Source organism: Mustela nivalis (assembly GCF_964662115.1).
Source record: "Mustela nivalis genome assembly, chromosome: 15".
Classification (NCBI taxonomy): Eukaryota; Metazoa; Chordata; class Mammalia; order Carnivora; family Mustelidae; genus Mustela; species Mustela nivalis.
In genome coordinates this window covers 28163652-28235740 of record NC_139034.1, presented here as the reverse complement: position 1 = coordinate 28235740, position 72089 = coordinate 28163652, and the positions used below count along the sequence as shown (strand labels likewise).

At 38.3% G+C, this 72089-nt stretch overlaps 1 long non-coding RNA gene across 1 annotated transcript; it reads right to left on the bottom strand.

Annotated features, from left to right (window-relative positions):
• Positions 1–26127: 26127 nt before the first annotated feature.
• LOC309848701 lies at positions 26128–27153 on the bottom strand. Its single transcript, XR_014303223.1, has 3 exons — positions 27099–27153; positions 26878–26986; positions 26128–26450 (listed from the first exon to the last, which is right to left on the bottom strand). It is a non-coding gene; the product is annotated as an uncharacterized lncRNA (long non-coding RNA).
• Positions 27154–72089: the final 44936 nt, after the last annotated feature.

The following is a 72089-nucleotide window of genomic DNA, read 5'->3' as shown; positions in this document are numbered from 1 at the left end:
ATAGAGCTGAAGCCTCAAATCTAGCCACCAAGAGAAGCCAGAATCTTCTTATCCTCCCATAGCATTTTCAATCAACAATTATTGTCAGAAGACACATCTTGAACCACAGATCTTAAAATTTTTAGTCCTCCTTGACCCAGCTTCCATTTCTAGAAATTTATCCTAAGTAAAGAATCTTAATTGATTTTCCTAGAAAGGAATTACTGGCAACAAAGCTTAAAATTCTAAAAAATTGGAAATAACCTTAATGCTCAGAGGCTTAACCCACTGAGCCACCCAGGTGCCCCAACCCCTCACTCTAAAAGAAATTTGAGGTTTGTAATTTTTGTTTTCCGAGGATACCTTAGAGGTTTGGGACAGAACAATATACTGTCGAGGGAAAAAAGGAAATGAGAAGGCGATTGGTCCAAACATCTCCTTCCATACATAAGTAAATGAGCCCTCGGGAGCTGGCTTTTCTCAAGGCTATGCAGCCATTTCAGTCACAAATCATGTCACTAATTAAGTCTCCTGATACACGGTTATGTGCCCCATTTTCCCCCAGCTAGCTCCAGATCAAACTGAGTCTTGTGCATAAGAATTTGTGTAAGAAGCACACAGATACCACACACACACACACACACCAGAGAGAGAAATACAACACACCCACTATTAGGCAATTCAAATCAATCATTCTGTTGGTATTGTCTACAGAAGTTAAGTAGTACAAAAGTCTTTGCAGCACAGGATCTGGAGTAAGACTATCGAAATACTACGTAATATAAAACTCTCTGTGCCTCAGTTTCCTCATTTGTACACTTGGGATCATATGATTGTTTCAGGTATTTAGTTAGCTACTAAATGTTAAATACTTAGAGTAAATCCTGGCACATAGTAAGCAATTGATAGAAATTCACTCTGACTCTCTCCACTGGCCTGAGCTCCAGCATTACAGCTTGCAGCTGTTCTCATACCACACTGCCCCAACTCCTGCAGACACTTTCTCTGTGGCCCTGTTCCATTAGGTCAAAGTGACATCAGATAACGTTATAGAAGACAGGCGTCATATTGAAAGAAACGTCCCTACTGTAAACAGCTTTCCTTCCGTGTAAGATTAGTGCTGTAATTTTTCAAAATGTCTGCAGATTTCACTGAGAATAATCATATTTTTTTCCTGAAGTAAATGCAATGGCTGTTATAGAATGAGATTAAGCATCTGTTTGTTGGGGTCCCGAGGCAAGGTGCATAGATTGCCAGCTGTCCTCAAACATGCAGGGGTCTACCCTGCCTCAGTTGGCTCTCCCAGACATGGCCCTGGTGGAGACTTGTTACCTCAGGTATTTTCCTTTAATCAATGAAATTCAGCTTTCTTCTGTCTTTTCCAAGGGACTCTGGGCTCATTTCAGGTTGTCTCTGGAAAATCAGAAGATTGGGTCATTGTTTAAGCTGGGCTGAGTGATCAATGGGCCGGAGCCCTTGGAGACTGAACCTTACTGTTTCTTTGGGTTTACATCTGATCCCATGGTTTTCATTGGTTGTTGGCTTGATCTCAGTGGTAAGCATTTGCATTTGTGACCTCTACATAGGCTAAAAATTATAACAGCCCAGAGCAGAAGGGAAGAATACGATCTGTTTATGGTTTCTCTCTATAAGTGCCTTAGGAATGGAGTGTTGTAAATTCTGGAAGGTGCTGGAAGTTGAACTAGTAAGGGCTGAGGGGAGACAAATAAGGCGTTGATATCATCTGTACTGGCTCTGCCCAATCCACTCACATCCCATTTATGTTCAGTCTGTTTTGCCACTGTTTCTTTTCTCTGAACACATGTATTTGCCACCGCTGGTACTTTCTCTGCTCTTGAAAACATAGCCTGTATTAATACAATACTGAAACATGTGAACATTTAAATAAAACTAATTTGACCAGTTAAACCAGATACATTGATTTATTCAATAACACAAATAAACGTTTAGCTTTGGCCCCATATCTTCATGTTTGGCTTCACACACATTCAAGACACCAATGTCTGTTATTTTTGAGAGCAGCGTCTGGTCCTCATATATCTATCACTTTCAGTAGATCTTGACTTTGGTATGAAACTTGTCCATGTTTTCAGATCTACAAAGGACAGATTTTAACCATTATTCTGAAAATGCTTTCCTTTCCATAAAAAAATGAAGGGGGGTGGAAAAAAGGTGGAGAGAAGGAAAGACTGCTTTACATTAAACTGCTTATTTTAGCCATGAAGATAAGCCTTAGCCATTCTCAGATGCTGAAATATTCTGCTTTGGAACATCTTCACTGCTTGGTTCTTGGCCTGAAGCCTCATCACGTTGAAGAATTGATTTGAATTTTCTGTTTTTCAAATTGTTTGTTTGCAAAATCTAATCCGGATGTGGAACTAATATTATTATTAATGACCTTTTATGTTTAAGGCTTGTGTCAGACATTTAACAGGTAGTATCTCATTTAATCCTTACAACGATCCAGTGAGGTGAGTGTGAGAAAACAGACTTGGGAATAAGGATCAGACTTATAGTTAGATTTCAGGTCAGCTAACTTCAGTATTTACAGATTTTCTTCGGCAGCAAAGAAAAGTGGTGGGAGAAAGGAAAAGAGGAATTCATTGTAAAACTAGGTAATTCCAAGTTCAACTTCAAGAAATCATTTATGAAACTACCCTTGAACCATAAATCTTGTTGCACATTAAACTTGAGAGAGATCTGAGTACAAAAATCTGCTGATTAGCCTAAAAATAAACCTGTGGAGTAGAAAGTAACTGAGTCCTTGTATTACAGGTTGTCCCAGTTACTGGCTTTGACTTTCAACTATTTGATTGTTCCCTAGCAAATAATTTCTGGGCCCTGTGCTCCCATTGGTTTTGAGTAAACTTTGGGATTTTCTTTTCCCTAATTTACACAACCTGTGTATGCTTTCTCTGGTAACCTGTACGAGCGCTCCAAGTATGCCCACCCTAAGGCTGATGATATCCTATTTCTGTATTTATTTTTCCCTTGATGTTTAAGCAGTATGTTGAATCAACATTTCCTCAGGAGCTTTTTTAGTGCGTTCAACTAAAAAGTTCTTAGTGAGAGTCATTTTCAGTTCAACTTCTGTCTCTGTTCCTTTCTCTTCCCTGGTTTAGTGCACTGAAAAATCCATTCGCATCAGCATTTATGCAGCATATAATATTTTTTACTCTCATCCAACAGGCACATTTGGATTTACTATTTTACTTGAACAGTTGGTGTTTACTGGCAGCAACAAGAACAAAATTTATAGCAGCAAATGGAAGCTGAACTTGCATGCTGGCTTTGCACTGGAGAACTTTGTGTTTGCCATTTCCTAATTGTGAAAACAATATGTCCAAGATTTTGCAGTCATCAGCATTCTAATGTAACGATTTCCATCTGCTCAAAGGAAGAAATTCAGGTCCTCTATCTCCTTAAATTTAATTCTGCTCAAATGCAGAGGTAACTGGCTTAGGAGAATGTTGGAAGGCCAGAGAAATTCAGACTAAATACATTCTGAAAAGTGTCTGTAACACCCACTTATCCTGAGGATAATTTTCCTGAAGAGCAAACAGGGGTAGGGAGAGAATTTGCTGCGATCTTCTTAATGGGAAACGGCTCTAACCGGAGCAAGATGGCAGGATTACTTTGAGGTGAGAGAGGATAAAGGAAGCAGGATGATTTGTGGGGCGTTCCAATTGGAGGTAATAAGGAGTCAGAGATCCATAGAGACAAAGCAATTGGAGAATAATGCCGAGGCAATCGAGGCCAACAACGTGGTAATAAGAAGCGGTTTAACATCCCATCTTGTCCCATCTGGCATAAAGGATTTGGCACTGGTTGTTGAAATATGAAACCCACGATGGCCCTCACACTCTTCCAGTGACCTCCCTCACTCATTAGTGCAGAGTCAAAGCTGAAAGAAATGTAGCATAATATTTCAAATGCTTAGTTTCATTTTTCCATATTCATTGAGTCAACAAATATTTATTAGGCACTACGTTGCCTATTGTGTGTCAGGAATGGCATTAAGTGCTGGGGATATGGATCGTAAGCATCTCTTGGCTGTCTATTGTAAATAATTAAATGTGAAACATAAAATGCATAGGATGGTCCTAATTTGAGATGTTTCAGCTCAAGCAACCCACAAGGAAGACTCTTCGATTAGTCTTTATCCTTCATATTCCTCTTTTGCTTCTTGAAATGAGTATGGAAAAGAGAAAGAATTCTAGAAGTTAGCACAGAGCTGAACTTTACTCTGTGGAATAGTGATTCCTTGGCAGCAAAAAGATTCTATCCATGATCTCAAAATTCCTAAATAGTAACAACTCTATAAATAGATCAGCCTCCAAAGTGGAGGAGGTCATAGCCCTACACATGGTAGGCATTCAGTGAGTAGGTATCAATTGGACAGAGAGGGAGCTAATTTCTTAGAGGCTGTGAAATAATGGGTCTAAAATGTTCTTTAGGGGCTGAAACATGGGATGGAAACTCTAAGGATGTTACCTCCCACTTGCCTCCCTCCTCAGGTCCATATCAATCTGTTGAAAACAACCCCAACTCTGGACAGCCTGTGGTCTTCATATTGGGTGGTAGGGTCTTGCTGGTCCTGCTCCCTGCCCTTCACAGACTATGGGTCCTACCACATAACTGCCTCTTCATCCCTTGCTTCCCTCATCCCCATGCTCTGTTGGAAATTCAAGAAATTTGAAATCCTAAAATCCAGAAAGGAAAGGGTCAATTATTGTACCTACTCTAGCTACGTAGTTACAGTTTTTCCCTTCCTGCAGAGACTTTAGAGAAAGACATAAGAATTATACTTACTTGTGAGCCATTCTCCATTAGGAATCATCATACACTAAATCCTTGTCATGCTGGTGTCTCTACCTTGGTCTCACCACGCCCAAAGTCTAGGACTAAAAGCATTGTTTCATCTACACTAACTCATGTCTTGGGCAAATTTGGTTTGTTTTTTTTTTCCTAAACTGTCTATAATCCTCTCCTGGCAGCGATTTCTTTCTCTGCGATCTCATTTCCCTCTCCTGTGACCCTTCTTTATCAGAGCAACCCCAGTCTATCCAATGTATTTTAAGAACATTAAACCTGAAAGGGAAAGCAACTCTGTTGACATGTACATGTTACAGGATACTAGAATAAGCCTTTCCTGTTATCTCAATGTCAGCTGAGGCCTAGAACTGAGAACAAATGTTGTTAAAAGCCTATCTATTCTAAAGAGAAGTAACTTGGGCGGGGGGGTGACCGAAAAATGGTCCAGAAACACTTAGTCTTTTTCCCAATCTCAGATATATAAGGGACAGCCTGTGAATTGAAGAGGAAAGCAAGGATTTCATCAGTGACCATTTTTAGGCTGTTGAAATGTTTTTTCTCTCCCCCTTTCCCCAGTGTTTTTCCCTCATCCTAAGTAAGTGAGAGGAGGCTTCAGTGACCCACTTGAAAAGCTGACCTGTGTAAGAGTGTATTAATTTCCTATTACTGCTATAGCAAATTATCACAAATTTAATGACTTCAAACAACAAATTAATTATCTCAAAGTTTCATGGATCAGAAGGTTAGTTGGTGCAGCTGGTTTCTCTGTTCGAGCCTTGCAAGGTTGAAATCAAGGTGTTGGCTGGGTTGCATTCCCTTCCTTCAGGAGGCTCTAGGGGAGAATCTGTTTTCAGGCTCATTCAGGTTGTTGGCAGAATTCAATTCCCTTCAGCTGTTGGACTGAGGTCCCTCTTTCCTTGCTGGTTTTCAGCTGGAGACTGCCTTGGCTCCTAGTGGCCTCCCTCTGGTTCTTGCACAAGGTCCCCCACATCTCAGAGCCAACCAGAGCATGTGGAATCCTTCTTACACTGCCATTATCTTTATGATTCAGCCAGGAGATTTTATCTGTTTTTAAAGGCTCATGTCATTATATTGGGCTCACCCTTATAATCCAGGATAATCTCCTCATCTCAAAATCTATAACTTTAATCACATCTGCAAATCCCTTTGCCACATAATATAAACTATTCACAGGACCTGAGGATTAGAGTGTGGACATCTTTGAGGAGGCTGTTATTCAGCCTAACACACAGAGGATGGTACCTGAAAAAGTCAGCAGGTGAGAAGCTTGACAGAGCAGCCTGTGACAGAGAAATGGCCAATAGCTGCAGCAGGCTGCCGTTAACTAATGATACAGCCTACTGAGGAATAGGGCTCCACCCAAGAGGATCACCAGGAGCCACAGGTAAGCCCAACAGAATGAAACTAGAACTATAAGAAGCCAGGGGCTCAGAGGAAGTGATCACAGCCAGCTGGAGGAGAATCCTGTATTGGGATACCACAGTGGGAATTTCCCAGTGCCCAGTAGAGGTGTTTCTGAGAAATTCTGAAGGCACTTCATGAAAGAAAGCATCAACCTTCAGAGAACTCCACACCCAGAAAACTCAGATTACAACCTTGCCTTTCCTCCCTACTGCTGTTCCAATGCTGGATGCAAAAGCAGCAAGAGAATTAAAGAAGAGTAGTAGGAAAGCAAGGTGGGGAGAGATGAGCCTACCCATGCTCTGTTTTCTCCCTGCAGGTCTACATCTGAGGCAGGTCTGAGCTGGGGGAGGGAGGAGACTTTGAATTGAGTGTGCTTTCCAGTTTTCGTATTAGACTGAACTGAACTTTCAAGAGCTCACATACAGAATATTTGTTAATACCTGAGAATGGCATAAAAGTTACGGAGCTGCCTAGGATCCCCGAATGGGAAAACAAGTTCATCAGTCAGTTGTAATAAAGAATAATGTTGCTTTCGGTTTTCCCTTTTTTCTTAAATGAACAGACCTCATAAATTACCCAGCCCTTCCCTAGCAACCTCTAAATTCTGATATCCAACAGCTATCTGAGGGGAAGCACCATGCGTCTCCATTAGCAGGAACTTAGACACTTGTTGAGTTAAAATGTTGGATTACAACTTAAGGATTACAATTGCAAAGCCAGAATATTGAATTTTTAAAAGATATATTATTTATGTGAAATTATGCCCTGTTGCTGCCATATTAAACAGTAAATTCACAGAGAACTGACATGTAAGGAATATTTGGAGTGGTCAAGAAGGGCTACCATTTTTTGAACTATGATCCTTGAATTATCCTCTTCAAGATCTTACAGAAAAGCATTGCCCTAGTTGTTCCAGAACTGTATTTTTTGCTAACTATATATGTATGGACAGATCATTTCACCTCTGTGAGCCTCAGTTTCTTCATGTGTAAAATGGTTAGCAGAAATGTCTGTCCTGTATCTCACAGTGTTGTCAGGAAAATCAAAGGTCACAAGGGCAATGAAAAGAATATTTCTCAATTGTAACTGTATATATAATAAATTATTATTGGCAATTGAGCATTTCTATATGTTCCAAAGGTAGGTTAAAAATTTTTAAAGAAATCTAAGATTACTCACTGGACTATTACTAGCCCATTGCTTAATAGCCAGTGCTTAATAGACTAATTCTGAAAGGACCCATAAGAAACTGATAACTGTGGGGGCACCTGGGTGGCTCAGTGGGTTAAAGCCTCTGCCTTCAGCTCAGGTCATGATCCCAGAGTCCTGGGATCAAGCCCCGCATCGGGTTTCCTGCTCAGCAGGGAGCCTGCTGCCCTTCCTCTCTCTCTGCCTGCCACTCTTCCTACCTGCCTACGATCTCTGTCTGTCAAATAAGTAAATGAAATCTTTAAAAAAAAAAAAAAAAGAAAAGAAAAGAAACTGATAACTGCGTTCAAGTAGAGACTTGAGAGCAATGGGGAGGAGACTCATTTTTCACTCTATTTTTATATCTTTTGAATTAATATCATGTGTATACATTATGCATTCAAATAAAATTTAACAATAATTTGAGAAATTGAAGAAAGAGGATGTTTATCCTCAATGATAATAAGTTGAATATAATATCATCTTTCTGTACAAGGACTTTTTAGGATCTTTAATGCTTCAGGATTAAAGGAGATGATTTAGTTGATGCAACAAGAGCAGACCTTGGCACACAGTAGGTGTTCACAAAGTGGCAGTGCCCTTTCTCTTGAGGTCATCATTATGACTATCAAATCCCAGTGAATTAGACATATATAAGGATATAGCTAATGGGTTGTGAGTATTAGAAAGTTTATTGGATTTTACTGGGATGTTGGATACAGACAGTAACTAGGAATGCCAGCAAGTTGATGAGTCATCTGGTAAACCAACGGAAAAGGTGAGTGGAGCCAGAAACAGGCCAGAGATGACAAGGAAACAAACAGGTCTGGAGAAAGGCAACTACACTCATTATATCATGTAACCTGCTTTTCAGTTGCTGATGTTCCCAAAATTTTGAGTGCATTTTACAATTGCAGTTATTCTGATTTTCATGGTATTAAATGCTCATTAAATAACGAATAGCTTGAAATCTCATTAGGCTGTGGAACTTTTTTTTCTAATTTATGATTTCTCCTTATTTTATGGTAAGGAACAGCGAGTCTATAAATCAGAATGCTTTATGGGAAGCTGTAACACCTAGCCCTAATGCCAAGACTGAGAATCTGATAGCATAGCTATTAAAAATTAAGACCCCTGAAAGACTGTAATTCCTGCTAACAGGAATGCCCAAAGCAGCCAGACACTATGTCTCCCTTTTTGTTTTAATGTAGTTTTATCAATTCTGCTATTCTGTTATAGAGCAAGCATCCAGAAAAACACTTAGAAAGCAAGCAAAATGAAAACAAAACAAAACTGGGAAGAACTTTCCCATGCAGGAATCATCACTAATGTTAGACATTATTGGTATTGCTGAGATTCCCCTGGGACTGTTTAGAATCTTGCTGCTCCAAGTGTGGTTCCCAAAAATCAGCACCAGCATCACATGGGAGATCACTCCCAGAGCAGAATCTCAGGCCCTTCCCCAAGATCTACCAAATCAGAGCCTCTAGTTTTACAAGATCCCTAGGTGACTTTTATGAACATCAAAATTTGAGAAGCACTCGTTTAAGTGTATCAAGGTGCTTTAGGTAAAAATATACCAATTGAAAGGCAGCATTCATTTTATCCTAGTAGGAGAAATGGTCGGCTTTGGATTGTTCCTGGAGGATAAATAATTAGTAAAAAAAAAAAAAAATTTAAGCTAAAAATGTAATATGGAGGCAATTTTCCAGGCTTTGGGATTGTGAAGCCATTTGGGGGCCATGGCAATTGAAAGAAGGAAATAGATTGGAAAATAATAAGCTAAAAGATGAGGGTTTTAAGTTTTGGCAACCGATTGATTGTAGAGTTTAGAGAAGACTGAAGTCTCCCCATTCTGGTGACCAGGTGAGTGAGGAGACTATTAGTTGGATAAGGAAATCTACTAACTAGTAGGGCACTAATGAATGAAGCCTGCATTTACAATCTGGAACACTTAAAACCTAAGACCTTTTCTTGATGGGGTTGTCTTTTCTTTAAACAAGTGATTCTGTTTGACACTAAGGATTGCTTTTACTATTTTTCCCTCCATGGATCCTTGATTTAAAAGACTTCATATTTCCACTTGTTAATTAAGAATACTTCTCCATTTTTATTCACAAAAATGCCATTGACCAGTGAGAGGTAATGCTATCTCTGTGTGTTACCACTGGGGTTGCTATGATTCCAGACAAAACTAAATAAACCTTAAGTTTAATTAGTATATAAAGTTTTCCATATTTGCCTTTCATGAAGAAATAACTTAAGGGCTTACCATAAGTGTGAAAGTGAAGAAGAATCCAGGGTTGACCTGAGTGAAAGTTCCTAGGGCTGTAGGGGAAGAAGAACTGAGGACAACAATAAAGACAAATTTAAGAAGCTTTACCATGAAAACTTCCAGTTACAGGACTCAGTGAAAGGAAACAGGAATAAACATATATATATGGACATGCTCAGACCCGGAACACATGAAAACAAATCACACAAATGGTAGATACCAGCAATCAGTTGGTAACTCTCTTTTATCTCTTGGTAACAATAAATTAATGGAGAAAAGTTCTGAAATATCACTTCCAATGTGGAAGACCCTCATCATTCTAACTGTAGGGGACCAAGTTATAATCCATTACAATGAATACCTTCTCTTGAAAAGTCCCTGTGTAATCAACCAGACTCTCTGGACAGTAGCCAGCTTTATGTTACATTTTTGCTGATGGGAGGAATTTGGTACAACAGATGACACTTCTGATAGTGGAAATTTACTTCCATGGCACTAAAATCTTAATCTCTTGAGTGATTTTCAGTTGGCAGAGGTGGAAAGTCTTCCCTAGCATTTAGTTATGCAAATCTTTAATGAGGTTTTCAATTAACAAAAATTTAAAAACTAGTAATGGGGTAACTTTTATATGTATGTAAACTAAATAAAAGATAGTTCTGTGTTGGTAAGTTTGGAGAACAATGTTGCAGCTGTTACATGTTGGTGAATATTTGGATTGCAGCTTGAACAGAGAACGGCTCGTTTAATGTGTATTATATGTGCCCGTCTAGGGTGTGGTCACCTCACATTTGAGTCATGCTTATGGGTTTCCATGTGTACAGTGACTGGGGGAATATGCTACTGTGGTTCCATGTTAATAGGAATTAATATGTGGTTTGGTTAGCAAGTTAGAACTGTTTCACATTAGACACAACTTTATAGCAGACAGTTTTATAAGGAGAATGAAATGGATTGAATATAGTCACTTGAATTAAAATATCTTTTATATACTCTGTGTTCCCTCGGAGCTGATGACAAACTTAGAGAAGCATGCTAGAACAAGCAGACCAGAAAATTAAATTCTTCTCATTCTCACTTTGTGCAGTAGGCGCAATTCAAAGTGTTAGCCTCAAAATCTTTTGTGTGTTTTCTGTTTTCTTCCTTTCCTTCATTATAAGTCAGCCAAATTTGGTAAGATCATTATAAATGGGACTTTTGCAAACCTAATGACTAAATCAGGGAAAAATTGGGCTGGAAAGATCCTTTGAGTGAGTCAGGGTTTAGTGCTTTGTCTCTGGCTGAATGACATCTCAGGACTCATGGGAATCAAATGTGATGATGTGTGTGAGAACACCACAAAAATGTAACAGACAAGCTCATGTAAAGGTACACATTGTTATTTCTATGAGTATGGCACTAGAACATCCAGATTATTAGAAAGTTTGGTTATTCGGTTATTTTTTTTCAGTCTCATACAAAGGAATTACCTAGTTTCTTTAGTAGCTTAACAAATTCTTAAAATAAATTCTATGCCAATATGCACCCTAAATTCATTCTCTAAATATATTAGACCATGCCCTCATTCATTTCTTAATAGAGAAGAGATGATCACTGTGCTTTCTATATGAGGAAACCAATCTAATTTGACACAAAGAATTTTTTAAGATGAAAAAAAAAAACTAGCTTCCTGGGGCACCTGGTTGGCTCAGTTGGCTAAGCATCTGCCTTCAGCTTGGGTCATGATCCCAGGGTCATGGGAGTGAGTCTTGCATCAGGCTTCCTTCTCAGTGGGGTGCCTACTTCTCCCTCTCCCTCTTCCTGCAGCTTCCTCTGTGAGTGCTCTCTCTCTCTGCCAAAAAAAGTAAATAAAATTTTTAAAAAGAGAGTAACTCCTAAAAAAAGTTTAGAAAGAAAATGAGCAATCAATTGCATGAATTAGGATAAGGAAGAAGTTTCTTTTCCTTTTTCTTTTTCACAATTTTTTAAAATTTATTAATTATTTTTATTAACATATAATGAATTCTTGCCCCAGGGGTACAAGTCTGTGAATCGTCAGGCTTACATACTTCACAGCACTCACCATTTCACATACCCTCCCCTATGTCCATAACCCAACAACCTGCTCAATTCCCTGCCCCCCCCCCCCCCGCCAGCAACCCTCTGTTTTGTGAGATTAAGAGTCTGTTATGGGTTGTCTCTCTCCTGATCCCATCTTGTATCATTTTTTCCTTCCCTACCCACCAAACTCCCCACTCTGCCTCTCAAATTCTTCATATCAGAGAGATCATATGATAATTGTCTTTCTCTGATTGACTTATTCACTCCGCATAATACCCTCTGGTTCCAACCACATCATTGCAAATTGCAAGATTTCATTTCTTTTGATGGCTGCATAGTATTACATTGTATATAGACACCACATCCTTCTTATCCATTCATCTGTTGATGGATGTCTAGGTTCTTTCCATAGTTTGGTTATTGTGGACATTGCTGCTATAAACATTCAGTGTACATTCACCTTTGGATCGCGACATTTGTTTCTTTAGGGTAAATACCCAGTAGTGCGATTGCTGGGTCATAGGGTAGCTCTATTTTCAACTTTTTGAGGAACATTCATACTGTTTTCCAGAGTGGCTGCACCAGCTTGCTACCAACACTGTAGGAGGGTTCCCCTTTCTCTACATCCTCTCCAACATCTGTCATTTCCTGACTTGTTAAATTTAAGCATTCTGACTGATGTGAGGGGGCATCTCAGTGTACTTTTGATTTGTATTTCCCTGATGCCAAGTGAGGTGGAGCACTTTTTCATGTATCTGTTAGCCATCTGGATGTCTTCTTTACAGAAATGTTTGCTCATGTCTTCTGCCCATTTCTTGATTGGATTACTTGTTCTTTGGGTGTTGAGTTTGATAAGTTCTTTCTAGATTTTGGATACTAGCCTTTTATCTGATAAATCATTTGTGAATGTCTTCTCCCATTCTATCAACTGTCTTTTGGTTTTATTGACTGTTTCATTTGCTGTGCAAATGCTTTTGATCTTAAAAAAATAAAATAAAATAAAAATTTTAAAAAAAAAGTTTTTCATTTTGATGAAGTCCCAATAGTTCATTTTTGCCCTTGTTTCCCTTGTCTTTGGCAATGTTTCTAGGAAGAAGTTGCTGTGGCTAAGGTCGAAGAGGTTGCTGCCTGTGTTCTCCTCAGGGATTTTGGTGGATTCCTTTCTCACATTGAGGTCCTTCATCCATTTTGAGTCTATTATTGTATGTGGTGTAAGGCAATGGTCCAGTTTCATTTTTCTGCATGTGGTTGTCCAATTTTCCCAACACCATGTGTTGAAGAGACTCTTTTTTCCATTGGACATCTTTTCTGCTTTGTCAAAGATTAGTTGACCATAGAGTTGAGGGTCTATTTCTGGGCTCTCTATTCTATTCCATTGATTTATGTGTCTTTTTTTGTGCCAGTGCCATACTGTCTTGATGACATCTTTGTCATAGAGCTTGAAGTCTGGAATGTGATGCTACCAACTTTGGCTTTCCATTTCAATATTCCTCTGGCTATTTGGGGGTCTTTTCTGGTTCCATATCAATTTTAGGATTTTTTTTCCATTTCTTTGAAAAAATTGATGATATTTTGATAGAGATTGCATTAAATGTGTAGATTGCTCTAGGTAGCATAGACATTTTCACAATATTTGTTCTTCGAATCCATGAGCATGGAATGTTTTTCCATTTCTTTGTGTTTTCCTCAGTTTCTTTCATGAGTACTTTGTAGTTGTCTGAGTACAGCCTCTTTGCCTCTTTGGTTAGGATTATCCCTAGGTATCTTATTGTTTTGGGTGTAATTGTAAATGGGATTGACTCCTTAATTTCTCTTTCTTCTATCTTGCTGTTGGTGAATAGAAATGCAGCTGATTTCTGTGCATTGATTTTATATCCTGACACTTTACTGAATTCCTGTTCAAGTTTAGCAGTTTTGGAGTGGAGTCTTTTGGGTTTGCCTCATAAAATATCATATCATCTGCAAAGAGTGAGAGTTTGATTTCCACTTTCCCAATTTACATGCCTTTAATTTCTTCTTGTTGTCTGATTGCTGAGACTAGGACTTCTCGTATTATGTTGAATAGCAGTGGTGATAGTGGACATCCCTGCTATGCTACGATCCTAGCAGGAAAGCTCTGTTTTTCTCCATTGAGAATGATATTTGCTGTGGGTTTTTCATAGATGGTTTTGATGATATTGAGGAAGGTACCTTATATTCTACACTTTGAAAAGTTTTGATCAAGAAAGGATGCTGTACTTTGTCAAATGCTTTCTCATATTATTGAGAGTATCATATGGTTCTTGTTCTTTCTTTTATTAATGTATTGTATCACATTGATTGATTTGCAGATGTTGAACCAAACTTGCAGCCCAGGAATAAATCCCACTTGGTCATGGTGAATAATCTTTCTAATATACTGTTGGATCCTATTGGCTAGTATTTTGGTGAGGATTTTCGCATTTGTGTTCATCAAGGATATTGGTCTGTAATTCTCTTTTTTTGATGGGGTCTTTATCTGGTTTTGGGATCAAGGTAATGCTGGCCTCATAAAATGAGTTTGGCAGTTTTTCTTCCATTTCTATTTTTTTTTTTCTGCAACCAATTTTATGAATCGTAATTTCTTTTTATTTTTAATTTTTTTATATAAACATATATTTTTATCCCCAGGGGTACAGGTCTGTGAATCACCAGGTTTACACACTTCACAGCACTCACCAAAGCACATACCCTCCCCAATGTCCATAATCCCACCCCCTTCTCCCAAACCCCCTCCCCCCAGCAACCCTCAGTTTGTTTTGTGAGATTAAGAGTCACTTATGGTTTGTCTCCCTCCCAATCCCATCTTGTTTCATTTATTCTTCTCCTACCCACTTAAGCCCCTAGATGTCCATTTCTATTTTTTGGAACAGTTTCAGGAGAATAGATATTAATCTTCTTTAAATGTTTGGTATAATTCCCCTGGGAAGCCATCTGTTCCTGGGCTCTTGTTTCTTGGGAGATTTTTGATGACTGCTTCAATCTTCTTACTAGTTATGGGTCTGTTCAGGTTTTCTATTTCTTCCTGGTTCAGTTGTGGTAGTTTATATGTCCCTAGGAATGCATCTATTTCTTACAGATTGTCAAATTTGCTGGCATATAGTTGCTCATATGTTCTTATAATTGTTTGTATTTCTTTGGTGTTAATTGTGATCTCTCCTCTATCATTCATAATTTTATTTATTTGGGTCCTTTTTCTTTTCTTTTTGATAAGTCTGGCCAGGGATTTATCAATCTTATTAATTCTTTCAAAGAACCAGCTCCTAGTTTCATTGATTTGTTCTACTGTTCTTTTGGTTTCTATTTCATTGATTTCTTCTCAGATCTTTATGATTTCTCTTCTCCTGCTGGGGTTAGGCTTTCTTTGCTGTTCTTTCTCCAGTTCCTTTAGGTATAGGGTTAGGTTGTGTACTTGAGACCTTTCTTGTGTCTTGAAAAAGGCTTGTATGGCTATATATTTTCCTCTCAGGATCACCTTTGCTGTGTCCTACAGATTTTGAACCATTGTGTTTTCATTATCATTTGTTTCCATGAATCTTTTCAGTTATTCTTTAATTTCCTGGTTGACCCATTGATTCTTTAGTAGGATGCTCTTTAGCCTTCATGTATTTGAGTTCTTTCCAACTTTCCTCTTGTGATTGAGTTCTAGCTTCAGAGCATTGTGGTCTGAAAATATGCAGGGAATGATCCCAATCTTTTGGTACCAGTTGAGACCTGATTTGTGACCCAGGATGCAATCTTTTATAGAGAATGTTCCATGTGCACTAGAGAAGAATGTGTATTCTGTTGCTTTGGGATGGAATGTTCTGAGTATATCTGTGATGTCCATCTGGTCCAGTGTGTCATTTAAGGCCTTTATATCCTTGTTGATATTTTGCTTGGATGATCTGTTCATTTCAGTGAGGGGGGTGTTAAAGTCCCCTACTATTATTGTATTATTGCCAATGTGTTTCTTTGATTTTGTTATTGGTTTATATAGTTGGCTGCTCCCATGTTAGGGGCATAGATGTTCAAAATTGTTAGATCTTCTTTTTGGACACTTGGGTATGATTTAGTGTCCTTCTTCATCTCTTACTATAGTCTTTGGCTTAAAATCTAATTTATCTGATAGAAGGATTGCCACCCCAGCTTTCTTTTGATGTCCATTGGCATGGTAAATTGTTTTTCACCCCACTCACTTTAAATCTAGGGGTGTCTTTGGGTCTAAAATGAGTTTCTTGAAAACAGCATGTTGATAGGTTTTATTTTTTTATCTGTTCTGATACCCTTTTGATTGGGGCATTTAGCCCATTTACATTCAGGGTAACTATTGAAAGATATGAATTTAGTGCCATTGTATTGCCTATAAGGTGACTGTTACTGTATATTGTTTCTGTTTTTTCTGGTCTATTACTTTTAGGCTCTGTCTTTGCTTAGAGGACCTCTTTCAATATTTCCTGTAGAGCTAGTTTGGTGTTTACAGATTCTTCTAGGTTTTGTTTTGTTTTGTTTTGTTTTGTCCTGGAAGCTTTTTATTTCTCCTTCTATTTTCAATGATAGCCTAGCTGGATATAGTATTCTTGACTGCATGTTTTTCTCATTTAGTGCTCTAAATATATCATTCCAGTTCTTTCTGGCCTGCAAGGTCTCTGTGGATAAGTCTGCTGCCATTCTAATATTTCTACCTTTGTATGTTACAGACTTCTTGTCCCAAGCTGCTTTCAGGATTTCCTCTTTTTCACTAAGACTAGTAAGTTTTACTATTAGATGACAGGGTGTGGACCTATTTTAATTGATTTTGTGGGGGGGGGTTCTCTGTGCCTCCTCGATTCTGATGATTGTTCTTTTTGCCATATAAGGGAAATTCTCTATTATAATTTGCTCCAATATACCTTCTGCAATTCTCTGTCTTTCTTCTTCTTCTGGAATCACAATTATTCAAATATGGTTTCACCTTATGTTATCACTAATCTTTTGAATTCTCCCCTTGTGGTCCAGTAGATATTTGTCTCTTTTTTGCTCAAGTTCTTTATTCTCCATCATTTCATCTTCTATGTCACTAATTCTCTCTTCTGCCTCATTTATCCTAGCAGTAAGAGCCTCCATTCTTGATTGCACCTCATAAATTCCTTTTTTTAATTTCAGCTTGGTTAGATTTTAGTTATTTTATTTCTCCAGAATGAGATTTTATTTCTCCAGACAGCATTTCTCTAATATCCTCCATGCCTTTTTTTGAGCCCAGCTGGCACCTTGAAAATCATCATTCTAAACTCTAGATCTGACATATTACCAATGTCTGTGTTGATTAGGTCCCTAGCCATCAGTACTGCCTCTCGTTCTTTCTTTTGTTGTGGGTTTTTCCTCCTTGTCATTTTATCCAGGTAAGAATATATGGATGAGATAATAAAATACTAAAAGGGTGGCAAAGACCCCAGAATAATATATGCTAACCAAATCAGAGGAGACCCCAAACCAGGGTTGGGGGGAACGAGGTAAAAGAAATACACACACACACACACACACACACACACACACAAATATATTAGACTGGTTAATAGTACAGAGCCACCCACTTGCTTTTGGGTGTATTTTGGTCTCTTAGAAAAAACTACCTCCCAAAATCTTAAAGAAAAACTTATATATATACAAAAATAAGGCTAAACACGAAGGGATGAAATATGACTATAAAGATGAAAATTTTTAAAAATTCTAAAAAAGGAATTGATAAGTTGGTTGGAAAAAGAAAGAGGATAAAAATGAGGGGGTAGAGAATGTGCTTAGGCTGGAGACTAGAACAAAGCCCTGTGCTAGATTTAGGGTACATTTTGATCTATTAGAAGAAATTATATCCCAAATATTTTTAGGAAAAAATAAACCCTATATGTATACAAAAAATAAGGTTAAATACAATGAAGGATAAAATATTAATATAATAATAACGAAGGTTTTGGTGATTCACAGACCTGTACCCCTGGGGATAAAAATATATGTTTATAAAAAATAAAAAATTAAAAAAAAATAACGAAGGTTTAAAAAGATTTTCTTTTTAGAAAGTTATTATTAAGATAAACTAGTTAAAAAACGTTAAAAAAGGAAAGGCTAAAAAATTAGAATAAGAAAAAGGTAAAATTAAAAAATTAAATTTAACTTTGCAGACTAAAGGATCATGGGGAGAAAGCCATGAATTCCATGCATTTCTTTCCCCTATCTCTGGAATTCCGCTGTTCTCCTTGCTTGATGAGCTTTGTATTGGCTGGATGTTCTTGCTGATCTTCTTGGGGACAGGCCTGTTGTAGTGATTCTTAAATGTCTTTGCCTGAGGTGGAATTGCACTGCCCTTGCCAGGGGCCAGGCTAAGAAATCTGCTTGAGTTTGCTCTTGGGAGCTTTTGTTCTCTGAATGCTTTCTGTGGAGCTCTGGAGGATGGGAATGAAAATGGCAGCCTCTCAATCTCCACCCCGGAGGAGCCTAGACCTTGGGGCCCCACTCCTCAGTGTGCCCTCAGAGAAAAGGGTCAATCACTCCTGTCTCCCTGGTCCCCGGCTGCTTTAAGGGCTCACCTGGCCTGTGACCAAGCATTTCTGTCTCTGATGCATAGCCACATTTGGAGTCTCCAAACCCAGCAGGTTCCTGCCTCCAGAGGAGGAAGGTGAATCTCCCTGGATCTGCCACTTGTGGGGTCCCTGTTCGAAGAGCAGTGGTCTGACTATGCCGCGGATCATAGTTTAAGGTAACCCCAACCTGAGAGCTCACTCCTCAGCTCTGTCTCAGGAGTCAGCTTCCGCACTCTGAAACTTGGGAGCTCTGCCACACTCAGACACCCCTGATCTTTCCATGACCCCACAGGTCCTGTCGCTGCGAGGGCCCCACCCCTGCTTAGCCTCTGGAGTGATGTCCCTCAGTGAAACAACTTCTAAAAGTTCTGATTTTGTGCTCCACTGCTCTGCCACTTGCCAGGAGCTGGCCCCTCCCACCGCATTCTATCTTCCCGTTGCTTTGGATTCACTTCTCTACATGTCCTACTTTTCAGAAAATGGTCGATTTCCTGTTCCTAGAATTGCTGCTCTTCTTCTCTTCAATCTCCTGTTGAGTTTGTAGGTGTTATGGAATGGTTTGATAACTATCTAGCTGAACTCTTCTGACCTTAGTCATTTCAGTCTGCTACCCCTCTGCAATCTAGCCTGTCTCCACAGGGAAGGAATCCTAAAAGAAAAGATTCATAGGTGGGCTATTTATAAATTTTACATATCTATATATTAAAGACCACCAGAAAGGAAGCAAAATGCAAATTATATACTGGAAAATAATATTTGTAACTCATGACATAAAAAAAATCATGCCACTTATTTACTATATTTATTTTGGTATTTACTATGAAAAAGTCACTAAAATGAGGTTAAAGGAATAAAAATAATATAAAATTACCAAAAGAACAGAAGAGACAAGAACAGACAAGAGATAACTAACTTTCAAAAGACAGAAAATCAGCAAAGCTGAAAAATCTGAGTATCTAATATCTGCAAAGGAAATGCCAATGATAAATGAGCTAGTCCCTATAAAGCAATACGAAAAAGTTCTTGGGAATGGGAAGTACCATCTCAACTGACATGAAAAACTAAATATTTTACAAGAAAAATGTAATATTCGATAATATGATCAATGATTCAAAACTTCTAGGAAAGAAATACAAATGAAGAAAAAGGGGGGCATTGGGGCACTTGTGTGGCTCAGTTGTTAAGCATCTGCCTTTGGCTCAGGTCATGACTCCAGGGTCCTAGAATGGAGCCCCACATTGGGCTCCCTGCTGGGTGGGAAGTCTGCTTCTCCCTCTCTCACTCCCCCTGCTGTGTTCCCTCTCCCACTGTTTCTCTCTCTGTCAATAAATAAAATCTTTTTTAAAAAGGATCAGAAAGCAAAGGATTAAAATATAACATTCAACATTTTTAAATTTAATTTTTTTCAGTGTTCTAATATTCATTGTTTATGTACCACACCCAATGCTCCATGCAATATGTGCCCTCCTTAATACCCACCACCAGGCTCACCCATCCTCCACCTTCCTCCCCTTCTAAAACCCTCAGTTTCTCAGAATCTACAGTCTCTCATGGTTCATCTCCCCTTCCAATTTTCCCCAATTCACTTTTCCTTTCCTTCTCCTGTCCTTCATGCTGTTCCTTATGCTCCACAAGTAAGTGAAACCATATGATAATTGACTTTCTCTCCTTGACTTATTTCACTGAGTATAATCTCCTCCAGTCCCGTCCATGTTGATACAAAGGTTGGGTATTCATCCTTTCATATGGCTGAGTAATATTCCATGGTATATATGGACCACATCTTTATCCACTCATCTGCTGAAGGGCATCTTGGCTCTTTCCACAGTTTGGTGATTTTGGACCTTGCTTTGAACACTGGGGTACATATGGCCTTTCTTTTCACTAGATCTGTATCTTTGGGGTAGATACCCAGTAATGCAATTGCAGGGTCATAGGGTAGCTTTATTTTTAAATTATAAGGGATCTCCACACTGTTTCCCAAAGTGGCTGCACCAACTTGCACCTGGAAAGAGGGTTCCCCTTTCTCCACATCCTCTCCAACATTTGTTGTTTCCTGTCTTGTTAATCTTTGCCATTCTAACTGGTGTATGGTGGTATCTCAATGTGGTTTTGAGTTTCGATGGCTAATGATGATGAACCTTTTTTCATGTATCTATTAGACATTTGTATGTCTTCTTTAGAGAAGTATCTGTTCAAGTCTTCTGTCTATTTTTTGACATGATTATCTGTTTTTTGGGTGTTGAGTTTGAGTAGTTCTTTATAAATCTTGGATATCAGCCCTTTGTCTGTAGTGTCATTTGCGAATATCTTCTTCCATTCCTTGGGTTGCCTCTTTGTTTTGTTGACTATTTCCTTTGGTGTGCAGATGCTTTTCATCTTTATGAAGTCCCAAAGTTCATTTTCGCTTTTGTTTCCTTTGCCTTTGGAGACATGTCTTGAAAGACGTTGCTATGGCTGATGTTGGAGAGGTTACTGCCTATGTTCTTCTCCAGGATTTTGGTAGATTCCTATCTCATGTTGAAGTCTGTCATCCATTACGAGTTTATCCTTGTGTATGGTGTAATGGAATGGTTGAGTTTCATTCTTCTATACATAGCTGTCCAATTTTCCCAGCACCATATTTTCCCTGTTCAATTTTCCCAGAGAAAAGAGACTGTCTTTTTTCCACTGGATATTTTTTCCTGCTAACATTCAGCATTTTTTTAATTCATTTACTAAATATACACCAGGATCTAAACTATACCCCTGGTAGTCTTCTGGGTCTTTCAGATAAAGTAACAAATAAAATAATATCCCACTGCAGGATAGCAGATCCATACTGCAAGGTAATTGTGAGCGACCATGCCTCTTGGTGGGGTGAGGGGAAAGACCAGCAGGATCTAGACCTTCCTTTATCTTTCACTGTTGGTTTTGGCGAGACTCCCTTTTCAGTAATGAATTATATCACTCATCCCTTACTGTGTGACAATGCAGGCTATGCCTCACACCTTGACACCCAATGGCCAGTGAGCCAGATGGGACTGATCTGACACATGAAAACTTGAATAGTAGTAGTGTATGGTGCCATGACTAGGCATTTTGAATACAGTATTAGTGAGCTTATTCAAGAGTAGGCTTTAATTAAAGATAAAATGAGAAGAAAATAGAACTTTTATCTGAGTAGGAGGAGAGAGAAAACAAATATATCATATGTCAGAAAGCTGTAAATGCTAGTTAAGGAAAGAGCAGAAGAGTCCTATTTTCTGTTCTGTGGTCATGGAAGTACTCTTCATTCAAACAGAAGAGAGTTGAGAAAGTAGGGAGTTTACTCCACTGCTCTCTAGGAGAAGAGCACTCCAGGCAGAAGGACTAGCAAGTGCAAAGACAAGGAACAAGAAGAGTGTTGGCATTTCTAAGAACAGAAAGTGGGCCACAGTCACTATAGCCATGAGTTGTGGGAAAGAGTGGTAGGAGGTGAGATCAGAGAGGCAGCCAAGGGGCCAGGTCATGTGCATCCTTACAGACCATGATAAATACTTTGACTTTTATTTAGTGGGAGACCAGAAACACACAGTGTTTTGAGGAGGGAAATGATGGAATCTGACTTGTGTTCGGGGATCACTGTCTTCTGTTATGGGACATAGATTTGAGAGAGCAAGAACAAGAGCAGGGAGACCAGTTTAGAGACTTGAAATAATCCAGGCAAAATACCATGGTAAGGAGTATAAAATGAAGGAGGTAGGGAAGGAAGAAGTGGTCAGTTTCCAGATATATTTCCAAAAGATTGGAATTAAGGATAGTCACAAGATTTTGGGCCTGAGCCACTGGAAGAATAGAGTTGCCACATATTCATATAGAAAGACTTTGGAAGGAGAGTCTAAAGTTATGTTGTTTTGGCCATGGTTATGATTATGATTGGGAGGGGATTAGAAATATAGAAGCAAGTTTGGTTTTGGACTTACTGAGTTTGAGATCCTTATTAGACACCTAAGAAAAGATGCTGGGTAGGCAGTCTGGGATTCAGAAGATAGGTCAGGATTAGACAAAAACAATTGCTTATCAGCAGCAGAAGATGCTCTTTTTGAGCCATGGTACTGCATGTGTTTACTCAGGAGTGAGGGCGTATTGAGGTCTGAAATCATGGGTACTCAAGCACTTAAAAGTTCCCACAAGTGAAGAATATGAAGAGGATATACCTGAGGAGACTGGAAAGGACTAGTCCATAGAATTAAGGGTGAAGGCAGAGCCAGCCAGAGAAGAGAAATCGAGAGAGGATTGTGTTCCAAAGGCAAGGTGATGAGTGTTCTGAGACAGGTGGAGTAAACATCCATGTCAAGAGAGCTGGTAGCTCCGGTAAGACAAGGACCAGGACTTGATCACTGGATTGGCCATTGTGAAGGTCTTTGAAAGAGTGGATTCAGTGCAGTGATGAGGAAATAAGCCTGACAGCAGTGGGTTCAAAAAAATATGGGATGCCTGGATGGCTTAGTCTGATCAGGTCAAGATCCTGGGGTCCCAGGATAGAGTTCAGCATGAGGCTCCTTGCTCAGTGGGGAGACTTGCTTCTCCTTCTGCTGGCAACTCCCCTGCTTGTACTCTCATGCATTCTCTCTCCCTATCTGGCCAATAAATAAATAAAATCTTTAAAAAATAAAAATATGAAGGGAAGAAATAAAACAAGCAAGTGGAAACAACCAATTGGAATTTTGCTCTGAAGGCCCATTTATATTTTTTTCACAGAAAATGAATATTCTAACTTATGAGGTAAATGTGCATTGATAGGTTTAATCAAAAGTTGGGGTGGAAAACAGTGTATTACTAGTTAAAGAAATAGCTTTGAATCATACATTCTTTCAAACAAACTAATAAAAAAAAATAATGAATTCTACCATACAGGATGATGGTCTCTATTATTCTTCATCTGTTTTGTTTTGGTTTTGTTTTTGTTTTTTCAAAATAATTACCAAAGTTCTAATTCTTTTCCACCAGTGTCCTATTTATTAATCCATATTGTAATTATCCTTGCTCTTTTCTTAATGCATGCCATACTCATATTTTATCTGTGGGGCTCCAAGGTGAAATCAGATTGGATTTTTTCCGTTTACTCTCAGGATTATCAAAGAGGAAGCCATTAGTGGGACAGTGGGAGCACACAGTATCACAGCTCCTCTTCCTGTTCTCCTCCTGGTGGAATCTGGTTGGAAAAAAGAAAAAACAAAACAACAAGAACTTAAAGGACTACCCTAATGGGGTGAAAGTACGTAAAAGGGAAAGTTGGTATAGAGCAAAGGAAGAGAAATGCAGAGAGAGTCGATTATCTGGACAATCACTGAAGGTTCAATCAACCTGAAAATGTTAAGTTTTGCTGCAATAACAAATAACCCTCAAATCTTAGCAGCAGTTTACTCTACACTCTCTCCTGCTGTGTGCTGTATTCACATAATCACTCAGGAACCCGAACTGTGGGACCAAGCATCATCTTAAACATTGTTGGTTGCCATGCCAGAAGGAAACCAGGAGAAACTCTTGGGGGTCCCATGTCAACAATTAAATGCTGTGGTTTAAAAATGACATACATCATTTCTACTTGTAACCTATTGACCATATGCATCCCACTCAACAACAAGAAAATGCAGAAAGTCTTCCTACCACAGACCTAAAAAAGGAGAAGACCTGAAAATATTTTCCAAACAGCACTAATATCTGCCACAGGGATAGTCTGAGTTAATTGGATGTATGTAAGCCTAAATCCGTCTAAGGCAATTCTCAACTCCAGTATTTACAATGACCTTGAGTCACTGCCTGGCACCAGCACTGAGATACCCTGCCTCCAGTGCCTGCAGGTGTGAAGTATATGCAAAGGGAAGCACTAAGAACTAGGGAGGAGGGGACCCTTAGCTAGCTAGCTGCAGGGCCTTGAGCAAGTCACCTAGCACCAAGAGGCTGTGATGAGCTCACCTATAAAATGAGGAAATCCCTCCCATCTCTTCTTGCTCTACCTTGCTTTGATTCACACAGATATGCACTTGTGGACCAGGTTGCAAGATTCAAGGGAGGGAGAGAAGCTGGGTAGTACTTCAGATCCAAGGTATGGTTTTTCCCCCACTTTAGCCAAGATGAGCTAAAGGAAGAGGAGCACTGCTGCCCTGAGGCTGGGCCTCGGCCTCTTGCCCAAGAAGGGGTTGGTCCAACCCCAGGGCTGTGAAGTACAAAGGAATTAGCCATCCATGAGATTCAGAGTAAAAGGTTAGCCCATGTAGCACAATTTAACGTTTTTGGATATTTAAAAAGCAACAGAGAGAAGGAAGGGAATCCAGCAGTTCTCAGAAGGAGGGGGAAGTGAGGGAGGAAAGAGGGTCCTATGCTTAATCTACTCAGAGCTTCTGGTTCAGCTGACTGGTTCTAGTCTGACCAGACTGAATTGAACAGAATCTAATTTTTGTAATTTTTTTTATAATTTTTTCTGTACTTCAGCAACTGGTAGATTTTATTTTAATTTACCAGGTCAAATAATTATTTTACCAGTTTGGGATGTTGCCTATAAATATTAACAAGTAACCGTAATCATTAAGGTCTTTGTCTAGGCATGTTCCTTTGGGGTGCTTTGGGTTGAAAATGCATTCTTCTTCTCATTTATTTATCATATATTTTCTAAGCATTTTTCTAGCATCCAGTATGTGCTATTCTAAAGCATTATGTATTACATAAGGGCCCAAGGACACAAATATCAATACAGTGTGATTCCTAACTTCAAGGAGGCCATTGTCGTCCAGGAGGAGGAACTGAAAAGAGTAGTCAACAAGCAGCCCCACAGCCAGCCCTCTCTCCATTCCTGTCCTGTGGCCTGCAATGAGGTGACTTGGCCCTGCCAACTTTGGGGGTGCTGCTAAACCTGTGAGGTCTCCAGCTCAGCCCACCCACCCCACTGCTCAGCACTCTTTTTATTTGCCTCCTTTTACCATCCCATGGGCAACATTCCCAACCTTTTTCCTACTCTTCTAACACCCCCACCCACCTCCTCTGTAGACAATTCACCTCTCCAACAGCTTTTCCAGAATCTCGCTGGGAACCAGCCAGTAGAAGCCTCAGTAACTTCTCCTGCCCTGTTTGTACATAACAAAGGCTTCCATTTAACTAGAAAGACATGTTTTTTTACTTAGATTTCCCTTGAAAATACACAAGGGTTTAAATTAAGGGTAAAAATTGCATTTTCAAATCACAAACGCTTTTGCCAAAATCCAAAATGTTTGAAAAAAAAATAGGTCAAGAGGCTTTCTTAAAGCATCAGGTTTTCCCATCTGTGGTTAGATTTGTAGATCACATGTTAGACCCTTTCATGTGTGGATGTCATCGTTTCAAGAGCCTGCTGGCTGTCCCTTTTACCTCTCCAGGAAAGGGTAGAGCACCATGGGGATGCGCTGAGTACCTGTGAGTCTGGGCAGCAGTTCCTAATTAGGCTGTGATCTTGAATGTATTCCCTAACTCCCTGGGTCTCAGGAAATGAGGATGGCACCAGATTAACCCACAACCGAACCTGGAAACTCCATGTCCTAGGGCACACCAAGATTCTTGGATAATACATGGACATCCCAGTTACTCTTCCTTATCAGTAAGGAAGAAAGGTGTGGGAGGTGAAAGTATCCATATCCTTAATTTTATAGGCAAAATCAAACACTGATATCTGAAGGAGAGTAAGTTCTGTGTACATGTGTGTACACTTGCAGGTGTGTGTGTGTAAGTGTGAGCACCAGGGTTTGTATATTTATGAAGATGGAGAGATTAAGAAATAATTCTGTGATATTCACAAACATGAGGTCTAAGGTTTTTTCCTGTCTTTTTTTTTTTAATTGAGTATGTAGGTATGTACATGTGTATGAGAACTGACGAATTAACAAAACCTTCAACTAAATACTAAATCAGCTTGAGAGTAGTTCAGAATGGGGCCCAATTCCACAGCTGTGTGGAGTCACAGTATTTTCTTTTCCACTGAGTTGTTCATCTGGGAGACTGGGGTCATTGATGCCCAGCTGTTCTTGGGTTCCACACTAGTGAAGAGCTGCTTAAATCTTCTTGCCAGACTCACAAGAAGCTGCTGCTGAGGTCTGGGCTCCTGGTACCCCCCAGGGCTCCTATTGTCTGTTGGTCTCACTTCCCTGGGCCAGTCTTCTTTCATTCATCTGAAGAAATTTTAAGTTATATTCCTGGCTTTTCTCCAGCCCCACCCCTAACCTGATCACCTCCCACCCACCCCAACCCACCCCAACCCACCCCCTCCAAAGTACTCAGAGCCATGCTGTACCCTGGGCTCTCGTTAGGGAACTCTCTCAGTGTCAAAGCCCGCCAAGTTGGCTGGATGACTTCGCCATGCCCTACTTTATTCTAGGACCAGGGACTCTCATCTAGGACCAGAGGTCTTCTCCCTGCTTTAAGCCTCCGGAGCTCTGGCTTACTGCCCTGTGCTTTCCACCAACCTCATGTTGGTCTGTCATAGAGCCTGAGATCCTGAATTTCCAGGAAACTCCCAGGTGAGACATTTGCCTTCTGGCCTGGGACCACACTTTGATCAAGCCTTCCAAGTACACCAGGGGCTGCAGCTGTTGGTACCTGGGAAGGCTGTCCCATTGGCCTCCAGGCAGCTCCGGTGACAGGCACACCTCTCGGGAGATGGGAAGATTCTAGTCCTTAGGCTGAAGAGGATTCACATTAGGTTGGGCTTTAGGAGAAAAAAGAAACAAAACAGGAAAACACAGCTTTTTAAAATTACAGATAAGAAACTAGTTATTTTAAAGAGATAAAAGAAATGTAATAGACTGAAATTGCAGTACCCTAGGTGTATTCTAAGAAATGCCAGTCCTGTGGGATGTTAAAAGGAATTGTGAGCAAAAGAGGTTTCTATGCTCCAATGAGTTCTAGAATCTAGAATCTAAACACCCACTAGGTTCAACAAAGCTTAATAAGTTTCTTTACTTTTCAGAGGCTTTTATAAGTTAATGTGCATTGTGGATCTCCAAAAAGGGCATAACATATGCACTGTTTCCCCAAAGTGTTTTCCAAGGAAATCCCTAATTTTTTTCAAGGAGGCTAATAACACCAAAACTCCATGAATTGCCCCTTGGGAAGGGATAGCATGAGCTCAAGCCAGCGTCAACTTCATCAGCCCTCTTACTTCTTCCTTCTCTTGCCCTACAGATTACAGAATGGAAAAGTGTTTGTTTTCTCAGGTTCATTTGCTGAGATCTTTATTGTTTCTTAGACTATTCATGGGTCCATAAGCATCTGGCTATTATTATTTAATTTTTCAAACAAATGTCACACATTTAAGTGCTAAGGCCAGAATGTAAAAATCATGACATCTGTTCATCTCCATGTTACATAAAGACTGAAAGATGTGCATTCCCCACTACTCACATTATAGTTAGAAGGTTTAAGGATGGGAGCAGAAGAAGGGTAAGAGGAAGAATGTTTAAGATGATGAGAGGAATACATTTCTCTCATTGTATACCACCAGTAATTTAAAAAGTATAGGAGTCTCTGGGGCGCCTAGGTGGCTCAGTGGGTTAAAGCCTCTGCCTTTGGCTCAGATCATGATCTCAGGGTCCTGGGTTCGAGCCCCACATCCGGCTCTCTGCTCAGCGGGGAGCCTGCTTCCTCCTCTCTCTCTGCTTGCCTCTCTGCCTACTTGTGATCTCTGTCTGTCAAATAAATAAATAAAATCTTTTTTTAAAAAAAAAAGTATAGGAGTCTCAGACTTAAAGATGTTTGAGTAAGCTTCAGAATTTCTCTTTGAGATTCAAGAGTTTGAGCAGATATCAGGTAAACATAGAATACATGGATCCAGAGAGCAATCCCTCCTTCAGATTTTGCTGAGGGGTCTACATCCCGGTGAGCATTTAGTGAAATGGAAAAGTCAAGATAACTTCTGGGGCGTCTCTTTTTTTTTTTTTTTTTTGAGTGAAACATGCAAATGGAATTTCTGTGGTTCTGTTGCAAGCAGGCAGGGAGAGGCGATTCATATGGTCACAGCCACAGCAGTACGCAGAGGGAGCAATCAGTTCACTTAATAGCTACATTCTCAACCAAAATTCTGTTCTAATCCTTGGGAGAAATTAGATAGAAGATATGGAGCAAATGAAGTGGGGTATGTTTGTGCGTATGTGTGTGTGTGTGTGTGTGCATCTATATATGTATGTCTGAGGTGGTAGGTAGCTGTGATTGGAGATGGACAGATTTATGAATTGAATAAAACAATAAATATTGTACTTAAAAATAGTAGAAGTGGAAAGTCATCCCTCCACTGTGATAGCATATTTCTAGCCCCCTGGGACTGTGTTGGACATATCAGAGCTGGCAGAAGAGGGCCTATAGTGTGGAAGTTGCCATGGCAGCCACAGTAAGTGAGCCTTCCTCTAAAAACTTCACTCGCCCCAGAACAAACCCAGGCAAGTCCACAGTTCAGTGGCATATGAGCACTTTCTTATTCTAAAATATTGCAATGATAATTGCTAAGAATCATAAATAGAAGAAAAGGAGGGTATTTGTACTTACCTTTTCTTCCTCCTTTCCTCACGTAATACCCTTTCTCTGATTATTTCCACAGCACGAACACAAGGCACTCCCCATTACAAAGTCAATATCCATTTCCCAAAATATAAAATTAAGAAAAAAAAATTATTTTGCTGACTTGAACACGTAAACTTTTAGACATTTAAGTGAAATAATAAAAAACTATTTATAATATTTAATTTATTAATTTGCATATATGTGGAGTAATTGCATAAAACTGAAATAAAAGTATATATACTCATTAATTTGGAAATACTGCTTGATTCTACACTGATATTTCATGAAGCAATCTGATTTAAATGCATTGTGTGTGTCTTGGTTGTCAGCAACTTTGCCATCATTAGAAATTCTTTTTGATTTTTTAACAATTTTCCCAAACACACGGTCTGCTCTGCCACCCAAGCTTTAGCAACACAGTTATTTTAAGTCCAGATGTGATGTTATCACAGAAAATTTTATTCCAGACCACAAATACCCATTTCCACAATGTTAGGACAGGTTTTCTTTTTGCAAGTCATTATTTATAGTTTAGAAATGATATGACCACTTACTGTATTGCCTTTTTAACAGCTTATTTACAATGACATGCAAGACTGGAAAGGATGAGGTTGAACCACCCAAAGAAAGACAATTACACCCTGTTAATTTTCTTTGACTCCTTTTTATTAATTTAAACTTATATTAGACGACCCAACAAAACAGTTTTAGTATCCACAATAGTACTTCCTGAGCCCTTATCATGTTCTACTCACTGCTTAAACATGTTGCACAGTAAGGGTCTCAGAGGATGGCAGTTGAGGCTTCCTGATCAGGTACAGCTGTGGACAAGGCAGAAGCAGCACCCTGGTCTACTGAGACTATCGAATGGTTTCCACTTGTGTGTGCATTATGCTGTTTCATCATCTGGTTACCAAACATGCGTGCACGCACGCAAACACACACACACACACAGAAAAAGTCCAACCTCTCATTTTCTCAGAGGGAAATACAAAGACAAGATCTTAACAACAGCATGTCATTGTTTTAGATTAGTAGTTCTCTGCTCTGTCTGCGCATTAGAATCTCTAAGAAACTTTTCAAAGATACTGATGATACCCAGGCCTCACCCCAGAATGACCAAGGCAGAATCTCTGGGGTGGAGTCAGAGCATCAAAAGTTTTTAAAGTTCCACAGGTGATTCTAATTTATAGACAGATTGAGAACCCAAGTTTGAGATTATCAGACATAAGCCAAATGTCCTCATATCTTGACCTGGATGACTCTGAAAAACAATCTGAGGGTTTTGAAGGGGTGGGGGGTGGGAGGTTGGGGTACTAGGTGGTGGGTATTATAAAGGGCACGAATTGCATGGAGCACTGGGTGTGGTGAAAAATAATGAATACTGTTATGCTGAAAATAAAAAATAAATTAAAAAAAAAAAAAAAAAAAAAAAAACAAATGTCCTAATATCTCTAAGTAGGAAGGTGGGAAGTTCTCATTATGTTCTTCCAGTTTTCTGCAGATTTTCAGAAGTTTTCTTTATATGAATGCCTGGTTGGCACCTTGTTTTTCCTTTTTATGCTTCCAATCTTTCTTTGCCCCATCCTTTAAAACACCTGTACACTTAAAATGTAACCGAGTTCTCCTGGACTAACAGCACCACCCAGAGATTGGTGCGGGGAATTTATTTCCTTACCAGCCTCCTCACTAGGACAAGCACCCCCAACTCCTCAACTCTGTAGCTGCCTGCCTACACTCACAGGCATATTTCTTATCTCGTATCTTCCAGTCTTTAGTTGATAACACTAGAAATATTCTCTTTCTGATGCAGCCAATTTCCTTCCAATAAAGTCCATATAACAAAATAAAGCTTACCTTTTTTTAACCATATTCTGTATCATACATTGTACTTGGCACTTCACATAGCTATCTATTATGTATGCCTGATGATGAACCGAGGCAAGACTCACTTTGCAGATAAGGACAGAAGACCTTAACCTCCCCAAGATTACTCAGGTAGCAAGTGATAGATCTGGGATTCAAGTTCCGATATATGTGACTAGAAGTTCTGAAATCTACTATTGCCATACACTTTAGTTCCACTGCATGCAACTTACAGTTACACATAGCCCCTTATGCCTGGTTTAGTGCTCTCTGTTACTGTCCTGAAGTTGTTAATAATTTTTTAGCAAGAACCCACACATTTTCATTTTGCCCTGGGCCACACAAACTAGGTAGCCAGTCCTTTTCTTCCACTCCTAGCAAAAATAAAGACCAGTCATCCCATTTCCTTTGGTAATCAAAACTCAAATTATGATTACTTAAGAAAAAAAGAGAATTCAAATTTAAAATAAATTTGTGAACATGGAGATAGATCAAAATTACCCCATCTGAAGAATAGAGAGAAAGAAGAAGACCAAAAAAAAAAAGATGAAGAACAACACAAAAACAGCAACAATGTCTCAGGGAACTATGGTCCAAATGAAAAAGTCCAGAAGTGAAGAGAATGGAATAGATGAATTACTTGAAGAAATAATGTGCAAAAATGTCTAAAATTTGGTAAAATGCACACACTTACAATTTAAATAAGTTCAATAAGCTTTACACAAGATAAATGAAAAGAATGCTATATTCCTATCTACAAGAGATAAACTTTGTATCTAAATATTGTAAGTTGAAAGTAAGTGGATAGGAAAATATATACCATGCAAATAGGAAAACTAAGAAAGCTGGAATAGCTATACTAATATCAGATGAATTAAAATTTGAGACAAAGAGAGTTGCCAAAGCAAAGAGGTACATTTCATACTGATAATATATCTAATTCATCAGTAAGATTTCCATTTATAAATATGTATATGTCTAAATAACAACTTCAGAATACATGGAACAATATTGACAACTACATGGGAAAAAGAAAAGTCCCACAAGCACAGTTGGAGAGTGTAACATCCCTTTCTCAGACACTGATAGACCAATTAGACAAAATAGCTTAATAAAGACACAAAAGGTGAATAACATTATTAACTCTCTGGACTTGATTGATATATATATAGCACCTCATTTAAAATAGAATAGAATAGTCATTCCTTTTAAGAACACATTTTCACCAAGAAAGATGATCTGACTGGTCATAAAATCTCAATAAATTAAACAGGATTAAAATCATGCAAAGTATATTCTTTAATTACTATGAAATCAAATTAGAAATTAATAACAATAAGATATATAGAAAATCTCAAATTTAATTAGAAATTTAATAAGACACTTCTAAGTAGTTTAGGGATTAGAAAAGAAATTATAAGAATTAAAATTATCTAAAACTGAATGAAAATAAAGATAAAATATATTGGAATTTACAAAATGCATCTAAAACAGTTCTTAGAGGAAAATTTATAGCTTTGAATGTTTATATTACCAAAGAAGTTTGGTCTAAAATTGATGACTTAAGATTCTTCTTCAAGAAGACAGAAAAAGAGTAGAATAAACTCATAATAATTAAAAGAAAGGAAATAATAAAGATATGAAATCAGTAAACAGACAATAAAGAAATTTAACAAAACCAAAAACTGGAAGAGACCATCAAGATTGATAAATGCCTAATAAGACTGAGGAGGAGGGGAAAGAGAGAGAAATAAAGAACACAGATTATTAGTATCAGAAATGAAGGAGGGATTATTACTATGGATCCTACAGCTATTAAATGGATAATAACAAATTTATACACCAAATTTAACAACTTAGATAAGGTGGACAAATTTGAAAAATACAAATTGTCAAATATCACACAAGTTGAAACTGAATTTTGAATAATCTAATATCCAGTTTAAAATTCAAAGTTTTTATTAAAAGTGCTCTCACAAAGAAAACTTAAGGGCCAGATAATTTGGCTGGGTAATTCTATTGGACATTTAAGAGATGGGGGAAAAATCTTCAACTTTACATACAATCTCAGAAAATAAAGGAGGAGAGATCACTTTTTAATTCATTTTATGAAGTCAGAAATGTTAATATAAAAGTTCCTCAAAAACATTTTTAAAACAACTGCTAAACCAATATTCCTTATGTGCATAAAGCAAAAATATTTAACAAAACATTAACAAACTGAAATTGTGAAAATCAAAAAGATAATACATTGTGACCAAATGGGGCTTATCCTAGTAATTTGTGGTTACTTTAACATTCAAAATTTAATCAATCCAATTCACTATAATGACAGAATAAAGGAGAAAATCCATATGACCAATTCAATAGAAGCAGAAAAACATTTCATAAAATCCAACACTCATTAATGATAAAAATTCTCATCAAACTAGGAATAGATGGGAACTTCCTTAATCTGATAAAGGTTATCTCTTAAAAAACCTGTGGCTAACATCATAATGGTAAAATCATATTTTTTTTCCCTCTGTCATATCAAGAGTAAGGAAATAGAATCAGCCTGAGGACACTCCTTTGTGCTGTCTCCCTTGAGTTAAAACATAAGTCCCAGTAAAAGTCTTGCCTAGAAAAAAAACTCACACACAATAAGGAAACAGTGCCCATTTCTCACAACTTCCATTCAATACTATGCTCGAAGTCCTAGTTGGTGAAATAAGGTAAGAAAAAGAAAATAAGGCATAAAACCTGGAAAGGCAGTAGTAAAACTGTCTATTTGCAAGTGACATGGTTATTTATATAGAAAATCCTAAAGAATCTAAAAAATGACTGCTAGAACCAATAAATAAGGCTAAATGTACACAAATGTACAAACGTCAATTGCATTTTTTTAAACTAGCAGCAAACCTTTGGGAAAACCATACTATTTGCAATAACATTGTACTTCTCGCAAGAAAGTACTTGCGAGTAAATCTGCAAAAATGCTTTAAGACCATAGTTTAAAACAATATATATTTCTAAGACAAATAAAGACTGAATAAATGGAGAAATACACCATATTTAAGTACTGGGAAATTCAATATTAAGTTGCTAATTCTCCCCAAATGGATCTATAGATTGAATGCAACCCTATTCATAATTCCAGCAAGTTTACTGTAGAAAATAGCAAACTTATTCTAAAACTTACATGGAAATACAAAACACCTAGAATATCCAAAGTAATATTTTAGAGGAAGGACAAAATTAGAGGATTTAAACTAATTGACTTCAAGATTACCAAAAAGCTACTATGAGACTGGCATAAGGATTGACAAAAAAAGTGCATGTAACAAAATTGAGAGCTATGTGGCCATTTACTTTTCAATAAACATTCTAAAGCAATCAATGGGATTGTCTCTCACAAATGGTGCTGGAAAAACTGGATCCATGGCGGGGGAGAACCTCCATCTCTACCTCATATTATGTACAAAAATTAGAGATAGTCATAAACAAAACTGAAACCAAAAAGCTTTTTGAAACAAGCATAGAATAACTTCATTACTTGAGGGTAGGCAAAAATGTCTAAGATAAGACAAGCAAAGCAATAGTCATTAAAGAAAAAAAAATTGATTCATTAGACTTCATCAAAATTAATACTTATGTTTCATTAAAATAAACCATTTTAAAAATAGACAAGCCACAGACTGACAGAAAATATTTTCAAATATATATCTTACAAAGAATTGATATACAAGATATATATCTATTTCCTACAATGCAGTAATAAGCAGACAAACAACCTAATAAAAATGCATAACAGATTTGCACAAACACCACAAAAAAAGAAGATATATGAACGATCAATAAGAATGTGAAATAGTGTTCAATATCATTAGTCATTAGGGAAATTCACATTAAAACCCCAACCACTGCAAACACAATTAGAATGACTAAAGTTTAAAAAAAAAAAAAACTAACTAACAGAAAACAGCAAATATAAGCAAAAGCGTAAGTGGCTGATTTCTCATACATTGTCAGTGAAGTGATAAAAAGATCCAAAGAGATGTGAGATGATAAAAAGATATAAAGAGGTATAACCACTATGAATAAAGGTCTTGCACTTTCTGATAAACAAAACATACACCTACACTACAACCAGTAATTCTACTCATAGGCATTTTCCCAAGAAAAATGAAAACATAAGTTTTTAAAGCACCCTGTACACAAAAGTTAATCTCAACTTTATTCGTAACAGATAAAACTCAAAAAACAACCTACATGTCCATCAATAGGATGACAGATAAGCTATGGTATATTCCTATAAAGGAATTCTATTGAGCAACTAAAAAGGGAAAAGTACAAATAAATGCAACAATGTGGTTGAATCTGAAACACTCCATGTTGAGAGAAAGAAGCCTTATACAAGGGTACCTATTGTACAATTCCATTTACGTGAAGTTCTAGAATAGGCAAAACTAATCTGTTGTAAGGAAAATCAGAACAGGGTTTTTTTGGGGATAGATGGGAGGGAGATTGCCTGCGAAGGGGCCTAAGCAGCATTTATTGAGATAAGGATAATTTTCTGTATCTTAGTGGTGTTTTGGTTTACACAGGTGTATACTCTCTGTCAAAAGTCACCAAATGGAATCTAAGAGGTTCAAGATAGCAGAGCAGGAAGATGCTGAATACACCTTCACAAATAACAACACTCTAGTTACATAAGGAATAATTTCATCTGCAAAAGTCCTGAAAACTAAATGAATAGTGTCTCTACAATAAATAACAAAAGGTTAACACTGAGAAGGGTGGGAGTGGCAGAGACAGGCTCTTGCCAAAAATCCCACCCCAGGCACAGGGACTCACAACTGGGAAGGTTTCAAAAATATGGAATTTCCCTGAAGAATGAGGAGTTTTTGCTGCATAATGGGCAGTGCAACCCTTGGGTTCAGCACCAGAGAGACAACAATCAAAGCATAAAACTAATGGGAATTATGTCCAGAAGAATCAGAAAACCATTGGGAATAAAGAACCCACTCTTAAAGGGCCCACACACAGACTCACTACCCCCAGGGCTGAGCACAAAAATAGCAGTTTGAAGCACCCATATCCTACATGCAGGAAACCTACTTACTAATCCTAGAGTAACTGCTGAAAGGCAGGAACCTGTTAGATTGGAGGTCTGGCAGGTACCATTTTTGTAATCTCATTCTACCTTGCTAATCCTGGCATTGGAAGACACTATTTTGGCAATCTCCTTCTAACCTGCTAGCATAGATGAATATCCCCTATCTTCCTATGCAACAGCCAGATAGGTGAGAACACCCCCTCCCATCCATACCACATCCATGGCTCTGCCACAGCCAGCAGGCATGTGCAACCGAGAGATGTTCCTTGAGCACCTAGTCAGGAGGATTGCATTTCTGGGTCCCACAGGTCATCTTTACATAAGGCCACTCCTTCAAGACTGGGACAGTAGCTATTTTACCCAATACTTAGAAACAAATACAGAATACCAGCAAAATGGGGAAAGAGAGAAATATGTTCCAAAAGAAAAAACAAGACAATACCTCAGAAAAAAGACTTACTGATATAAAGAGAGTAATCTACCTGATAAAGAGTTTAAAGTAATGGTCATAAAGACGCTTATCCAACTCGGAAGAAGAATAGATGAACACGGTAAGAAGTTCAATGCAGAGATAGAAAATACAAAAAAGTATCAAAAAGAAGTCAAAAAATATCAAAAAGAGTTAAAAAATACAATAGCTGACTTGGAAAATGAAGCAGAACAGATCAGTGAGCTAGAAGAAAAAGCAATGGAAGTCACAGAGTGGAAGACAGAGCAGTGGACTTTAATACGCCACTTACATCAATGGATAGATCATCCAGACAGAAAATCAATAAGGAAACATCGCCTTAAGTGATATGTTACACCAGATGAGCCTTAAGGGACATTAACAGAACATTCCATTCAAAAGTGACAGAATATACTCTTCTCAAGGGTACATGGCACATTCTCCAGGACAGATTACATTAGGCCACAAAACAAGACTCAATAAATTCAAGATGATTGAATTTACAGCAAACATCTTTTCTGACCACAATGAAAAGAAACTAGAAAATCAATTACAAAAAGGAAACTGGATAAACCACAAAAATGTAGGGATTAAACAACATACTACCAAACAACCAATGGGTCATCAAAGAAATCAGAAAAGAAATTAAAAAAAAAAAAAACCTGGAGACAAATGGAAACAAATACAGCCTACCAGAATCTGTAGGATGCAGCAAACACATTTATAAGAGGGAAGTGCATAGCAACTGAGACCTCCCACAAGAAACAAGAAAAATCTCAAATAAACAATCTATCTTTACACCTCAGGGAACTAGGAAAAGAAAAAATGAAATCCAAAGTTAGTAGAAGGAAGGAAATAATAAAAATCAGAGCAGAAATACATGAAATAGAGATGAAAAGGACAATACAAAAAAAGATCAATGAAACTAAGAGGAGACTCCTGGAAAAGATAAAGAAAATAGACAAAGGTTCAGCTAGACTCACCAAGAAAAAAAGAAGGGGCATAAACATATTAAGTCAGAAATCAGAAATGAAAGAGAAGTTTCAACTGATATCACAGAAACCCAAAGTGTCATAAGAGATTACTATGAATATGCCAACAAACTGACAACGTAAAAGAAATGGGTAAATTCCTAGAAATATATAGTCTTCCAAGACTGAATCATGAAGAAATAGAAAATCTAAATTGACCAATTACTAGTAAAGACATTGAATCTGTAATCAAACAAAAGTCCAGGAACAGATAGCTTCACTGATGAATTCTACCCAAAATTCAAAGATTTAGTATTTATCTCTCTCAACTCTTTAAAAAAATTGAAGAAGAGGGAATGCATCCAAATTCATTTTTCAAAGAAAACATTATGCTACCACTAAAACCTGATATACACTGCAAAACAAAACAAAAAACAATGGAAGACAGACCTAAAACAAACAAACAAAAAATTATAGGCCAATATCCCTGTGAACACTGATGCAAAAATCCTGAACAAAATATTAGTAAACTTAATTCAACAGTACATTTAAAGGATCATATACCATGATGAAGAGATTTATTCCAGAGATGCAAGGGTAGTTCAACATCTACAAATCAGTCAATCTGATAAACCACATTAGCGAAATGAAAGATAACAATCATTTCTGTAGATGCAGAAAAAGCATTTGACAAAATTCAACGTCCATTAATGATAAAAATTCTCAATAAAATGGGTATAGAGAGAATGTATTTCAACATAATAAAGGCCATATATGACAAACTCACAGCTAATACCATACTCGGTGGTGAAAAGCTGAAAATGTTTTTTCTAAGATGAGGAAAAAGATAAGGATGCACACTATCCACACTTTTATTCAGTATGGTATTTGAAGTCCTAGCCATGGCAGGGGGCCTGGGTGGCCCAGTGGGTTAAAGCCTCTGCCTTCGGCTCAGGTCATGATCCCAGGGTCCTGGGATTGAGCCCCACATCAGGGTCTCTGTTCAGCAAGGAGCCTGCTTCCTCCTCTCTCTGCCTGCCTCTCTGCCTACTATGATCATTGTCTGCCAAATAAATAAATAAAATCTTAAGAAAAAAAAAAAAGAAAGAAAAAAAGTTCTAGCCACAGCAATTAGGCAAGAAAATTAAAGAAAAGGCATCCAAATTAGAAAAAAAGAAGTAAAACTATTACTATTTGCAGATGACATGATTACTATACATAAGAAACCCAAAAGACTCCACAAAAAAAAAAAAAAAACCCAAACCTGTTAGATCTAATAAATGAATTCAGTAAAGCTGAAGGATGCAAAAATAATAGACTAAAATCCATTGTATTTCCATACACTAATAACAAACTATAAGAGAAATCAGGGAAACAATCCCACTTACATTTGTGTCAAAAAGAATAAAATACCTCAGAATAAATTTAACAAAGAGGATGGAAGACCTATACTCCAAAAACTATAAAATCCTATTGGGAGAAGTTGAAGAAGACACAAATAATGGAAAGATATTCCATGGTTATGGATAAGAAAAATTAATATTGTTGAAATGTCCTTACTACCCAAAGCAATCTAGAGATTCAGTATGGTATTTAAATTCCATAAATTTTCCAATTCCTAACAAAACTCCAATGGCATTTTTCACAGAACTACAACAAATAGTACTAAAATTTGTATGGAACCACAAAATATCCCAAAATAATCAAAACAACCTTGAGAACGAAAATCAAAGCCAGAAATACCATACCCCCTAATTGCAAACTATACTATAAATCTATAATAATCAATACAGTATGGTATTTGCAAAAAAGAGAGACATATAGGCCAAAATAACAGAATAGATACCCCAGAAATAAACCCATGCATATATGGTCAATTAATTTATAAAAAGGGAGGCAAGAATATACAATGGGGAAAGGACAGCCTTTTTGATAAATGGTGTTGGAAAAACTGGACAGGAAAAACTGGACATGCAAAAGAATGAAACCAGATCACTGTTTTGCACCATATACAAAATTGAATTCAAAATGGATTAAAGATTTAATGCAAGACCTGAAACAATAAAACTCCTAGAAGAAAACATAAGTGGTAAGCTTCTTTAAAAAAAAAAAAGATTTTATTTATTTATTTGAGAGAGATCACAAGTAGACAGAGAGGCAGGCAAAGAGAGAGAGAGAGGAGGAAGCAGGCTCCCTGCAGAGCAGAGAGCCCGATGGAGAGCTCGATCCCGGGACCCCGGGACCATGACCTGAGCCGAAGGCAGAGGCCTCAACACACCGAGCCACCCAGGCACCCCAGTAAGCTTCTTGATAACAGTCTTACTGATGGTTTTTGAATCCTACTCTAGAGGCAAGGGCACAAAAGCAAAAATAAACAAGTAGGACTACATCAAACCAAAAAAGCTTCTGCACAGTGAAGGAAACCATCAGCAAAAGAAAAAAGCAATCTAGGATGCCAGGATGGGAGAAGATATTTGCAAATCATGTATCTAACTATGGGTTAATATCCAAAACATATAAAGAACTCCTATAACTCAGTAACAACAACAAAATCTGATTTAAAATGGAAAGAGAAGCTGAACAGATATTTTTTTCAAAGAAAACAAACATATCCAACAGGCATATGAAAAGATAGATACTCAATGTCACTCATCATCAGGAAAATGCTAATCAAAACTACAATGAGATATCACATTACACCTGTCAGAGTGGCTAAAATCAAAAAGACAAAATAACAAGTGTTGACAAGAATGTGGAGAAAAAGGAGCCCTCATACACTGCTGGAAATGTGAACTGGTACATTCACTGTGGAAAACAATATGAAGGTTTCTCAAAAAATTAAAAATAGAACTACTGTTTGATCCAGTAATTCTACTATTAGTCATTTACACAAAGAAAACAAAAACACTAATTTGAAAAGATATATGCACTCCTATGAGTATTACAGCATTCTTTACTATAGCCAAGATATGGAAGCAATTTCCAAGTGTCCATTAATAGATGGATGGCTAAAGAAGATGTGAGATATATATATATCTATATAGATATATATATAATGAAATATAACTCAGCCATGAAAGAGGATGATATCTTGCCATATGCAACAACATAGATGGACATTGAGGGTATTATACTAAGTAAAAAAAGTCAGCAGAAAAAGACAAATACCAAATGATTTCACACATATGTATAATCTAAAAAACAAAACAAACAAACAAAACAAAACAAAATTCAGACTCATAGATAGAACAGAGTAGTGTTTGCCACAGAGGAGAATGTTGGTAAGGGGCTAAATGTATGAAAGGGATCAAGAGGTACAAACATCCAGTTATAAAATAAATAAGTCATGAGATGTAATGTACAATATGTGGGATATTGCACTGTTTGTATAGGGACATGGTAACTATACTTGTGATCAGTGCACAATGTTTATAAATGCCAAATCACTGTGTTGTACACATGAAATTAATATAATATGGTATGTCAATTATCCTTCAATTTTTTAAAAAGAATCCACTTAGTGGAAGAACATTAGCAAAAAAAGAAAACTCATTAAATGGTGTCATTAGGATTTATGTATTTCATGCTATGCAAAGTTTACCTGAGTAGAAAAAAATAGCCTTAAACAAATATGGAACTTTTTATAAATAAATAATAACTCCAGTTAATGAAATATTTAGGGGGCAATTTACTCATCAATGCATCTTAGTTGGGAATGTGTCCAACAAACTGATTGATAGATGAATCAAAAGACTGATAGATGGGTAGTATATATTTTGAGGAAATAAAAAATGTTAATTTTGGAATCGAGAGAGTAGTTTTCACCACAAAATTGTTTCAACTTTTCTATATGTCTGACATTTTTCATAATAAAATGTTGGGAAAAGCCTCAGTGGTAACCACTCTAATTGTTTAGAACCTAGACCCACAAAAGATTCTTTTAGGGAGGAGTATTTTATCACTGACATTGTTTGAAATTGCCAGCACATGGTGATAATAAAAAGCAGATTGACTTTCAATCAGGTTTATTATTGTTTTTAAATTCTCAACAGCAACGCATACCCTTATTGCCTGCACCCAGGGTGGGCCCTCCTGCCAGACTGCCCTGGGTACATGGTTAGTGTCATAGAGTTAGAATAGCATCGTGACAGGAATCAAAGCCAGATCTGCCTGATTCCAAAGCTCCTTCCATGCCAATAACCCCTTTCCACATTATCCTGCTAGCTATGCAGCAAATTATGCAAAGATGAAAAAGAGATAAAATTCTTGCCTTTAAGGAGTACCATGGAGACAGATCCATACTTACAAGTTTCTTTCCTTTTTTTTTTTTTTTTTTTAAGATTTAGTTATTTGAGGAGTGGGGTTATGGACATTGGGGAGGGTATGTGCTATGGTGAGTTCTGTGAAGTGTGTAAACCTGGCGATTCAGGGGTACAGACCTGTACCCCGGGGATAAAAATGTATTATATGTTTATTAAAAAAAAAAAAAGATTTAGTTATTTGAGAGAGAGAGACACAAGCAGGGTGGAGGAGAAGAGGGAGAAAAAGCAGCAGACTCCCCGCTGAGCAGGGAGCCAGACACAGGGGTCGATCCCAGGCCCCCAAGACCATGCATGACCTGAGCCAAAGGCAGGCATTTAACCAACTGAGCCACCCATGTGTCCCCAAACTTATATGTTTCTAATACAAATTAGTATTACAGATTTTCAAATAACATGTTGGAGGAAAATGGGAAAGCCTCTTAGAAGGACAGGTATCTGAAGTATACTTTCTTCCCTACTTACCTTTATCTTTGTGGCTTCCTATAGTTCATAAGCTCAAGTCCAAAATCCTTAACATGGCCTATAAGATCCTACATCATCTGGCCCCTTTCTTATTTCCCTATCCTCATTTTGGGCATCTCTCAGAGGTCAGCCCTCCAAAATTAACACACACACACACACACACATACACACACACACACACACACACACTGCATTCTGTCCTCTTCACCATGTTCCTTCCTGTCTTGGGGCCTTATCCAGGCAGTGCCTGCTTCCAGAAATATTATTCCCTTATTTCCTCCCTTTCTCCCACCTTCCTTGTCACCTAGCCCAAGCTAATTCCTTCTCCAAGGCTCAGATAAAAGGCTGCCTCCTTAATGAAGCCTTCCCTGACTCTCAGGCCAGATTGTCTCCCTTTTTCTCCTGAGGCACTGGACAGTTGGAATTAAATAATTTCTTCTGTAAATTTGGATGTTGTATAGATGTTAAGATTAGTGTGATCTGGAACCATATTTAACTTGTTTCAACAAATATTTGTTAAGTGATTAGAACTGAATAACCCAGTAAATGAATCCATGAATGAATGAAGAGCAGGACCTTAACATGCAGTGATAGAGTGGGGATGGAAGTTCCAGAGAGAGGCAAAATCTTGAACCAAATTCCAGAAGAAGGAGGAATGAGAAGAGATGTCAGGACATAGAGTGTTAGGTAATTTCCGGGTTTGAATTAAAAAAGAAAATCAGCTCTCAAAAGCCTCTTGTGCTTGCTTGTCCTACCTAGGGACCAGATATGAATTACGATTTTATAAGAAACAGATTAGAGGAACTCAGGAAAGTCTGAAAAAATTCTCTTCAGCCTTTAGAGTTTCTGAGGTGTGTTCCTTTTTCACTCTATCTCACAACCTCAAAGAGACCCAAATAGGAATCTACTCAGATTCCTGAAAATCGTCACTTTTTTAATAGCATCGTCCTGTCCTGCCTAGTCTCTTTTGGCCAAATGCTCAGACAAGTGGGAGAACTAGACTCCCTCTTTAGGGCATATGAAGCTTCTCAATGAAAAGCTTCTAGATGTCTAGAAGTTTGTATTTGGTCAGCAACTGGACAGTGGTTATGGTGTGGAGAGAGACCATCTTAATTTATTATTGATTTCTGATCCTTGTCCTGACAGGAACACAGAGGCACACTCAGCAATTTAAATGTTTCTAAAAGAGCTTGAAAATATATGAAGAGTTTTATTTCAAAAAAAGGTGTCACATATTTTTTTTCCTGAATGATTTAGGCTTTGATTTATTGATACCTTGATCCCTGTGTAATGATGCAGAGATAAGAAAAGGTTGGAAACCAAGTAGTATGCACAATAATCCCAGACCATAATAATGTAACAGTAAACCTTTCTTTGAACATCTGAACTTCTATGTGCAACTTTACTAATAAAGGAAACCATGTCATTTTAGACCCATGTCAATACAAAGATTTATAAACCATAGACTTACTTCTCTTAATCTTTTCTGAAGTTTCTCTGTGACTAAATCTGAATTTCAGTTTCCTGGTGTAGCTAAAATTAGGATATTAGACTAATGGAGTTTTGTCTACTCCCAGGACAGAACAGACATTGCAAATCACCCACATAGTGATTTGCAAACTATATTTGCAACATAGCATACCAGTCATTACCAATCAGAGAGTACACATAAGGTAAAATCTATGAACTGCCTTGGAATTAGAAGGCTTCTTATACTTAATGTCTGAAATCTATGATTCTAAAATATGCCTACACAAAATAAAAGTTCCAAATACAGAAGCAAACAAATTTCCTACATTCAACTTAAGAAATTTCATATATACAAACAAATGAACCAGAGCAAAAATACATCAATGCTACTGAGAACCCTACAGCATTACTTTAATCTTGTGAGTAAATGGACATCCCCAACCTCTTTGGACCTAACCTGCTTAAAAAGGGAGAGACTTATGTATACCACATTTTTCCTTTCTGTTTTCTTCCCCATTTCCTCAACTCTTCCTGAAATGATAGAAACATTTAGAATAGCCTTGTCCACTTTAGGCTCCTTCCCTTTCTGCACTCTGGGCCTAGCACTACCTGCTCTCCCATCAAAATCTATCTCAGGGAGGAGCTAATAAAATGAGTCAAAGTGAGATATAGGTAATGGCTAAGATCCAAATGATCTTCTCCTTTTAAAGTGATTGTACTTTATTAAGAACAGTATTCCAATGGATGCATTAGGAAGTTATTTAGGAGGAACAACAAGGGGAAGCACCCTCTCACTCCCTGTAAATTATCTAAGGAGGATGCCTAATCTTCCTACTCAAGTACCAGCTTTACTTCCCCTACAATAGTTCTTGAAAATACCTTGAATATCTTTTCTGAAGATGTGGCTTATGAACCACACAAATAAGAAAGCCATGGGTGTTTATTAATTATGTAGACAATTGAGATCTACCCCCAAACTAAAAATCGGAATCTTTTGAGGTGAGTTCCAGAAATGTTCAGATCATCAAGTTCCCCTATACCACAAGAGAAATTCCTATCCACAAATGAATTAGAGGACAACTATTTCAAAGCAAAGACTCAGTAAATCTGGCTATACCAACATTTATACTTTTCCTGCTTTACCACTATTTCTCAGCAAAATTATATGCCTGAGAGCAAAGACCATATCCCACACTCTTAAGAATTCCCCAAAGCTGCTCTTAACTAAATTTTTAATGATTTTATATTTTGAGCATTAGTTCCCCAATTACTATCATAAGAGACACAGCATTATCTCATTAGAAACCTTAAGAATTCAATGAAATGGGCATTAATTAGATATTCAAATTATATGGGAAACAAGAAAGCATCCAAAAACACAGTAATTCATTGTCCTTTGTCCATGTCATGAACTTTTCTTCTTGTGTTTTCGTGGGAGAGCCAAATGTACAGTACATTCAAATTGTCAAACATAGTAAGTTTTTTGGTGCATTACTGTGGTTTCATTATATATTGGAGCCAAAATTATTCTCTCCAAAATTGGAAATCATGATCTCACATATAGATGTTTACTTTCCACATAATTTCATGAGTACATCCACTTAGTTAAGTAAGTTTAAGCGGTATTTACTTTGCCTTAAGAAGTTAAAAAAAAAAAAGGTACTTTATATGCTTAAAAATTATTTATTTTCTTAGAGGTTCCATTTTTCTATATTGGTAATATGTGTAAAATAATGCTTTGGAGGATTGGCAGGGAAGTTAAGGTTTAGGGATTTTTAATGTTTTAGAACAGGAATGCAGATATATTTGCATTTTTAAGATCATCTGGAAGAAAAAAAAGAAATGCAATCAATGAACTCAAAACAGAGCAAGAACTTAAAAATGATTTGCCTTTTTTGTGTGTGTAAAAGCATTTGGTGAAAAGTTTATTGTTTTCCTGTGTGAATGATCCTCTTTGAAACTAAAGACTTTGGCCCTTGTTTCTTTCTTTCTTTCTTTCTTTCTTTCTTTCTTTCTTTCTTTCTTTTTAATTTTAAAGAAAGCCTAAAATGACTTAAATAATTACCCCAGATGCTTTAACAATCAGGCAACACTTTGCACTTGCCCTAGGAGTGCGTATTTCTTGGAGAGGGGAACACTATTTTAAGGCTAACACAGGAAGCCACACTCAAGATTCAAAGTCTAGGGTTTGTATTTAGTGTGGTTTGCAGCCCTGTTTTCCTTATGTGGGTGATGACTGAAGAAACACTCCCAACCCCAAGGCACGGAGGTGAAGCAGTTGCAAACACTGATGAGGTGGGTGGGAGATAAACTGGGTCATTGGTCCGTACAGATCAGGGGCCAGCAAATTCTCTGTAAAGGGCCAGATGGGAACTATATTGGGCTTTGTGGGTCATGGTCTCTGTGTAACTAGTGAATCCTGCTGTTTTGTGGAAGCAGCCATGGACAATTCATAAAAGAATGAATCAAGCTGTGTCCCAATAAAGTGTTACTTACAAAATGTTACTTACAGGCAATTCACAGACTAAAGTTGGCCAACCATCACCTCCACTATGAAACCTTCTGGTAGGGTGAGAAAGAACTCCAGCACTGGTAAACCTGTGTCGGAGGTCCACGATAGTCCAGGATGCACCCCTCTGTAGTAGAGTCATTCCATAAAAGATGGCAGAAAAGTCCTACATACAGGACTGCAGAGTGACTGGTTCAGTCATTTTTCATAGTGTCAAGTTCGCCTATAGGAAAGCTAAGTTAGAAAAGGAGGCCAAATTGTTGTTCAAAGAGTATCTTTAAAAACGGTGGTCAATATTATGTGAGACTGAGCATGTGAGTTTAGTCACTAAGAGTATAGTCTCTGGAAATGTTTTAAATCCTGGTTCCATTAATTAGCTGGCTAAGCTTGAGCATATTGTTTAACCTTTAAGACTCAGTTTTCTCATCTGTAAAATGGGAATAAAGATACCTTAACTTGTAGGATGTCTGAAAGGAACAAAATGTATGTTGCACTTTTAACACAACAAAATTGCCCAGCAAATGGATATCTCTATAATAAATGAGGTTGTAAGCAGGAAATTTTCACTGAGAGCAACTAAAAATTAAAATATGATTAAGTTCTAGTAAACTCAAGCATTGTATTTCCTTTCTAGAGATCTGTTTTCTAGATTCATACATTTTTCATTTGGCAAATGCTTTTCAATACTTATATTCCTGGCACTGTGCTAGCTTCTGGGATTACAAACATGAACAAAGATTTCTCACTTTTAACGACAGAAAATTGAAAAGGTTTTGGTAGCTATGACATGTTATCAAGCTATTTTCTTTGAGCTGTAAATCCACCCTTCTGTACTCTGCTAGGGATCCTGGGAGAGGCACTCAGGAAATAACTTCTCCTTTGCTGGTAGCTTCTGTTTAGGCTCTGCCAGTGGGTGTACTAGAGGGTGATTGGAAGGCTGTAGGAAGGAGAAGGCTTATATGATTTTTTTCCTACTTGCTTCTTGTCACACAAGCATCACCACCTCAAGACTTCTTTACCTAAGCAGCAGCAATTTTTTTGCAATGTCCCCACACTCCTAGATCCAACTTCATCACTGCCTCTCCGAGATACCAACAGAGGTCTGAGTCAACCCCTCCTACCACCTGCCCTAAGCTTCTTCCTGCAGTTACTATTTTAGTATTTTCTGTTTCCCCCCTTTTGCATTGTCAGTTTTCCAACACCCATGTAATGATTCTTATATTAGATTTACTCTGTTTTAATCATTGATTTGGTTTCTGTCTCTTGACTAGACCCCGACTCTGTATGGCAATTGAAGCCTAGCTCACAAAGGTCTATTAACAAATTCACAAATTGTGCATTACATCCAGAGAATAGGCTCAGTAAACATACTTCCAGGTGAAAACCCTCAAACGAGGACGGAAACTGTTTAAAATATGACACTGTAAAAATAAAAAGTCAGTTTAAAGACAACTACAAACAGAGTAAAAAGGCAATCCCTGGAATGCGTGAAAATCCTATTGCTAATAAGGGATTAATATCCAAAATATATAAAGAACTCCTACAACTCAATCAAGAACAACAGCAAACAAGCAAACTGATTAGAAAATGGGAAAAGGATTTGAATAGACATTTCTCCAGAGAAGCTATAAAAATGGCTAATAAGCACGTGATAAAGATCATTAGGAAAATACAAATCAAAACCATAATGAGATAACTTCTTCACATCTAATTGGATGGCTACTTATCCAAAAGTAGAAAAAACACAAGTGTTGGTGAGGGTGTGGAGAAATTGGAATTCTTACGTATTGCTGGTGGTAATGTAAAGTAGCACAGCTGCTATGGAAAACAGTATGGAGGTTTTTCAAAAAGGTAAAAATAGAATTATCAAATGATCAGCCATTCCACTTATGGGTATACACCCCATAGAATTGAAAGCAGGGACTCAAAGATATTTGTACACTCATATTTATGGCAACAGTATTCACAATAGCTGAAAGGTGGAAACAATTCAAGTGTCTGTTAGATAAATGGGTAAATAAAATATGGTCTATGCATACAATGGAATATTATTCAGCCATAAAAAAAAGGAACTTCTGACACATACTATAATAGGGATTAACCTTGAGGACATTATACTAAGTGAAAAAGCCAAAAAGACAAATAATATATGACTTAATTCAGATGGGGTATCTATAGTATCAAATATGTAGAGACAGAAAGTAAAATAATGGTTGTCAAAGGTGGGTATTTATCAACATCTGCTTATTGCTCTTTTAACTGCAATAGATTTCCTGTTTTCTTCAGTCAAATTCATAGGAAACATAGTACATGGAATTGAAAGGAATTAGAAGAGAAAGGAAATAAAAATTTTAATTGTAGTTACAACAAGGCAAATTGTGCAGAGGAAATAAAACTAAGGCAATTTATTAAGGATTTTGGAACCCATTATGAAGTCAACTGTACTGTGTATTAAGGATCTATAACACTTATAACAGTTTTCTGTACCAAGTTCATAGAGCATTATGCTCTATCAAGTTATTGCTGGCCTGTAGGCTTCAGTTTCTTATTTACAACATGTATATAATAGCAATAAGGACCTCTTAGTGTCCTTAGGAGAATCAAGCTTTAGAATAGTACCTGACGGGGCGCCTGGGTGGCTCAGAGGGTTGAGCCTCTGCCTTTGGCTCAGGTCATGATCTCAGGGTCCTGGGATTGAGCCCTGCGTCAGGCTCTCTGCTCAGTGGGGAGCCTGCTTCCTCCTCTCTCTCTGCCTGCCTCTCTACCTACTTGTGATCTCTGTCAAATAAAATGAATGAAATCTTAAAAAAAAAAAAAAAGTACCTGGTACATACTACTATATAAACATTTATTAAAACAAGCGAATAAATATTTGTTTTATAGCAATTAACACTGATATTTCATGCTATAACCCAATTTCATATCCATTAAAGCATTTGATTCTTAAGTAATCCTACAATGAAAGAAAATTAAATCCCCAAGTACTAAAAATAAGTCATGCCATTCAGTTGAAGCAGTGTAACTTTGTTGGCCTCAATTAACCTTAACTTCTTTTTATTCCAAATTAGCTATAATGTGTTTTTATTCCTTCATCACAGGTATCAATGAATAAATATAGTTTCCTGGTACAATAGGCAAGCTTTCAAAATTTAGGCGTTTTCTTAGAATAATTAGCTTAATCAGTAAAATGCAAACAAAAATTAACAACCTTTTGGCATGTCTTTCCCTTTATAGGTATTAGTCACTCGTCAGTAGATACACATCTATACTATACCTCTTTAATAAGTGTAACTTTACCTTTTCTGGAAAAATCTTATTAGGCCCTACTAAATGTTCACTGGATTCATTCCTTTACGGTAAACCTCTCTGTTCTCACCCTGATTTCCAGAGCCTTTTAAGTGAAAATTGGCAGGAAGGGGAAAGAGGCAACCTAGGAGATAAGAAAAGAATGAGTTTTGACATCAAAAGGAACTATACCCAAACCCAAGCTTTGTCACTTAGCTGTGAGACTTTGGGAAAATTACCCAGTCTTCCATCTCCTCATACATACATAAAATTTATATGATTATAATTTATATGAAGGATCTACTCATAGACTATAAACTTTAGAATTACCCCAGACGTTACTTTTCATGTAACAAAACCAAAAGGAAAGGATAGGAAGAATCAGAATGCATTATAGGTAGTATTTTTATTATTTCAGGGAGGATTCTAATCATTGCTAAGGAAAATAATCCTAGGTGATTAAATTGATGCTTTCTGAGGTTAGTTCTTAAGCTACTGTAGCTAGTCTGTTTGCAGACTGGACAACTGTATTGGGGGAGGGGATTGATTTTGAAAACATATCTCATACGAAAATAAAAGGCATCCCACTTATACTTTCAAACCATTAAGTATTAGGAAAAAAATAAACAAGTAAAGCTACCTGAGCATACAGGATGAATGTATCAGCACAGAGAGTGTGTTTTCCTTTTCTTTTTTATTTTTATTATGTTATGTTAGTCACCATACAGTACATAATTAGTTGTTTTGTTTTTATCATTGGTTTTTGATGTAGTGTCCCATGATTCATTGTGAGAGTGTGTTTTAGAATCACAAAAGTTGGAAGATGAGAGGGACCCTACAGATGCTCTCTCCCACCCACTTCATTTTATCCGTGAAGAAAACACAAGCTGTCACAAGCCTGGGTCAAACATCTAATTGGCTCTAGATGGTCTCAGAACACAGGCTGCCATTGCTTCCCAGTCCACCACCCATCCATCCCCTCTCTTCTGTGCTTGCAAGTCACCAGAACAGGTCGGCTTGTGCTTCTCTAAGTGCTCACAAAGCCTGTGCTTCTCTAAGTGATGATATTCCATCCACACTCCCCAGGCCTATTCCAGCGGGGAAGATGGGAGTTGTAAACTTTGACTTATGCAGTTGAATGAGACATTGTTTGATGAAAGTGTGTGGGTGGGGAGGCTAACAAACCCCAATTGCCAACTCTTGAAACAAACATGTTCTCTTTATCCCCCAATGTAGTTTTTGACGTAATGAGCATGGCTTCCAAGTTCCCTTGCAAATCAGCACACTGGTGACCATGGCAACTGGCATGATCAAAAGATGCCCTGTCAAGGGGCTTTGAAAGGCCTGAAGACATTTGTATTAGAGGGGCACAGCCACTCTGGCCAGTGCTTAACAAACACCCAACTGGACCGTGCTGCTCAAAATGAAGCACCCATACATTTGTGTTTCATTAAACAACGATTAATAAGACTCCAATAGGAAGAAGCAAAGGGGACTTTTTTGTGTGTATACAGCTGTGTTATGAAGTAATACAGAGAGTGCGCATATGAATAATGATTAGACATGTGTGTTTAATTTATTTCTTTTCCTTCTTACATGGTGTCCTTTAATTTTTTTTTTTCTTCCTTTTTTGGGAGGGTATAGTTTTTTTTAGGAACCAATCACAGGTTTCACAGCTGGCAGGACAGGTGTCTTGGCTGTTCCTCTCACACAACAGGGCCCTAAGAGCACTTCTATATTTAAAAACCGCCTTGGGTTCTTAGAATTATACTTTCGACAAACGTAAATGTTCTCTTTCTTGATAATGGACGCCATGAATTTATTGGTTTGACTCTACTGGAGGAAAATAAGTTTTGAAACCACCATGTCTAGAAATAATGAGCTCCTAAATTAAAAAAAGAAAAAAATAGTAGAGGGATGGTTTTAGTGCAGCTAAAAACAGAAGGACTCACAAGAGCTGCAGAATCTTCTCTTGTGACAGTCCTTCCTCAGGTCCCACCCCCACATTTTGGAGGTTGTTTGCTTTCCTGTTATAAAGCCAAAGGGGCTGGTGCAAGAGGTTAGCAAAACTTTTGAAGGGAAAACAGAGGAGAGAGAGAGAAAGGAGGAAGGAGAAGCAGCAGAGAGAAGGAGATGAGAGAAGAAAGGGAAGAATAACGGGGAAGGAGGTACTGAGAGATGCTGACTGTATATGCTTCATGAGGCTGTGGAAGTCTCTTTCATTTCTTTGGGCTGCTTCATCTAAATGCTTTTCTTAAAAGGAATTAGCAACAAAAAAGGGGGGGAGGGGGAGCTAGCTGGGCTTCTAGCCCAGGACTCAGATACAAGTGAGCTGTTCTTTACTCATAGGAACTTTGAATTCAATTAGTCTTCATTGGTCACAACTCTTCTCAACTTCTCCCCTAATCCGCCATTCTGGGCTTATTGACAGACATCCAAAATGATCACAGTTCCCTTTCATTTCAGCTACATGGCACTTTGGAATTTCCCCACCTGCCAAGCTTCCACAGAGTTTTACTTTCTAAACTTAAGAGATCATGCCTTTAGGCCAGGTCTGTTTCTTCTGGCATGAGATTTGACATTCTTGTTACTGCAAGCGACTTCTATTTTCCTCTAAACCTCCGTTTTTCCGGCTGGTAGGTTGGAGGTAGAGCATGGATATATTTCTCTTTCTAGATGTGATTATAAACTAGGAATTTTTATGCCTTTTTCAGGCATATCTTCAGCCCTGAAAATAAGAAGCACGATGTCAGCAGACGTGTAGAAGCTCCTTGACCAGTTTTTGAGAAGGGGCACCTGGAAAAAGAGAAGTACTCTGGCCCAGACAGTGATTCACACCTCAAAATACCAACTCAACCATGTCTTTAAAAACACTTCTAGACCTGGCACCCAAAATACGATAAGTTGCTGAAATAATTTATGGCTGACTTGGTCCCTGAGTATTTTCCTCATTACCAAGAAGTACCCCTTTTATCTTTTTGCTATTTAAGTATAATTAGCATACAGTGTTATATTAGTTTCAGGTGTTCAGTGTAATGATTCGACAATCCTATACATTACTCAGTGTCCATTAAGATAACAGTACTCTTTTTTTTTTAACATACCTGAAAACATTTTTTTATTTTTTTATAAACATATAATGTATTTTTATCCCCAGGGGTACAGGTCTGTAAATCGCCAGGTTTACACACTTCAAGCACTCACCATAGCACATACCCTCCCCAATGTCCATAATCCCACCCACTTCTCCCAAACCCCCTCCCCCCAGCAACCCTCAGTTTGTTTTGTGAGATTAAGAGTCACTTATGGTTTGTCTCCCTCCCAATCCCATCTTGTTTCATTGATTCTTCTCCTACCCACTTAAGCCCCCATGTTGCATCACCACTTCCTCATATCAGGGACATCATATGATAGTTGTCTTTCTCCGCTTGACTTATTTCGCTAAGCATGATACGCTCTAGTTCCATCCATGTTGTCGCAAATGGCAAGATTTCATTTCTTTTGATGGCTGCATAGTATTCCATTGTGTATATATACCACATCTTCTTGATCCATTCATCTGTTGATGGACATCTAGGTTCTTTTCCCTTTATCTATTTCACCCACCCCCATACCCACCTCCCCTCTGGCAACCTTGAGTTTTTACTCTGTATTTAAGAGTCTTTTTGGTTTGTCTTTTTCCTTTGTTTGTTTATTTGTTTTGTTTCTTAAATTCCACATATGAGTGAAATCATGAAGTATTTGTCTTTCTCTGACTGGCTTTTTCACTTATCATTATAGCCTCTAGATCCATCCATGTTGCTGCAAATGGCAAAATCTCATTCTTTTTTATGGATAAGTGATTATACACACACACACACACACACAATCTTCAGCTATTCATCTATGGAAAGACACTTGAGTTGTGTCCATATCTTGGCTATTATAAATAATGCTACAATAAACACAGCAATGCATACATCTTTTCAAATTAGTGTTTTCATTTTTGGAAGGTAAATACCCAGTAGGGGAATTACTGGATCATATGGTAATTCTATTTTTAATTTTTTGAGGAACCTCCATATGGTTTTCCACAGTGATTGTACCAATTTACATTCCTACCAATGGTGCGTGGGTGTTTCCTTTTTTCCACATCTTCAATACTCGTTCTTTCTTGTGTTTTTTATTTTAACCATTCTAACAGGTGTAAGACGATATCTCATTGTGGTTATTATTTGCATTCACCTGGTGATAAGTGATATTGAGCATCTGTTTATGTTTCTGTTGGCCATTTGTATGTCTTCTCTGACAAAATATCTATTCAGATCCTCTGCCCATTTTTAAATAGGATTTTTTTTTTTTGGTGTTGATTCATAAAAGATCTTTTAAATATATTTTGGATATTAACCCTTTATCAGATGTACTGTTTGCAAATATCTTCTCCTATTCAGAAAATTGCTTGTTTTGTTGATGGTTTCCTTCACTGTGCAAAATCTTTTTATTTTAATGTACTCCCAACAGTTTAATTTTGCTTTTGTTTCCCTTGCCTGAGGAGACGTACATAGAGAAATGTTTCCATGGCTGACGTCCAAAAAATTTGTGTCTATATTTTCTTCTAGGAGGCTTATGGTTTGTGGTTTTAAAACCACATTTGGGTTTTAAATTTATTTTTAATTCATTTTTGTGTATGATATAAGAAGGCAGTCCAGTTTCATTCTTTCACATGTAGTTCTCCATCTTTCCCAGTATCATTTGTTGAAGAGAACATCTTTTGCCCATTGTATATTCTTACTTCTTTTGTCATAGACTAATTGACCGTATAAGCATAAATTTATTTCTGACCTCTCTATCCTGTTCCATTGATCTATGTGTCTGTTTTCGTGCCAGCACCATGTTTTGATTGCTGTAACTTTATAGTGTATCTTGAAATCTCTGGGATTGTGACACCTCCAACTTTGTCCTTTCTCAATTGCTTTGGCTATTTAGGATATTTTGTGGTTCCATACAAATTTTAGTATCATTTCTAATTCTGTGAAAAATGTTGTTGATTTTTTGGTAGGGATTGCATTAAATCCGTAGATTGCTTTGGGCAGTATGGACATTTGAACAATATTGGTTCTTCCAATCCATGAGCATAGAATATCTTTCCATTACTTGTGTCTTCTTCGATTTCTTCCATTCATTTCAGAATACAAGACTTTCACCTTCTTGGATGAATTTATTGGTAGGTATTTTATTCTTTTTGGTGAAATTGTAAATGGGGTTGTTTTCTTAATTTCTCTTTCTGCCACTTCATTATTATTGTATAGCAATGCAACAGATTTCTATATATTGATTTTACATACTGTGAATTTATTGAATTCATTTATTCTAGTAGTTTTTTGGTGGAATCTTTTGGGTTTTCTATGTATAGTGTCATGCCTTCAGCAAATAGTAAAAGTTTTACATTTTCCTTACCAATTTTCTTGCCTTTTATCTTTTTGTTGTCTAACTGCTATGTTGAATAAAAATGATGAGAGTGGACATCCTTGTCTTATTCCTGTTCTAAGAGGAACCATTGAATATGATGTTAGCTATGGGTTTGTCATATGTGGCCTTTATTATGTTGAGGTATGTTCTTTCTAAACCATTTTGTTGAGAATATTTATCATGAATGAATGCACACTTTGGCAAATGCTTTTTCTGCAAATATTGAGATGATCACATAGTTTTTGTTCTTTTTCTTGTTAATGTGATGTGTCATGTTGATTGACTTGTGAATATTGTATCAACCTGGCATCCCTGGAATAAATCCCACTTGATCATGGTGAATGTTTTCTTCAATGTATTGCTGGATAGTTTGCTAATATTTTGTTGAGGGTTTTTGCATCTATGTTCATCAGAGATATTGGCCTGCAGTTCCCTCCCACCCTCCCTCCCTTCCTTCCTTCCTTCCTCTACTTATCTATCTATCTCTCTTCTATATCAAGTCTTAGTATCAGGATAATGCTGGCTGGCCATGTAGAATGAATTTGGAAACTTTCCTTTCTCTTCTATTTTGTGTAATAGTTTGAGAAGAATAGGTATTACCTTTTCTTTAGATGTTTGGTAGAATTCACCTGCAAAGCCATCTGGTCCTGGACTTTTGTTTGTTGGGGTTTTTGATTACTGATTCAATTTCTTGCTAGTAATCCATCTGCTCAATTTTTCTATTTCTTCCTGATTCAGTTTTAGACAATTATATTTTTAGGAATTTATTTATTTCTTCTATGTTGTCCAACCAAGATGTATTTTTAACCACAATTTGGGGTAATGCATTTAAGGGGATAAATAGATAAGCTTTTCAGTTTTGTGATTTGCAAGCTTACTGTTAACAGCATCAAAGGAAAGTTAAAAACAATCCAAAGTTTGTTTATAAGACTGTGATGCACAATGATCAAAGGGAGAAAATAATCAATTAACTAAGATTTCTTTCTTTCTTTCTTTCTTTCTTACTTTCTTTCTTTCTTTCTTTCTTTTTTTTTAAGATTTCTTTTGTCCTTAGTTCACCTTGTGGTGGTTACCTACTTTTGAAAACAAATTACCCAAAACTCAGCAGTTTAAAACAATGATTGTGCCACAGTTTTTATGAGTCAAGAATCTTGGTGCCACTATTTTGGAGACTTCAGCTCACAGGCTTTTATGAGGCTACAGCCAAGCTGTCAATGAGACTGTAGTTTCATCTCTAGACTCCAGTGAGGAGGGTCCAGTTCCAAGGCCATTCACTTGGTTGTTGTCAGGTCTCAATTCCTTGTGGGCAATTGCTAAAGGGCCTCTATTTCCTACTGGCTATTAGCTGAAGGCCTCCCTCAGTTCCCTGCCACATGAATTCCTCCATAGGGCTAACTAAAACATAGCAGCTAACTTCCTCCAGAGTGAGTGATGAGAGAAAGAGACAGAGAAAGAGGGACAGACAGACAGAATACTCAAGACAGAAGCCATTGCCTTTTTGTAACTTAATCACAGAAGTAAAACTCCATTACTTTTGTTGTTTTCTATTCATTAGAAGTGAGTCACTAAATCCAATCCATACTCATGGGGATAAGATTGCACAAGGAGGCAGGGATAACTGAAGACCGTCTTAGAGGCCTCTTCCCAGAAGCTCTTATTTCTGATATTATAATGTGAAATCCATGATGGAGAATGTCTTATACTAGGGCACTGAAACTTATGCAGTAATTAGATGCCACCAGCAATCTGAGTTCCTATGGAAACTTATTATATCAGAGTTGTTCAACTTGCAAACACATGATTTTAGACAAGGGTTCATTTACTCCCCGTTCTCTCTTTCTTCCTTCCACACTTTCCCCCATTTACATACCTTCCATTTAAAACCCAGTCTTTTAACTAAGGTTAGCATTGTTAGGAATTTAAAAAAAAAAAAAAAAAAAAACAACAACAAATCAACCAAACAGAAAACCTGACCAACTTTATCCCAAATAGCTGTATGGCTTTAGCAAAATCCTTTAACTCTTATAGGTCTCAGTCTCTTTATTAACTGACAGAATGGTCTGAACCCACTGATCTCTCAGGTGTCTTAAAGCTTTAGAAGTACATCAGATTATGTATGCAACCTTGGGATGAAATAATCCCATCCATGTTGATACAAAAGTTGGGTATTCATCCTTTCTGTTGGAGGCATAATACTCCATTGTATATATGACCACATTTTCTTTATCCATTCGTCTGTTGAAGGGCTTCTTGGCTCTTTCCACAGTGTGGCAACTCTGGTCATTGCTGCTATAAACATTAGGGTACAGATGGCCCTCCTTTTCATTACATCTGTATCTTTGGGGAAAATACCCAGTAGTGTATTTGCAGGGTCATAGGAAAGCTCTATTTTTAATTTCTTGAGGAATCTCCACACTGTTTTCCAAAGTGGCTGCACCAACTTGCATTCCCACCCACAGTGTAAGAGAGTTCTCCTTTCCCCACATCCTCTCCAACACATGTTGTTTACTGTCTTGTTAATTTTGGCCATTCTAACTGGTGTAAGGTGGTATCTCAATGTGGTTTTGATTTGAATCCCCCTGATGGCGAATGATGATGAACATTTTTTCATGTGTCTGTTAGCTGTTTGTTTGTCTTCTTTGGAGAAGTGTCTGTTCATGTCTTCTACCCATTTTTTGATGTGATTAACTGTTTTGTGTGTATTGAGCTTATGCTGAGTGAAATAAGTCAAGCAGAGAGAGTCAACTATCATATGGTTCCACTTACTTGTGGAGCATAAAGAATAACACAGAAATCATTGGGAAATGGGGAGAAGTGAGTGGGGGGAAATCAAAGGGGGAGACAAACAATGAGATTCTGAGAAACAAACTGAAGGTTTGGGGGGAGGGTAGGGGTTGAGTGATCCTGGTGGTGGGTATTATGGAGGGCATGTATTGCATGGAGCACTGGGTGTGGTGTATAAACAATGAATTTTGGAACACTGAAATAAAATAAAATAAAATTTAATTTAATTAAAAAAAATAAAATTCATACCAAAATAAATATTTCAGAGGTCTACAGTGAAAGTTAAATGGGTGAGGTTTGGGGATTTTTATAAAGCACTTTGTACACTATAAAGTGCCATACACATGTAAGGGCTTTTTGTTGAGCCTTTATCATGAAGCAGTCAGGGTAGGACAGACAGTAATGAAACAGTCTTACTATTCAGCCAGTCAGTTTCAGGTGACCCTCCTAGATCCATTTCTTTCACAATGAAACATCAACATTAATAAGGGAGTTTAAACAGGAAAAAACTGACTTGCCTCCTTCCCTCACACTAAAGTTCAAGGTATCTTCCTTTACTTCGACATACTAAATTTGCAGTGTGCTTGCTGGGCACACAGGAGCGTTCTCTGACTTACCTGTTTTGTCCTTGACTTCTATTCATGTTTCTCTGACTGCACCCTCCACACCAAGAGCTTTACTCCTGAACCCTCTCCTGTAGATTCTCTTTTCTCTCTACTATCTCTTTATTCTGCTTTCTGTCCTTTGGACTCCTTCTCTGTGAGATCTCACTATCCCTTCAGTAGTGACTCCAATGTGGATCATTAGTCAGTGTCAGCTACACTTAGTCCCACAGTAAACTGCTAAATATGAAAGAATTTAAATATCCTTGAATGTGGATTTTATGCACAGAAAAGATCATTCAAGATTTGGGCTGTTTCTAAAAGGCACTATTAGATTTATTAAAGTCATATTTAAAAATGCAATTCATCCCGAAGCTTTTGAGTGCATCTTATAAATCATTATTTTATTGATAAGTCTAGCAAATCTTAGCAATCATAGTTAAGGGCCCCTTGAATAGTATTTGGTCTCATTTTATAAACCAAATTACATTAAACACCTTTGACTATTTTTAATTCATTTATGAATGTGAATAATTTTAAGTACTTGAGTTGTCTGATGACAAACTGTCCCATACATTTAAGTATTTCCTTATTTGTAAATATAGTAAATAAGCTTGTCAGTATAGGCTAGGCTATGATGTAATAACAAATGAAACCTGCATTCTTGATGACTTGAAACTCTAAAAAACTATCAGCCAGACATCACCAGCAGAATTCTTGACTCAAAAATTCCAGACATAAGAAGTTTCCAAATAGGATTTCTAACTTGGAGGAGGACAGAATATTTTACAGGGCTTTAACAAGAGGAGATCTGCTGAAATTCAGTCAGTTTCAGGAATCATTAAGTCAAGGAGAGTTCTCAGAAGAGAGAAGAATTAGCAGCCATGGATTAGGCAATTTGAATTTTATCGAAAGGGATAGTGAGAACAGTTGAGGGCTAGGTTATGTGCAAGAAAGGGGTAGGGAACAGCTATTGGAAACAAGGATATGTGAGAGTCACAGTGGACAATTCTCTCTCCTGGTCTCACAACACGATATAGGTTTATTTCTCTTTCAAGTGGGGTTGGTGTAATTTGTGTAGTCCTCCTCCATCTGGTAGCAGCCAGGTCATGTGCTTCCAAGGTCACCTCCACAATGAAAGGAAGAGGGAGAGGACATGCCTAATTTGACAGCTTCTACACAGAAGTAAATATCAAATAGGCAGAGGTTTTTAAAATGTGAAATGATAAAAAAATTTTTTTTAAAGATTTTTATTCATTTATTTATTTGACAGACAGAGATAACAAGCAGGCAGAGAGGTAGACAGAGAGAGAGGAGGAAGCAGGCTCCCTGCTGAGCAGAGAGCCCGATGCGGGGCTCGATCCCAGGACCCTGAGATCATGACCTGAGCTGAAGGCAGAGGCTTTAACCTACTGAGCCACCCAGGAGCCCCTGAAATGATAAAATTTGATTCTTTAAAATATTTCTGCATTTCATTCTGCATCTTCCTAGGGTTTTTGAACACCTAGTGCCAGGAATTTGAAGGGTTACTTTCTGAGAATGTATCACAACTGGAAATTTTAGCCAGGGAGCAAACTGTAGGAATTCATGCTTATAGCTGAAGCATTATAATTTAAAAACAGGCTTGTCACGAGCAAAGTCTACACAGTGCATATCCGTGCGGTGCTCCTGGAATAGGGCAGACCTGGGTCATAACCTCTCCTGGCTGCTACATCACTTACTTGAACTTAGCATTTCTTCAACTCTTAACACATCTTTTTCATCTAATTTGAATGTGAACCTTTGAACCAAATGGAAATCTGCATCCTGCAAGCCTTTATAAGTATTAAAATATTAAATGTAGGAAAAAGAAGGTGTATTCATCTCCAAGGTGGAGGATATAGAGGCAAGATTCTCCCAAGGTGGTTTAAGAATGCCCACCACCCACAAAACAAACAAACAACAAAAACACACTTTCACACTGTAGAGCTTAACCCCTCCCCATCTCTTATTATGCTTTAAAAAAGAAAAAAGCATCACTTGCTTTCCCACCATTACAAAAAGTCCCCCTACCCTTGGAAAGATCCCGATCCTAGAAAGGACATTGGATAGGGGATAGCAATAGATCAAAGGTGAAAAGGTAAAGTCCTTCCCACAAATGTATCTTGGACTGGTAAGGGCAGAGAGATGTGCAGGCAACTATTACATATGTGATGGGAGCATGGGCTAGGGAACCCCAAGTCTTCCCAGGCATATACGAAAGGACATAGTGCTAGGTGAGGAGAAGTAAGGTGGCATCTTCTTGGAAATTAACTGGGTAGAGTGGGAGAGAGAACCACTGCAGGCAGGACAGTGATATGGAAAGACGTAGGTGTGTGAGAACAGGCAGCAGTTCAACACCACTTGAAGTGGTCTTGGAGGGATGGGTAGAGGTCAAGTTATGATGGTTATCATGTATTGTAATAAGGAGTCTGGATTTAGTCCCAAAGGTGATTGGGAGGCACTAACAGATGTTAAGTAGAGAAATAACATGATTAAAGTTTCATTTAAAGGAAATCAGTCTAGTGATAACTGCTGGGTAGGGGGAGCTGGCAAAGACAGGGAAACAAATCAGAAAGCTGCTGTAGTTGTCCATGGAGATGGGGTGAGAGTTTGCATCAGAAATTATGCATGTACAGATGGAAGAGGAACATGAATAATGGTTTTAGAAGATGAATATCAAGAGAAAACAATTCTTTGGGTGAAGCAAGAACTTTCAGAGTAAGGAGTTATAGGAATATGCAAGTGCTCTAAACAGCAACAGGGGAAACAGAACTATCAGAAAATTCTGTAATTACCAGCAAACAGAATTCAGCCTCCCTAGTGAAATGCTCATCTGCCCATATTTCCCTGCCTGCCCCATTCCCTTTGACCTGCCTTTCATCAATCCTAGCTCCCTGATCTGCCCTGAGGGCTCCCCAGTGACCAGGCCCACAGCCCATCTTCCTTCCAGAATCTGCTCAGACGCTGACTTGCTCTCTGACAAAGAGCCAATTCCATCATCCCTCTAAGATCCCAGGTTCCACATCTATAAACTGCAAACCATAATGATCCTGCTTCCCAGGATTGCTGTGAAAACCCCTGATAAATATCTGTAAAGCACCATACAAATGTGACGTATTATTGATGAAAGAAGAAAGGTTATTAGGGAGGGATGCAGGAGGAGAGGCAGAAGGGTGCGTGGAGAAATTTCTGGAGCTGGTCACTATGCACAGTTATCAAGAAGAGTGACGTACAGACATACTCACAGTCTTGCAGTAAGATTAAAGTACCACTGGAAAGCATATGGGCTTTGGACTTGGCCAGCATTGGGTTTGAATCCTAGCTTAAGCACTCTGTAATTCTGTGGTCATGCACAAGTGACCTAAACTCTCTGAGCTCTCATTCCTTCATCTGTGATATAAAGACAATAAGTCCTCCCTTGTGTTTGGTGTTTTGAGTTTTTTTGTTTTGTTTTGTATTGTCTTAGAATTAAATGAGCTAACACTTAGATGTTGGGGAGCATTTAGAAGGGGTTCAAAAATGCAGGTTTCCTTCTTCCACTTCTAATCTCTTTCTTCATGAAAAGTAATAAATATAGTTCCAAGCAGAAGCTCAGTTTTTCTGAGAGCTGCTTTCAGAGAGGAAAATATGCTGGCCTGAATTTTAATCCTCTCCCTGCTGTTGCCAGGAGTGGTTAGCTATCAACCAGCACAATCTCCAGATGGCCCAACGGTAGAGATTATTCAGAAACATGTGAATGGCTGGTGAGAACACAGTGAGTCAAAAGAATAATGGGCTCGAGCAAGTCAAGCATCTTTAAATGTAACTTTATATACACGCACATAAACCCGTAATCTCAGTAGTCTCTGGCAAAGAGCTTGTCCATAAGCATTTATCCATTGTTCAGTAGATGATCTGGCAAATCTAGCCTATGGGGAGGGGGACTTTGGTCAAATGTCCTGAGTGCTCAGGACATCAGACAGTCTTCCAAATGTGGATTAGGATATAATAATTTTTAGTGCCTTGACTAAAATACTGAAAGATTATTTGGATTATTAAATGGATCTTGCTGCAGCATTCTAGAATGAAGTATGTTTCCTGCTGGTCATGAATTTTTCACTCAAAACTAAGAATCACTAAAGGGATGAATAGGAAATGAAAATTAGTTTTAATTCCTCTTCCTTGAATAGCACTGTGTTCTTCACCTTCATGCTTCAACATGGAGGACTGGGTGCAGAGAGGAGAAGAAAAAAGAAAGCGCTGGGAGACGAAGGGTGGGACTGGAGGAATTCAGCTTCCTCACACGCCGGCTGCACACGAAGTCGTCTTCTGGCAATGTTGGGGTCCTGGAGGAGAGAGAGGGAGACAAAGGAGAGAAAGAAGAAGGAAAAGGGAAGAACAAGACAGAAAAGAAGAAAAATCTGGGAGGAGGGAAAAAGAAATGTAGAAGACATTAGGAAGAACACATGGCACTTGGATGCTAAACTCGTAAGTGAAGCTTTGGAAGTTTAAAGACACCCCTAGTGTGTGTCAGACACTGTGCTGGGACCTGGGAATATGGAGCTGGGGACGCATGGTTGCAGCTGTGAGGCACTTGCAGGAAAGAATCAAGGCTGGGAACAACTCAAGTGAAGTTCAAGAAAATTTGGCATTGCATGGAATATTAGGAAGCACTGAGAAGAGGTCAAACGCTCTCGGTGGTGAATTCCCTTCCATCGAATGGGGTTTCTATTGACATTAACCTTTGGTCTGTTTCACAAGATTTCTTAAATGTCCCGTTCAGTAGACAGGCTGGAGGAAAAACTGATGTGTGTGACTTTGCATCTCAGCAAGTTCCATTTCCCCTATCCAAACAGATGTTGTTTGGCCAGAGCAGTACAGAAGAAAACATGACTACTGGATCTGGCATAAAATGGACCCATGAACCTATGCCAACTGAGTCATGTAAAAGTAAGAGGACTATACCCTCGGATATTCTTTGAAGAAAGATAGTGTCACCTGACACTGTTGGCTCACCTGTCACCTTCATCATCACACTCACTGCAGCTGTGTGGCTTCCTGTGGCTCCCAGTAAGCTAGTCCTGGGCTCGCAGAGGGCCTCCAACACAAAACTCTCAAGATGGGCCCCACCCAGCTGCTCCAAGAGCTCAGCCTTGACTCTCGAAGGATGAGAGTAAAAGGTTTCTGTCCTCCATCTCCTTCTCCCACCTCACCTACCAAACTTGGGCAATCTCTCTCTTTCCCTTCTCCCTCATTTCTCTTCCCTTTCCCCCGGCTCAGAGCCTTGTCTTCATGCTGGTGACAGACACAGAGGTTCCCGTGTTCTTTAGGCCTCGGGCCCTGATTCTCTAACTCTTCATAAGAAATCCCTGGAAAGCTAATTAAAAACTCAGGCAGGCAGGTCCCACTGCTTATGATGCTAATTAAGTGAGTTTGGCGTATGGCCTGAGAATCAACATGTTTAACACTCTCCCCATCCGCCCAGGTGATGGGGACACAGGTAGAGATGGTCAAAACACCGGGAACATTGGAAACTGGGATGGTTTGCACTGTAGAGGAGAGAGCAGGTTGGAGATGTGACAGAAGCCCCTTGGCTTGCGTACAGCCCACTGGACCCCTCTGCTACTCATCTCTCTGATGCCAATGGTCCCAGGGCTCTATTCCTGGTTCCATTTGGCTTGTTCTGTACTTTTTTTTGATTTCTCTTCTCCAGTCCCATACCTGCAGGCATCTATAGATTGAAGACTGGAATACCTATTTCTAGCCCAGATCTCCCTTCAAAGCTTCAGACATATTTTCACCCAGTTGTCCCATGAGTACCCCAGGTTTAGTGTGCTCAAAACTTAATTCTTGGGTTTTGATTCTGGGTAAGATGAATGTTGCTTTGCAACCTCGGGTGTTTCTTGGTGAACTTTTGAAACTTTTCCCCTTACACAAAGGGCAAGGAGAGACTGAAGAAGGCAGAACATTCTAGCTTGTTAAATAAGCAAGGAAACTTATATATGAGGCTTATGTTGGGCAGCTGGTAGAACACTGTACCTACCAGCCAGAATCTTTAAAGTTTATACAGAGACCTTAACAGGGCTCAGTCCTATATATGTCCAGATGGTCTCGACACACCTTGCTCTCTCAAGGCTGCGTCCTTGAAGTGGTTCCTAGTGCAATTTAAAGTCAACCAGCAGTCACGTTGTCCTCTTGATGACCTCCTCCAGCAATGGGTCAGCACGCTCCATCTACACTGTCTTTCTCACTTGAATGCAGCTCCAAGCGCTGGGCCAACTATTTGAGGACTCTGAACAGCAAGCAGCAGGTGGATTAGGGAAGGAGATCGGAATTCACTGAACTGCTGGTGAGTTTCCCTTCTGTGTCCCCCAACCTAAATGCAAGATAGCCTGAAACCTAGAGGCAGGAACCACGATGCATAGAGAGTTACAAGGACACCCTTTACCCTGGCTCGAAGAGTGGGAAAAATAGTTCCTGAGAGAAAAATCACCCATGGTTTTTCTTCATGCTGTTCTAACACCCAGTCCCAAGCCATCCTTCCAAATGGTGACAGTAAGATTGGCAGTGGCCATTTCCACAGGGCCAAATGCTTTCTGCCATTCTGTGAGCTGCTTCAGTTTTCCCAATGGTGTGTTTTGGAGGACAAGAGTTAATTACGACAAAATGCTATATGTCCTGTATATGTACGCAAATATTTATCATTTTTAATGTTCTTCATTTCTTCCTGTAGATCTGAATTTCCATCTGGTACTATTTTTCTTTAGCCTGAAGAACATCTTTGAGAATTTCTTATAGTGTGGGGTCTGCTGGCAACAAACTCTTTCAGCTTTTGTTTATCTAAAAATGTCTTTATTTTACTTGCACTTAAGAAAAATATTTTTGCTATGTATAGAATGTCAAGTTGGCAATGTTTTTCTTTCATCGTTTTAAAAAGATATAGTTCTATTTCTTCTAGGCCCATTTTTTTCTTATAGGAAGTTAGGCATCATAAATATAATTATTCTCTCTTATGTAATGTAACTTCTTTATTTGGATGCTTTTGAGATTTTTTTCTTCTTTTGGTTTTCAGCAGTTTGACTATGATGTACTTAGGCATGGTTTTATTTGCACTTACCTGTTTGGGGTTTGCTGGGACCCACAGATGTCTGGGTTGCTGTTTTGAGTCAAATTTTTAAAATTTTCAACCAATATAGTTGCAGTTTTTTTCCTGCCCCATTCTCTCTCTCCTCTCCTTCTTAAATATGTGTTTGATTAACTGAGACACTCCCAGAGCTTAATGAAGATCTGCCCATTTAAAAAAGTCTCTGTCCTTCAGCTTAGATGATCTCTATTGGCCAGTCTTCTGGTCATTACTACTTTCTTTTGTTATGTTTAATATACTGTCAATCCCAGGAAATGAATTTTTTTTTTCAGGTACTGTATTTTTCTGTTTTAGTATTTAACTTTGATTCCATTTTCAATTTACATATCATTGCTGACAATTGCCCCTCTCTTCACCCATTATAACCATGTGGTCTTGAAATTCATTAACATATTTACCATAATAATGCTAAAATTCTTGTCTGTTAATTTCAACATTTAGTTATTCTGTCAGTCTCCTTTTATGATGCACTTTTCTATTGATTCTGTGTCACATTTCCCTATATCTTTGCAAGACTAGTAAATTTTTATTTTATAGTAGGTGAAGTGGATGATACCTCATAGAGACTTTGGATTCATTTTCCTCTGAGAAGTGTTGACTTTCATCTTAGAAAGCAGTTAAATTGGGTCACCTCGGTGGCTCAGTGGGTTAAAGCCTCTGCCTTCAAGTCATGATCTCAGGGTCCTAGGATTGAGCCCCACATCTGGCTCTCTGCTCAGCAGGGAGCCTGCTTCCTTTCCTCTCTCTTTGTTTGCCTCTCTGCCTACTTGTGATCTCTGTCAAATGAATAAATAAAATATTTAAGAAAGAAAGAAAGAATTGGTATGTGCTTTGGTGAGTGCTGTGAAGTGTGTAAACCTGGCGATTCACAGACCTGTACCCCTGGGGATAAAAATATATGTTTATAAAAAATAAAAAATTTTTTAAAAATTTAAAAAAGAAAGAACAAAAGAAAGAAAGAAAGAAAGAGAGAGAGAAAGAAAGAAAGAAGTTGAATTACTGGCAGTGACCTTAACTTATGAAGGCTTGGTTTTAGGTTTTGTTAGGGTGGTTCTATTTCAGTTTCACAACTTGCTCAGGGTGAATCATTAGTCTTAAGGCATAAGGCATAGCTGCTGGGGTTTAGTTTTAAAAGCTAGATGCAATGTCCACATAGGTTTAACTCGAATTCCAAGCAGTATCTGTAACAGGGCACTCCTTAATCTCTACTCAGCTCTCAGCTTTCTCATTGTTGTGTCTCCCTGGGCACCTCGGAGTCTCACCCCATGCATATGATCCAGGGATCACCCAATGATTTGAATGGACCATCTACACAGATTTTTGGCCCTATCCTATGTGGCTTCCTCCTTTCTGGAATTCTGTCCTTGCCCCTCAATAGTAGACTCCTCTAACAGTCCCAAATTCCATCATCTGATTCCATAGTCCTGTAAAACTGTGTTCTCTCCTTCCTCTCTAGCTGCCACACTTTGATGGGCCTGGGAGTCCCTTTAAAGGAAAAACCATATAAATGTGCATCTCACTCTGTAAGGATCAAATCCTTACCAGCTTTTGTTCTCCCAGTTGTTTGTTTGCTTTTTTCCCCAGAGTGTGTAATTGTTACTGGCAGGACAGTGTCTAAATGTTCCACTCTGCCATTGCTCTCTCTTTCATACATTTCATCTGTTTTCTCTCTGTGTTATGGTCTGGATAATTTCATCACATATATCTTTCCATGCATTAAATTTCTCTCTGGCTTTGTTTCAGTGATTATTTAATCTGTCAATTGAGTTTTTAATTTTGATGACTGTGTTTTTCATTTATAGAAATTCTTTCTTTTTTACATCAGCCTCTTTTTTTTCCCCAAAGGCCTTGTTCTTTCTTATGTTTTTAATTCCTTTTTTGTTCCTTGTCATTTCAATCATACTTATTTTATAACCTCTATCTGGGGGTTGTATTGTATTATCTACATATCACGGGGGATCAAATCAAGTTACTTATTTGGTCAGTTGACTTCTATTCATAGTGGGTTACAACATTACATACTTGAGTTTTTGAATCAAATTTGGCTTTGAATTTATGTTCAGCTGAGTTTTATATGTGAAACAATTCTTGGTGAAGGGTATATCCCAGCAAAGAGGTTTTCCTTTGAATTGCCAGATATCCCAGCACTATTGCTGGCCTGGGTACACTTTTGAGCTAATATCTTAGCTTCAGGGTTCTTGCACCTCAGCAAACTTTTTTCCAACCAGAGAGAAATTGACAATTTTCCTTGACCAATCCTTATGCGATAGGTAGATTAACTTCTAGTTCTCCTTTTTCATAAGGGATTAGCCACTTATGAATGCTGGTTCTGAAGAAGGTTTTGAGCCTCTTGTGGATCCAAGACTCAATTCCTTTTCCTAAGTGGTCATTAAAGCCCATGTTTCTTCATCTCAGATCCATTAAGGTGGCTATTATAAAAAAACAAACAGAAAATAGTAAGTGTTGCATGGACAGAAACTGGGACCCTCACACATTGCTGGTGGAAATTTAAAATAATGGAGCCACTGTGGAAAATAGTATGGTAGCTCCTCAAAAAATTAAAGATAGAATTACCATTTAATCCTTCCTCTCCAAGAGAACACCAAATGGTGGATGACGCTGGTGCTGAGGGAGGGCCGGAGGGCCCAGGGGCCCTGGAATGGGAGGCCGGGGCGGTTTCCGCGGAGGCTTCAGCAGCGGCATCAGGGGTCAGGGCCGGGGCGGTGGTTGCGGCCGGGGCCGAGGCCGTGGAGCTCGCAGGGGCACGGCGGAGGACAAGGAGTGGATTCCCGTCACCAAGCTGGGCCGTCTGGTCAAGGACATGAAGATCAAGTCCCTGGCGGAGATCTATCTCTTCTCCCTGCCCATCAAGGAGTCTGAGATCATCGACTTCTTCCTGGGAGCCTCCCTCAAAGACGAGGTCTTGAAGATCATGCCTGTGCAGAAGCAGACGCGCGCTGGCCAGCAGACCAGATTCAAGGCATTTGTCGCCATCGGAGATTACAATGGACACGTCGGTCTGGGTGTCAAGTGCTCCAAGGAGGTAGCCACTGCCATCCGCGGGGCCATCATTCTGGCCAAGCTTTCCATCGTCCCTGTGTGGCGAGGCTACTGGGGGAACAAGATTGGCAAGCCCTACACTGTCCCATGCAAGGTGACTGGCCGCTGTGACTCTGTGCTGGTGTGTCTCATCCCTGCCCCCCAGAGGCACTGGCATTGTCTCGGCCCCTGTGCCCAAGAAACTGCTGATGATGGCCGGTATCGACGACTGCTACCCCTCGGCCAGGAGCTGCACTGCCACCCTGGGGAACTTTGCCAAGGCTACTTTCGAAGCCATCTCCAAGACCTACAGCTATCTCACCCCTGACCTCTGGAAGGAGACTGTTCACCAAGTCTCCCTATCAGGAGTTCAAGGACCATCTTGTGAAGACCCACACCAGAGTCTCTGTGCAGAGGACCCAGGCTCCAGCTGTGGCTACCACATAGTTTTATACAAGAAAAATAAAGTGAACTGAAGCTTGTTGAAAAAAAAAAAAAAGAAAGAAAAAGAAATTACTATTTAATCAAATAATTCCGTAGCTGGGTATATACCCAAAATAATTTGAAAACAGGGAGTTGAAGTGATATTTGTACACTTATATTCATTTACAGCAACAGTATTCATAAGACCCAAAAGGTAGAAACAATCCAGATGTCCACTGGTGGATGAATATATAAAGAAAATGTGACCTATAACTATCCATCTATGTCTATACCTATATCTGTATCTATACAATTTTATTCCACCTTTAAAGGGAAATGAAATTCTGGCATATGCTACAACATGGATGAACTTTGAAGACATTATGCTAAGTGAAAAAATTCAGTCAGTCACAACAGGAAAAACACTGCATGATTCCACTTATGTGAAGTAGCTCAAGTAGTCAAACTTATGGAGATGGAAAGTTGAATGGTTACTGCCAGGGTCTGGGCAAGAGGAGGAAGGAATCATTGTTTAATGGGTAAAAAGGTTCAGTTTGGGACCATGGAACAGTTCTAGAGATGGACAACGGTGATGGTTATATGTACTTAACACTACTGAATCACACACTAAAAATGGTGATGATGGTAAATTTCATGTAATTTATATTTTACCACAATAACAAAAATTTTCTTAAAAATCAAGCTTCTTAGTTTCTAAGACTGGAAACTACTCCCAAATCCAGGGCAGGCACACTATCAGCTCAAATACTTACTACTCTACTGATTTATCTTATTCTTTAAAGAGCTTAACTGTACATTTAAACATTTTTTAGCATTTTATCTACAATTACTGGTTGTTTTGTTAAGGGAAAGTTTCTGTTATTTTTATGTTTGTTCATAAGTAGCCTAGTCAAGTGAGGGTTTTAAACAAAGGTTGCATATTGGTGACTTACAAATTTTATTTTGTTTCTTTCTTAGCTGGACATTTCATACAAAATTCCAGATTTCCATCTGCTATTGAAATTTTGGGATCATGGTCCATATTGGGTCACATCCTCAGTGGGTGATGGCAAGCTGAAGTAGTAGTGGCTTCCCCTCTGAGGTAGAATAGATGCTCCCAGGATTGCATAGTCACCACAGCACCTGACGCATAAATAACTCCCCTGTTTTGCATTTCTGCCATCTAAAATGACTGAAGTTTGCAGCCACAGGGCTAAAACACTCAGATTTTTACATGTGGCCACCAAGTAAATACTTTCTTCTTTTAAGAACCCTTTTTTAAGTCAAATCCATAATCCATTCTTGAAGTACTCTCTTTTTGTTACCTAACAGAACTAGAAGTCTGATTGAAGATGTCCCCAAGAAGCAATGAGGTATCACAAAGTTTTGGGCAAGGAGGGAGCTTTTGTCTTTGCAACCTCCATCATTCCATGGACCTGCCTTCACCCTTCTCACATTTTCCCTCTCAGGTATTAAGCAATATTGTATTTGCTTTCATTAGAAGAGACACAATGAAGTATGTAGAATACGACACTGGTGGTCAGAACACCTGTGTCATACTGCCAGACCTGTTTTTTTTTTTTTAATAGTGGGGACATTGTTTCTAGAAAGACCAAATGACAAGCCCAGTCTCTCAGGGTTCACCTCCGACTATGTGCTACTTCTGTCTTCCCTCCATCCTACAGGTTTGGGAAACTTGGTTGGTCATCCTCCATCAATCCAGTGACCATCTTTCAAGGGCACAATTGCATTTAGGGAATTTTAAAATCAGAAAAGGTAACCAGATTGCCAATGTCCCTTATAAAGAATAATTCTAGAGATTAAGCAAGACAGAAAAAGAAAAAAAAAACAGCATTCATTTCATATCAGAAAAGAGCATAATTATTTCTGTCCTTAGTTGCCAGGTGTTTTTTTTTTTTTTTTTTTTAACGTTTAAGGCAAAAATCTCCCAGTTTTGTAAATGTTGTCCACTAATTCACTAAAACAAAACCCTGCATGGACAAAGTAAAACATTTCTATGGACCCAGTTTGGCTTATGAGCCACTAATTTAGAGAAGGAAATCCTAGATAATGGAAGAATTGCTTTATAATTCATGTGTTTAATAAGTTAGATGTATCAAAACTCAAAATGCTTCACTTCATGTTACATTCCCTAATGGTTTCAGACATAAATCTTCAGCGTCTCGGTCGTCCCAATGGGAAATCAAGCCATTCACTTATTTGTGTTTCCTCATGAGGACCCAGCAGGATATGAGATAAAGAACAGATGCTTAGTCCAGCCAATGTTTTCATGAACTTGTAGATTTCATGTAGGAAGTACCTTGAGAGCTTCTGGTCCAGAGATGGCAAATAACATAGCACTTAAACAGCTCCCCTAGCCTCATGACAGACAGTTCCTGGCACAGTACCTGAAATTCCCACCCTTGGGGTTTATATTCCCCTGGATTCATGTTGGAATCTTCCCAAGTTCTCTTTGAAAAATAGCATTTCCAAATGTATTCCTTGAACCACTAGTTTTATGGGATATTCTTAAGTATTCAGTAGTTTCTGTGGTTGGAGCAGTCAGGGTTTACTTGCAACCTGGAGTCACTCTAGCCAGCTTAAGTAGCAAAACAATTATTATGATGACTATGGTTATTATTATTCCCTGGGAAGCCAGACTGGTATGTTCCTCAGCCAGAAACCACGCAGCTAAGGCCAACAACAGGCAGAGGACAAGACCCACCCATACTGTGGCAGTTTTTTAGCGTAAACGCCACTGCTCATCATATCTCCTTCTGTTTGGTAACTAGTGCACTGGAGAGTGGACCCCAGGCACTTTAGCATGACCCACCCTCAGGAAAACCAGACATTTGCAGCTCTGCTCTCAAGAGATGCAATTTTCTTTTATTGTGTTGATTTCCTCTAGCAGGTATCCCCTAGGTATACATCTCGTTGGTCCCATCCAGGTTGTGTGCCTGCATTTGACCTCCCAGGGAGTCCTGGGAAATGTAATTTTCAGGAAATGGAGGCACGCACACTCTAAGAGGCAGTGGACTGAGAGATGAGTGAGCCAACCCATAGTATCTTGCCACCTGATCAAATTAGTTTCTGCTAGTGCTCACTTCGGCAGCACATATACGAATTAGTTTCAGCTAAGTACCCATCTTTGCTGAAGTCTTTTCAGAGCTTTTAAAATGCTAGTATGATTCTGACTCTCCAGAGAGGATTTTATTTTTATAAGGTTATGTTACCATGAGACGCTCTTTTCTAAGCTTTCAGAGTTAGCATAATATGTAGAACACCCTTATGCCAACTATGAGTTTGTCTATTAATAGCAAGAAGTCCCTGAGGTCTTGGTCAGGGGTTTTGTTTTGTTTTGTTTTGTTTTGCTTTGTTTTGTTTT